This window comes from Pan paniscus, chromosome 14 (assembly GCF_029289425.2).
Source record: "Pan paniscus chromosome 14, NHGRI_mPanPan1-v2.0_pri, whole genome shotgun sequence".
Taxonomy (NCBI): Eukaryota; Metazoa; Chordata; class Mammalia; order Primates; family Hominidae; genus Pan; species Pan paniscus.
This window is the reverse complement of record NC_073263.2, coordinates 35,942,395-36,014,483: the sequence shown is the minus strand read 5'-3', so window position 1 is coordinate 36,014,483 and position 72,089 is coordinate 35,942,395. Positions and strand designations below refer to the sequence as shown.

Sequence of the window (72,089 nt, the reverse complement as noted above, 5' to 3'; positions counted from 1 at the left end):
AAATATACTGTTACTCACATAACAGTAAAGCACATATATATGTGTGTATATATATATATATGTAGGGGGAGATAGACTTCAATACAATCATAGCTGGAGACTTTCATACACTACTCACAGCATTGGACAGGTCATCTAGACAGAAAATCAAAAAAGAAGCACTCGATTTAGACTGCACTATAGACCAAATGGACCTAACAGACATTTATAGAACATGCCATCCAACACCTGCAGAATACACATTCTTCTCATCAGCACATGGAACATTCTCTAGAATACACCATATGTTAGGCCAAAAAACCAAGTTTCAACAAATTTTTAAAAACTGAAATCATATCAAGTCTCTTTTCTGACCACAATGAAATAAAACTAGAAATCAATAACAAGAGAAACTTTAGAAATTGTACAAATACCTGGAAATTAAACAACATGGTCCTGAATGACCATGAGTCAATGAAGAAATTAAGAGGGAAACTAAAACATTTCTTGAACCAAATAAATAAAAATGCAACATACCAAAACCTATCAGACACAGCAAAAACAATACTGGAAGGGAAATTTATAGAAAAAAAAAAACACCTTCATCAAAAAATAGAAAGATTTCCAAAAACAACCTAATAATGCTCCTCAAAAAACTAAAAAAAGCAAGAACAAACCAAACCCAAAATTAGTAGAAGGAAAGAAATAGAATATATCAGAGCAGAAATAAACAAAATAGAGGCTAAAAAATCAATACAAGAGATTAACCAAATGAAAAGTTGTTTTCTTAAAAGTTAAACAAAAATGAACAAAACTTTAGCTAGACTATCCAAGAAAAAATGAGAAAAGATCCAAATTAATAAAATCAGAAAAAAGAATATATTACAACTGATACCACAGAAAGGATCATTAGAGACTATTATGGAAAACTCCATACCAACGAATTATAAAACCTAGAGGAAATGAATAGATTGCTGACACATGCAACCCATCAAGACAGAACCAGGAAGAAATAGAAAACCTAAACAGACCAATAACAAGTAACAAGGTTGAAGCAGTAATAAAACGTCTCTCCAAAAAAGAAAAGCCAGAACCAGATGGCTTCAACGCTGTATTCTAACATTTAAAGAAGAACAAACACCAATTTTCCTAAAAATATTCCAAAAAGCTAAAGAGAGGGAATGATTTTATACTCATTCTATGAGGCTAACATTACCCTAATACCAAAACCAGACAAAGACACACCAACAAAAAGAAAAGTACAGGCCAAAATTCCTGATAAAGGTAGATGCAAAAATCCGCAAAACATATGCCAGCAAACCAAATCCAACAGCACATCAAAGTATATACCATGATCAAGAGGGATGTATCCCCCAAATGCAAGGATGATTCAAAATATGCGAGTCAATAAATGTGATCTATTTCATCAACAAAATGAAGAATAAAAACCATAGAATCATCGCAATAGATGTAGAAACAGCATTTGATAAGACTCAACATTTCTTCATGATAAAAACTCAAAACAAATTAGGCATAGAAGGAGTGTATCTCAACACAATAAAGGCCATAGATGACAGACCCACCACTGACAGCATGCTGAATGGAGAAAAGTTGGAAGCTTTTACTCTGATAATTAGAACGAGACAAATACACTCACTTTTACCACTCTTATTTAAAATAGTACTGGAAGTTCTAGCCAGAGCAATTAGACAAGAGAAAGAAATAAAGGATCTCCAAATTGGAAAAGAGAAAGTCAAATTGTTCCTGTTTTCAGATAACTTGATCTTATATACAGAAAAAAACTAAAGACTCCACCAAAAAACTCAGGACTGATAAGTGAAGTCACAGTATACAAAATCGACATACAAAAATCAGTAGCATTCCTATACATAAACAACAAACTAGCTAAAAAAGAAATGATGAGAAACATCATCAATCAAATGATGAGAAAGAAACAAGGACTACCATGTGGTACATTCATTCCACTTCTGGATATATATCCAAAAAAAGGAAATCAATATATTGAAGAGTTATAGGATCAACTTAATTGTCCATCAACGGATGAATAGATAAAGAAAATAGGATACTATTTAGCCATAAAAAGAATAAAGTCCTGTCATTTGCAGCAACATGGATGAATCTGGAATCAACATTAAGTGAAATAAGCCAAGTACAGAAATACAAATATTACATGTTCTCACTCATATGTAGCGGCTAAGAAAGTATTATCTCATGAAGATAGAAAGTAGATTGCTGGTTACCAGAGGATAGGAAAAGTAGGGAGAAAGGAGGAGTAAAGAGAGGTTGATTAATGGGTACAAATAAAAGGAAGAAGAAATAAAACCTAGTGTTCGATAAATCAGTAGAGTCACTATACTTAACAATAATCAATTGTACATTTCAAAATAGCTAGAAGAGAATAACTTGAATGTTTCTAGCATAAAGAAAATACACATATTTAATGTGATCAGTAGCTCAATTATGCTGAATTGATCTTCCCACATTATATGCATGTATTAAATTATCACAGATACCTGAAAATTGGTAGTTTTCTTTCTTTTTTTTTTTTTTTGAGACCGAATCTCACTCTGTTGCCCAGGCAGGAGTGCAGTGGCATGATCTCGGCTCACTGCAACCTCTGCTGCCCAGGTTCAAGTGAGTCTCCTGCCTCAGCCTCCCTAGTAGCTGGGACTATAGGTGCCTGCCACCACACCCAGCTAATGTTTGCATTTTTAGTTGAGATGAGGTTTCACTATGTTGGCCAGGCTAGTCTCAAACTCCTGATCTCAGGTGATCCACCCGCCTCGGCCTACCAAAGTGGGTACATTTATTATGTATCAATAAAATATATAAAACAGAAAAGAGATATGATTCTGAAAAGAGAAGAAAGTGATGGAGTCTATGGCTTCTAGCCAGACATAAGAAAAAGCACTTTATTGGAGATTATATCTTATTGAAAAGCAATTTATTTCTGGTATGGCATGCATATTAAAATTCCTTCTTGTTGGCACATTTAATCCGTTTTTAGAATCCTTTGGAATATTAAATTTCTAATGTTTGAAGCTAAACCAAAACTGAACACTTTCAGGGGACAGAGTTGAAGCAGATAGAGCACGCTGGAGGATTTTATAGTTATTCAAATGAGAGCTGGTGGTGGGAGCACAGGCTAGGGGGAGGAGCAGGCTGACTTGAAGGGCAAGCAGGAGGAGATGAGCAGAACATGCTCACTGTGCAAGAAATGCAGAGGAATTGAGGATGACTTCTAAAATTTGTTTGAGCAGCTGGATGGTGTTGGTGCTATTTAAGGAGATGAGATTTGTGGTTGGGAGAAAGGTTGGAGGAAGTGCAATTAGGAGTTGTGGCCTCTCTCTCTTTCTTTCTTTTTCCTTCCTTCCTTCCTTCCTTCCTTCCTTCCTTCCTTCCTTCCTTCCTTCCTTCCTTCCTTCCTTCCTTCTCCATTCAGCCACTCTGTGTCTTTTAATTGGAAAACTGAGTCCATTTACATTCAGCATTAACACTGATAAATAAGGGCTTACCACCCTCACTTTGTTGCCCGTTTTCTGGTTGCTTGTAACTTCCTCTATTCCTTTCTTTCTTTCTCACTGCCTTCCTTTGTGGTTAATTTATTTTCACTGGTAGTATGTTTTAATTCATTGCTTTTTATTTTTAGTGAATCTATTATAGGTTTTTGTGTTGTGGTTACCATGAAGCTTACCAAAAAAATCTTATAGATATAACAAGTTATTTTAAAGAGATGACAACGTATCTTAGATCACAAAGAACAGAAGCCAACAAAGAGAAAACTAAAAAACCTCTACACTTTAAATTCATCCTACCCACACTTTGACTTTTTGTCATCTCAGTTTACATATTTTTATATTGTCTGTGTCTTACAAGATTGCATAGCTATCATTAGATTTGATAGATTTGTTTTTTAGACTTCATACTAAAGTTATGAGTGGATTGCAGTCACAATTACAGTATTAGGGAAATCTGGGTTTGTCCATGTATTTACTTTTACCAGTAGGTTTTATACCTTCACATGTTTTCTTTTTGCACATTAGTGTTGTTTTTTTCAGACTGAAGAACTTCCTTTAGCATTTCTTATAAGAAAGGTCTGGTAGTAGCGGTGATTAAATTATCTCAGCTTTTGTTTGGGGAAACACCTTATCTCTCCTTCACATTTGAAGAATAGTTTTGCTGGATACAGTATTCTTAAATAGCAGGGTTTTTTCTTTTTCAACACTTGCAAAATGGCATCTTATTCCCCCTGACTAATATGGTTTCCTTTGTAAAGCCTGTTGCCAGAAGAATTGGAGCCCCTTTATATGTTATTTGCTTCTTTTCCGTTGCTTTTTTAGGATACTGTCTTTGTCTTTGATTTTTGAAAGCTTGATTATTATATGCCTTGGTTGTCCTATTTGGGTTGGATCTGTTTGGAGTTCTCTGACCTTCCTATATGGATATTTACATCTTCCTCAAGTTTTCAAAAGTTTTCTGTTATTATTTCTTTGAATAAGATTTCTACTCCTTGCTCTTGCTCAACTCCTTATTAAACACTAATAATCCTGAAATTTGACCTTTTGAAGTAATTTTCTATATTGTGTAGGCAATTGTCATTCCTTCTCATTCTTTTTTCTTTTTTCTTCTCTATGTATTTTCAAATAGCTTGTCTTAGATCTCACTTACTCTTTTCTCTGCTTGATCTGTTCTGCTGTTGAGAGCCTCAATTAAATTTTTCAGTTTGGCAAATGTATTTCTCAGATCCATGATTTCTATTGATTTGTTTTTATTACTTCAATCTCTTTGTTAAATTTATAATGCTAATATGTAATAAATTTATGAATTGCCTTTTCATGTTATCTTGATCACTGAGTTTCCTTTAAAATTGTTATTATGAATTCTTGGTCAGAGAACTCATGTAGCATCATCTTGTCACAGTCAATCACTGGTTTCTTGTTTTGTGAGGTCATGATTTTGTTTGCTTATGTTTCTTGCGTACATACTTTTATATTTTCGCATTGAAGTTTTAGTTATTTATTCCAGTTTTCTCTGTCTTGCTTGCTTTCATTTTCATTGGGTCTGTTTGCTCAGAGATTCTTTATAATTTACCTGTTAAATATTTTCCCCCACTAAGTGAGGAAAAATGCTGCTGCTGCTGCAGTCTTTGCTAAAAAGGAGACAGCAACTTAGTGATTTGACTCAGTTCTAGTAAATGATTGGAGCACTGCCCACCTCACATGGGGGATAGCTTAAACGGATATTCCAGTAGTGTGGGATGGCTAGTTAAGGGTTTGTGTCCAGAGGAACTGTGGAACATACCTTTTACAGCATGGCTACTGAACAGCCACTCTGATTTGGTGTCTCTTTTGGTTGAGTTACAGAGGAGAATTTCCAGGGCTGGGGATGGGAGTCTTGCCTCCTCCTTTTGACTCTGCCTGTCTTCAGGAATACTTCTCCTTTTAGGCACTCATAATATTTCCTATGGATTGAAGCAGAGACAGCTTTCCTGCCAGGGAACCCAAGATGGTGGGGAAGCTGATCGTCCACCTCGCTTTCACTTTTCAAAGTGTCAAAATCTTGAGTCGGCGAAATTTTCCACATACTTGATGCTGGGCAGATTGGGGATGGGGGAGTGGTGTCACAGATATGGGAAGTCCAATTCTCTTACTGTCGAATTAAAGTTTTTTAACTTCATTGTGGACCCAGGAGCTATCTCATCTTTATACTTGAGTTCTGGGATATTGCTAGTGATGATCTCAATACTGGGTATATATATATATATTCATTTTCTGTGGGGGAAGTGAAGCCAGCTTGCTTCTAAGCCACAATTTTTAAACCAGAATGATTTGAAGAGTATATTTCTTCCTATTTAAATAGTTCTACACAGAATAAGAAACTAAAAGTAATGGAGCAAAGCAATAATACACTTCTCAAAATGCAACTGAAAACAACCTGTTTCTTGAGAAAGATTAAGTGTGTGTGTGTGCATATGTATGTGTACATATATCAGCTTTAAGAAGCATGTATTAAATATTGCAGAATGCAACATTTGCTTATGTTTAGACCTTCTGTTAAAGTTTATTTCACTAGTTTCTTATTTATTTAATTAGAGTCGTACAACTGCATGAAAGAAAAGAAGAATCATTTGTACAAATAACAGAAAACCTATCAATTTCTTATACTTCCTCAATTCAAGCTCCTTTTATCTTAAAGGGGTGGTTTGGCAGTGAGTGTTCCTATTTGGAATGGAATGAATGGTCACCTTTGGTGGACAGAACATGCACGTCTAATTTCCTTTTACACTATAAGCACCCTATTTTTAGCAAAACTACAGAATGGCTTCTTCTGCCTTTGAATAGTGTTACAATGTTTGCACTGTTAGTTTTATCATAAGACAACCCTTCCCAGATGGTATTTATATCTGGCAGTATGATGATTAGAATTAGCATTTAATTAATTATGCATATTGAACAACTGCAATCCCACATAGATTCTATTACCTGGAATGCTACTGGATTGCTTACTATTTCAGATTCTTAGAACAAAAGGTATGTGCAGATGTCCCCTTTTATTGTATCATTTTCAACGATGATGTTTTAAGTTCTTTTAAAATTTACCAGAAGTGCAGTTTGTGAAATTAGATCAATTTTACTCTGATGCTGCCTGTGGTGAAAAAAGAAAAGAAAACAAGAATTTGAAGCTCCTGGAATACAAGCTAGACTCTGCGTATCACCTGGACGTAATGCCTTATCACACATATGTCTTGCTTTTCCTTTACCTCAAGCTCTAAAAAGTTATTCCAGAGAATGATAGAACCTTCCTGAGAGGGCATTTTAATTTTATCAAAATACCAACTGTCCTGTGGCCATGACAACGGCTTTCTTACCTCATGCAATTTCTCTGTACAGCCACATAAGCCTTAACCAAAGCTTTCAGTAGATTTTAAATTGAATCACTATAATTCTCTGGTGTTTTTTCTCCACAATTCTTGGTACTGAATTATACAATTGTTACGTGTGTTAGAAAGTGGCTTCCTTTCAAGCTCCAGGGTAGGATAATGAGCAGACAGAAATTTGAGCAGCCATTTACTTTATATCCAGGTAGAATATTTTTAAACCTTCCTGTGGACATTGAGAATCAGAATCCCATGCTCATAAGAATAAATTTCATAATCTTGGGTCAAGATTACAGACAATAGTCACTGACAGAGGAGACCAAACTTCACATATTTTTCATTTTTCTCCTTTCTCATTTTGTGTATGAAAATGCTACAGTAAGTAACGTCAGCTTTAATCCCAGACCACCCAATCCATTCTGTAGCCTGGATGAAGTTTCTAGACAAATGCAATCATGTCAATATCCAGTTTAAAATTATGCACAGTCCTCAAGATAAAGTCCAAATTCTTTAACATAAATTCAAAATATTTTTCCATTTGGCATCTGCCTAGATCAGTGGCCTTAATTCTTGCCTCTCTTCTCCAGCCAAACAGAACAACTTTAAGGTTCTTAAACTTAGCCAAGTAGGCTTGGCATCCAAATTATTTATGCCACCCAGGTATGCTTCCTCTAATCCCACATTCCTGGCCTGGATAACCCCTATTCATCCTTCAAATCTCAACTAAGATGTGGTTTCTGATTGACGCAGAGCAAGATGGCCAAATAGAAAAGCTATTAATCATCCCCCCACAGGAACACCAAATTGAACAATTATCTATGCAAGAAAATGCCTTCATAAGAATAACAACAGGCCAGGCATGGTGGCTCATGCCTGTAATCCTAGCACTTTGGAAGGCCAAGGCGGGTAGATCACCTGAGGTCAGCAGTTGGAGGCCAGCCTGGCCAACATGGAGAAACCCCATCTCTACTAAAAATACAAAAATTAACCAGGCGGGGTGGTGGGTGCCTGTAATCCCAGCTACTCAAGAGGCTGAGGCAGGAGAATCGCTTGAACCTTGGGGGTGGAGGTTGCAGTGAGCCGAGACCCTGCCATTTCACTCCAGCCTGGGCGAAAGAGCAAGACTCTGTCTCAAAAAATAAAAATAAATAAATAATAATAAAAAAAGAACAACAGATGAGCAATCACAATACCTACTTTTAGCATAACAACAAGGAAAGACACATTGAAAAGGGTAGAAAAGATAGTCTTGCTTTACCTGTACTACCCATCCCCCAACTCCATACAGGGCAGCCAAGAGACAGAATCTGTGTGCTTTGTGGGAGGGAGAGCAAAGTGAGAGTGGACTTTGCATTAGAGCTTAGTGCTGCCCTGTCACAGTGGAGCACAACATTGGCACCATTCTATGGGTACCCACAAGGGGAATATTTAGAGCAGCCCTGGGCCAGAAGGGAATTCCCCATCAGGAAGAGTCTGAATTCCAACCCGCTTCACCACTGGCTGATTAAAGTGGCCTAGGGCCCCAAATAAATTTGAGTGTCAGCCAGGCCATAGTGACTGCAATTTTTGAGTGAGCCCTGGTGCTGTGCTGGTCTCAGGAGCTGTGGTCTCAGTGTGCCACTCAGTTATAGTTTTTGACTTGTGGTCTATTTCACCTACTATAAGTATTGTCTCTTTTTATGTCTTTTGATATTGTTTATCTCTTCTTGTATTTATTATTTTTGATATAGTTATCTTTTAGTGTTTAAGGTATGAATGGATGTTCGTGATGCTTGTGGACATTCATTAATGTCTGGGTATTGGAAAGTTAGATAAGTATTCTAGTCTTCAGAGTCTGGCCTTGTTTGTACCCATTCTTCTTGAGAGGGCTTTTTAAAAATTCAAAGGGTATTGAGTGTTATCTAAACCTGTGGCTACTGCAGCACTTTGAGCACTAGGGGTTGCCCTAAGCCCAGGTATGCTGCAAATCTTGCAGACTACTGGATACAGAGCCCCTGCTGGACCTGGGGAAGATAAGGGATAATTTCCTGGGTTCCTAGGCAAAGTCACTTGCTCTCTTCCCTCTCTTTTTTGGTTTTTTTTTTTTTATAAAGGAGATAAAGAAGGTCACTATATAATGATAAAGGGGCTAATTCTTCAACAGTTTATAACAATTGTAAATATATATGCACCCAGCACCACAGCACCCAGATACATAAAGCAAGTATTATTAGAGCTAAAGAGACAAAGTGAACCCCAATACAGAAATAGGTGGACTTCAGCACACCACTTTCAGCATTACACAGATTATCTAGACAGAAATCAGCAAGGAAACATTGGACTTAATATGCACTGTAGACCAAATGTATTTAATAGACTAATAGACACTTACAGAACATTACATTCAACAGGTTCAGAATACACGTTCTTCTCATCAGCACATGTAGCATTCTCCAAGATAAACCACATCTTAGGCCATACAACTAATAAAAACAAATTGAAAAAAAAGTAGAAATCGCATCAAGTGTCTTTTCTGACAACGATGGAATAAAACTAGAAATAAATAACAAGAGGAACATTGGAAACTATATATGTATAGCTGGAAATTAAACATCATGCTCCTTAACAACCAATCAGTCAGGAAAAAATTAAGAAGAACATTAAAAAATTTCTTGAAGCAAATAAAGATGGAAATGTAACATCAAAAAACCTATGGAATACAGCAAAAGTATTACTAAGAGGGAAGTTTATAGCAATAGATACATCGAAAAAGTGAAAAGACTTCAAATAAATACTTACTGATGCACCTCAAGGAACTAGACAAGCAAGAAAAAGCCAAACCCAAACTTAAGAGAAGAAAAGAAATAATAAAGACCAGAGCAAAACTAAATAAAATTGAGACTGAAAAAATACAAAAGAGCAACAAAACAAAAAAATTTTTTTAATATAAACAGACAAAACTTTAGCTAGACTAACAAGAAAGAGGGAAGACTCAAATAAATAAGATCAGAGATGAAGAAGGGGACATTAAATTGAGTTACCACAGTCATTCAGAAGAGCACTAGAGGCTATTATGAGCAACTATATGCCAATAAATTAGAAAATGTAGAAAAAAGTAGATAAATTTCTAGACACGTAAACAATGTACCAAAATTAAACCATAAAGAAACAGAAGGGGGTGGTTCCAAGATGGCCAAATAGGAACAGCTCCAGTCTACACTTCCCAGCGTGAGCGACGCAGAAGATGGGTGATTTCTGCATTTCCAACTGAGGTACCAGGTGCATCTCACTGGGGCTCGTCAGACAGTGGGGGCAGGATAGTGGGTGCTGTCCATTGAGTGTGAGTCAAAGCAGGGTGAGGCATCACCTCACCTGGGAAGCACAAGGGGTCAGGGAATTCCCTTTCCTAGCCAAACAAAGCTGTGACAGATGGCACCTGGAAAATCAGGACACTCCCACCCTAATACTGCGCTTTTCCAAAGGTCTTAGCAAATGGCACACCAGGAGATTATATCCCATGCCTGGCTTGGAGGGTCCCACACCCACGGAGCCTCACTCATTGCTAGCACAGCAGTCTGAGATTGAACTGCAAGGCAGCAGCGAGGCTGGGGGAGGGGTGCCCACCATTGCTGAGGCTTGAGTAAGTAAACAAAGCAGCCGGGAAGCTCAAACTGGGTGGAACCCACTGCAGCTAAAGGAGGCCTGCCTGCCTCTGTAGACTCCACCTGTAGGGGCAGGGCATAGCCAAACAAAAGCCAGCAGAAACCTCTGCAGACTTAAATGTCCCTGTCTGACATGTTTGAAGAGAGTAGTGGTTCTCCCAGCACGGAGTTTGAGATCTGAGAACAGACAGACTGCCTCCTCAAGTGGGTCTCTGAACCCCGAGTAGCCTAACTGGGAGGCACCCCCAGTAGGGGCAGACTGACACCTCACACGGCCGGGTGCCCCTCTGAGATGAAGCTTCCAGAGGAATGATCAGGCAGCAACATTTGCTGTTCAGCAATATTCACTGTTCTGCAGCCTCTGCTGCTGATACCCAGGCAAACAGGGTCTAGAGTGGACGTCCAGCAAACTCCAAAAGATCTGCAGCTGAGGGTCCTAACTGTTAGAAGGAAAACTAACAAACAGAAAGGACATCCACACCAAAACCCCATCTGTATGTCACCATCATCAAAGACTAAAGGTAGATACAACTACAAAGATGGGGAAAAAACAGAGCAGAAAAGCTGAAAATTCTAAAAATCAGAGCACCTCTCCCCTCCAAAGGAACGCAGCTCCTTGCCAGCAATGGAACAAAGCTGGATGGAGAATGACTTTGATAAGTTGAGAGAAGAAGGCTTCAGATGATCAAACTTCTACCAGCTAAAGGAGGAAGTTCGAACCCATCACAAAGAAGCTAAAAACCTTGAAAAAAGATTAGATGAATGGCTAACTGAATACGTACAGAAGTCTTTAAATGACCTGATGGAGCTGAAAACCATGTCACAAGAACTACCTGACGAATGCACAAACTTCAGTAGCCAATTCAATCAACTGGAAGAAAGGGTACCAGTGATTGAAGATCAAATGAATGAAATGAAGTGAGAAGGGAAGTTTAGAGAAAAAAGAGTAAAAAGAGATGAACAAAGCCTCCAAGAAATATGGGACTATGTGAAAAGACAAAATCTACGTCTGATTGGTGTACCTGAAAGTGACGGGGAGAATGGAACCAAGTTGGAAAACACTCTGCAGGATATTATCCAGGAGAAATTCCCCAACCTAGCAAGGCAGGCCAACATTCAAATTCAGGAAATACAGAGAATGCCAAAAAGATAGTCCTAGAGAAGAGCAACTCCAAGACACATAATTGTCAGATTCACCAAAGTTGAAATGAAGGAAAAAATGTTAAGGGCAGCCAGAGAGAAAGGTCAGGTTACCCACAAAGGGAAGCCCATCAGACTAACAGCTGGTATCTCGGCAGAAAGTCTACAAGCCAGAAGAGAGTGGGGGCCAATATTCAACATTCTTAAAGGAAAGAATTTTCAACCCAGAATTTCATATCCAGCCAAACTAAGCTTCATAAGTGAAGGAGAAATAAAATACTTTACAGACAAGCAAATGCTGAGAGATTTTGTCACCAGCAGCCTGCCCTAAAAGAGCTCCTGAAGGAAGCACTGAACATGGAAAGGAACAACCGGTACCAGCTACTGCAAAAACATGCCAAATTGTAAAGACCATCAATGCTAGGAATAAACTGCATCAACTAACAAGCAAAATAACCAGCTAACATTATGACAGGATCAAATTCACACATAACAATATTAACCTTAAATGTAAATGGGCTAAAATCCCCAATTAAAAGACACAGACTGGAAAATTGGATAAAGAGTCAAGACCCATCAATGTGCTGCATTCAGGAGACCCATCTCACGTGCAGAGTCACACATAGGCTCAAAATAAAGGGATGGAGGAAGATCTACCAAGCAAATGGAAAACAACAAAAGGGAGGGGTTGCAATCCTAGTCTCTGATAAAACAGACTTTAAACCAACAAAGATCAAAAGAGACAAAGAAAGCCATTAAATAATGGTGAAGGGATCAATTCAACAAGAAGAACTAACTGTCTTAAATATATATGCACCCAATACAGGAGCACCCAGATTCATAAAGCAAGTCCTTAGAGATCTACAAAGAGACTTAGACTCCCACACAATAATAATGGGAGATTTTAACACCCCACTGTCAACATTAGACAGATCAACGAGACAGAAAGTTAACAAGGATATACAGGAATTGAACTCAGCTCTGAACCAAGCAGACCTAATAGACATCTACAGAACTCTCCACCCCAAATCAACAGAATATACATTTTTCTCAGCACCACATCGCACTTAGTCCAAAATTGACCACATAGTTGGAAGTAAAGCACTCCTCAGCAAATGTAAAAGAACAGAAATTATAACAAACTGTCTCTCAGACCACAGTGCAATCAAACTAGAACTCAGGATTAAGAAACTCAAAATCTCTCAACTACATGGAAACTGAACAACCTGCTCCTGAATGACTACTGGGTACATAACAAAATGAAGGCAGAAATAAAAATGTTCTTTGAAACCAATGAGAACAAAGACACAACATACTAGAATCTCTGGGACACATTCAACGCAGTGTGTAGAGGGAAATTTATAGCACTAAATGCCCACAAGAGAAAGCAGGAAAGATCTAAAACTGACACCCTAACATTACAATTAAAACAACTAGAGAAGCAAGAGCACATTCAAAAGCTAGCAGAAGGCAAGAAATAACTAAGATCAGAGAAGAACTGAAAGAGATAGAGACACAAAAACCCCTTCAAAAAATCAATGAATACAGGAGCTGGTTTTTTGAAAAGATCAACAAAATTGATAGACCGCTAGCAAGACTAATAAAGAAGAAAAGAGAGAAGAATCAAAAGATGCAATAAAAAATAATAAAGGGGATATCACCACCGATCCCACAGAAATACAAACTACTGTCAGAGAATACTATAAACACCTCTATGCAAATGAACTAGAAAATCTAGAAGAAATGGATAAATTCCTGGACGCATACACTCTCCCAAGACTAAACCAGGAAGAAGTTGAATTCCTGAATAGACCAATAACAGGCTCTGAAATTGAGGTAATAATTAATAGCCTACCAACCAAAAAAAGTCCAGGACCAGATGGATTCATAGCTGAATTCTACCAGAGGTACAAGGAGGAGCTGGTACCATTCCTTCTGAAACCATTCCAATCTAGAGAAAAAGAGGGAATCCTCCCTAACTCATTTTATGAGGCCAGCATCATCCTGATACCAAAGCCTGGCAGAGACACAACAAAAAAAGAGAATTTCAGACCAATATCCCTGATGAACATCGATGCAAAAATCCTCAGTAAAATACTGGCAAACTGAATCCAGCAGCACATCAAAAAGCTTATCCACCATGATCAAGTGGGCTTCATCCCTGGGATGCAAGGCTGGTTCAAAATATGCAAATCAATAAACATAATCCAGCATATAAACAGAACCAAAGACAAAAACCACATGATTATCTCAATAGATACAGAAAAGGCCTTTGACGAAATTCAACAGGACTTCATGCTAAAAACTCTCAAAAAATTAGGTATTGATGGGACGTATCTCAAAATAATAAGAGCTATTTATTACAAACCCACAGCCAATATCATACTGAATGGGCAAAAACTGGAAGCATTCCCTTTGAAAACGGGCACAAGACAGGGATGCCCTCTCTCACCACTCCTATTCAACATAGTGTTGGAAGTTCTGGCCAGGACAATCAGGCAGGAGAAGGAAATAAAGTTTATTCGATTGGGAAAAGAGGAAGTCAAATTGTCCCTGTTTGCAGATGACATGATTGTATATTTAGGAAACCCCATTGTCTCAGCCCAAAATCTCCTGAAGCTGATAAGCAACTTCAGCAAAGTCTCAGGATACAAAATCAATGTGCAAAAATCACAAGCATTCTTATATACCAATAACAGACAAACAGAGAGCCAAATCATGAGTGAACTCCATTCACAATTGCTTCAAAGATAATAAAATACCTAGGAATCCAACTTACAAGGGACGTGAAGGACCTCTTCAAGGAGAACTACAAACCAATGCTCAACGAAAGAAAAGAGGATATGAACAAATGGAAGAACATTCCATGCTCATGGATAGGAAAAACCAATATCGTGAAAATGGCCATACTGCCCAAGATAATTTATAGATTCAATGCCATCCCCATCAAGCTACCAATGACTTTCTTCACAGAATTGGAAAAAACTACTTTAAAGCTCACATGGAACCAAAAAAGAGCCCACATTGCCAAGTCAATCCTAAGCCAAAGGAGCAAAGCTGGAGGCATCATGCTATCTGACTTCAAACTATACTACAAGGCTACAGTAAACAAAACAGCATGATATTGGTACCAAAACAGAGATATAGACAAATGGAACAGAACAGAGCCCTCAGAAATAATACTACACATCTACAACCATCTGATCTTTGACAAACCTGACAAAAACAAGAAATGGGGAAACGATTCCCTATTTAATAAATGGTGCTGGGAAAACTGACTAGCCATATGTAGAAAGCTGAAACTGGATCCCTTCCTTACACCTTATACAAAAATTAATTCAAGATGGATTAAAGACTTAAATGTTAGACCTAAAACCATAAAAACCGTAGAAGAAAACCTAGGCAATACCATTCAGGACATAGGCATGGGCAAGGACTTCATGTCTAAAACACCAAAAGTGATGGCAACAGAAGCCAAAATTGATAAATGAGATCTAATTAAACTAAAGAGCTTCTGCACAGCAAAAGAAACTACCATCAGAGTGAACAGGCAACCTACAGAATGGGAGAAAATTTTTGCAATCTACTCATCTGACAAAGGGCTAATATCCAGAATCTACAATGAACTCAAACAAATTTACAAGAAAAAAACAAACAACCCCATCAACAAGTGGGCAAAGGATATGAACAGACACTTCTCAAAAGAAGACATTTATGCAGCCAACAGACACATGAAAAAATGCTCATCATCACTGGCCATCAGAGAAATGCAAATCAAAACCACAATGAGATACCATCTCACACCAGTTAGAATGGCAATCATTAAAAAGTCAGGAAACAACAGGTGCTGGAGCAGATGTGGAGAAATAGGAACACTTTTACACTGTTGGTGTAAACTAGTTCAACCATTGTGGAAGTCAGTGTGGCGATTCCTCAAGGATCTAGAACTAGAAATACCATTTGACCCAGCCATCCCACTACTGGGTATATACCCAAAGGATTATAAATCATGCTGCTATAAAGGCACATGCACACATAGTTTATTGCAGCACTATTCACAATAGCAAAGACTTGGAACCAACCCAAATGTCCATCAATGATAGACTGGATTAAGAAAATGCAGCACATATACACCATGGAATACTATGCAGCCATAAAAAATGATGAGTTCATGTCTTTTGTAGGGACATGGATGAAGCTGGAAACCATCATTCTCAGCAAACTATCACAAGAACAAAAAACCAAACACCGCATGTTCTCACTCATAGGTGGGAATCGAACAATGAGAACACTTGGACACAGGAAGGGGAACATCACACACCAGGGCCTGTTGTGGGGTGCGGGGAGGGGGGAAGGACAGCATTAGGAGATATACCTAATGTAGATGACAAGTTGGTGGGTGCAGTACACCAACATGGCACATGTATACATGTGTGACAAACCTGCACATTGTGCACACGTACACTAGGACTTAAAGTATAATTTTAAAAAATTTTGTTAAAGAAAAAATAAAGAAATAGAAAACCAGAACATACTCATAATAAGTAATGAGATAGTAATAAAAACTCTCCCATCAAAGAAAAGCCCAGGCCTAACGGAACTAAAGTCTGCTAAATAAAAGGTTTTAAAAAAAGGCCAGGACATACTTTCTTCATTGCTGAATTCTACCAAACATTTAAAGAACTGATACCAATTCTACTGAAACTCTTCAAAAAGTTAAAGAAGAGGGAATACTTCCAAACTTATTCTATGAGGCCAGCATTACCTTCTATCAAAACCAGACAAAGACATAACTAAAAAGAAACAAAGAATACTACAGGACAAAAGCACTGAGGAACATAGATAAAAAATTCTCAACAAAACACTAGCAAACTGAATTAAACAACACATTTAAAAATCACTCATTATGATCAAGTAGGATTCATCCCAGGGATGCAAGGATGGTTCAAAACATGCAAATAAATAAATGTTATATATCACATCAATAAAACCAAGGGCAAAAACTGTATGATCATTTCAATAGATGCTGAAAAAGCATTCCATAAAATTCAACATCCCTTCATGATAAAAACCATCAAGAAACTGGTTATAAAAAGAACTTATCTCAATACAATGAAGGCAATATATGGCAAGCCCACACCTAGCATCATACTGCATGGGGGAAAATGAAAACTCTCTTTTCTAAAATCTGGAACAAGACAAGGATGTCTGCTTTCACTATTTTTACTTAACATAGTACTGTAAATCCTAGCTAGACCAATTAGACACGAGAAAGAAATAAAAGGCATCCAAGTTGGAAAGAAGTCAAATGTTCCTTGTTTGCAGACAATATAATCTTATATTTAGAAAAACTTAAAGACTCTACTGAAAAAAAAAAACTGTTAAAACTGTTTAATAAATTCAGTAAAGTTACAGGATACAAAATCAACATACAAAAAGCTATAGCATCTCTACATGACAACAAAAAAAATCTGAAAAAAAGAAAGTTATTTCATTTACAATAGCTACAAAAAATACTTAGGAATAAAACTAACCAAACAAGTGAAAGATCTCTACAATGTCAAATATAATACATTGATGAAACAAATTGAAGAGGACACAAAAAATTGGAAGAGTATTCTATGTTTGTGGACTAGAAAAGTCAACATTGGCAAAGTGTTCGTGCTACCCAAAGCAACCTATAGTCTCAGTGCAATCTCTATCAAAATACAAATGACATTCTTCACACTCACACACAAAAAATTCTAAAATTTGGAAATATGGAACCACAAAAGACTCAGGACAGGCAAAGCCTTCTTGAGGAAAAGCTCCGAGCTGAAGACATCACATTACATGACTTCAAATTATACTACAAAGCTGTAGTAGCCAAAACAGCATGGTACTGGCATAAAAACAGACATACAGACAAATGGAACGGAATAGAGATGCTTATATAAATCCACACATTTATAGCCAACTCATTTGGGACAAAGGAGTCCAGAACCTACAATGGGGAAAAGACAGTTTCTTCAATAAATGGTGCTGGGAATATTGGATATCCATAGGCAGAAGAATGAAACTATACCCCTATCTCTAACCGTATACAAAAATCAAATCAAAATGGATTAACAACTTAAATCTAAGACCAGAAACTCTAAAACTACTAGGATAAATCATTGGGAAACACCTCAGGACAATGGCTGGGGCAAAGATTTCTGGAGTAATACCTGTAAAGCACAAGCAACCAAAGCAAAAATGAACAAATGGGATTACATCAAGTTAATAAGCTTCTGAACAGTCAAGGAAACAACAAAGTGAAGAGACAGCTTACAGAATGGAAGAACATATTTGCAAGCTATTTAGCTGGTGAGGGATTAATAACCAGAATACATAAGGCACTCAAACAATTCAATAGCAAAAATAATAATTTTATTTTTAAATGGGCAAAGATCTGAATAGACATTTCTCAAAAGAAGACATATAAATGGACAATAGGTATATGAAAAAATGTTCAATATTGCTATTCATCAGGGAGATGCAAATCAAAACTACAGTGAGATATTATCTCACTCCAGTTAAAATGGCTATTATCAAAAAGACAGAAAATAACAAATGCTATGAGAATGCAGAGCAAGGGAACCACTTCTATTCTGTGGTGAGAATGTAAAGTAGTACAACCACTACAGAAAACTGTATGGAGGTTCCTTCCAAAACTAAAAATAGAACTACCATATGATCCAGTAATTCCACTGCTGGGTATATATCCCAGAGGAAGAAAATCAGTATATTGAAGAAATATCTGCACTTTCATGTTTATTACAGCACCATTCACAACAGCCAAGATACAGAATCAACTTATGTGTCCATCAGTGGGTGAATGCACAAAGGAAAAGTGGTATTTATACACAATTGAATATTATTCTGCCATAAAAAGAATAAAATCCTTTCATCTGCAACCATATGGATGGATCTGGGGGTCCTCGTGTCAAGTGAAATAAGCTGAGCACAGAATGACAAATATTGCATGTTGTCACATGTGGGAGCTAAAAAAAAGTACATCTCATGAAGATAGAGAGTAGACTGGTGGTTACTAGAGGACAGGAAGTGTAGGGGAGGTGGATGGGGGTGAAGAGAGGTTGATTAAGGGTTACAAATATACAGTCAGATAGAATAAATAAGGCCTAGTGTTCGATAGATCAGTAAGGTGACTATAGTTTACAACAACCTGTTGTACATTTCAAACAGAAGAATAATTCAAATTCTAGTGTAAAGAAAAGACAAAAATTTAAGAGCAACTAGTCTAACTTGATCTTTACACATTATATGAATGTATTAAATTATCACATGTACCCCAAAAATGTGTACATATATTATGTATCAATGTTCCAAAAGAGCGAATTTTGTCAGAAAGAACATTTCTACCACAAAACATTTACCCGTAAAGGATTCTTTTGCAATGAAGAGCACTTATCTTTTCTATATAGTGAAGGTAAGTAGTGTTTAACTATCCCAGCTGCTGATGCTTCCTTGTGATTATTGTATTTGTTTTGAGATTTATAGCAGTAAAGAAGACATTAAGAAATGAGGTCCTGGAACCCTGCTGCAGTCCCAAGATATCAGTATTAAGTTTATGAATAATAATATTCACACACCAACAGATTAAGATAATAAACACCACCATCACTTTATAGTTAGGTTATCTTGGGATCTAAAATTACTTGCACTACATTGAGTAGTTAAGATTCACAACCCTCATCTTCCCATACTGAAGAGCTCGCCTTCTCTGGATATATAAGCCCTTTTGTGGGAAAGACAAGTAGATTGCTGTCACGCTCTGTGATTACCCCATAGAGCTTGATGGCAATGACAACTCTATCCTCCCATTGATAGGAATTTGTTCAGAAATCCTTGGTTAGTATTATGATTGCTATATTATAATGAAAACATCTGTTCTGAAAATAATTTTGGCAATTATCTATAGCACTTACAATCTTTTACTTCTTTGATAATTTCTCTGCAATATTTAAATACCTCAAAACCTGGGATGTTGGTCTTGCCTAAAATGGAGAACAAAGTGTAACTTAATCGCTCCCTCCTTCCATATCCTACTTCCCAATCAATCGTGTAAAAATGAGAACAGCAGCAAGTTGTCCAACATTGCAGCACTGCACAACTCCAGTGTCACCATTTACCTTGTATCTCTGGTGTACAGCATAGGATACTATACAATGTGAATTGCACCCCTCAAGTTGGGCAACGTGGCAGAGGTAGACGTCTCTTTTCTTCAGGGATGTGAGCTTCAAGCTACTTACCTGGGATTTAAAACCAGATTCTGAAAATGTATGCAGGATAAAGAGTCTGGATTTTCACTTTTTTCAGGTTAACAATTGCATTTTTTCATGTATTATGATTAGGTTTGCCAGACTTACTGCAACAGTAACGGATACTAGGAAGAAATATAGAGCTGTCCTAGAAAATTGATTAGTACTGGTCAGCGCAGTGATATTAATATACTGGCAATGACAAGTGGGACTGATGGATGCAATGTAAGTTTGTGCTTGCTTAAGAAGGCAAAGAAACCAGCACTTACCAAACACTGACTATGTGCCAGACAGCTTAATGTATATTATCTCATTAAGTGCTCAGAACAACACTGTAAGGAAAGCACAATTATTTCTATTTTAAAGTTGAAGAAACTGAGACTCAAAAAGCTTAAGGAATTGGCACAAGTTCTCAGAGCTCTTTGCACAACTTCATATTGTCACTCAAGTTAAGTTTAAGATGAGTTTCTCCTACACAACAAAAAAAAATAAAGTTAAGTCGTTACCAGCTTAGAATAGACTGTTGACATTTTATGTAAACCTCATGGTAACCACAAAGCAAAAGTCCCATGCTAGATAAAAACCAGATAAAAAGTAAGAAACCAAAGCATACCACTAAAGAAAATTATTAATTACATAGGAAAATAGCAAGACAGGAGGAAAGGAATATAAGATCTACTAAAGGATCTACTAAACAGCAAAAAAAAAAAAAAAAAAAGTAATGGCAGTAGCAAGTTCTTACCTGTCAATGATTACCCTGAGTGTAAATTGATTAAATTCTCCAATCAAAAGACATAGAGTGGTTAAATGAGTTTTAAACCCAATACAACTATGCTGCCCACAAGAGACCCATGTCTCTTTTAAGGACACATGTAGACTGAAAGCAAAGGGATAAGAGAAGATATTCTGTGCAAATGGAAACCAAAAGAGAGCAGAAGTAGCTATATTTATATCAGATAAAATAAACCTTAAGTCAAAAATGCTAAGATGAGACAAAGAAGGTCAATATGTAATGATAAAGGAGTACATTTTTCTAGAGCATATAACAATCGCAGATATATATGCACTGAACATCAAAGTTCATAAATATATAAAGCAAATATTAATAGATCTGAAGGGAGAGATAGACTGTAATACAATAATAGTAAGGACATCGATACACCACTTTTAGCAGTGTACAGATCATCCAGATAGAAAATAAAGAAGGAAACATTGGACATAAACCACTCTTTAGACCAAATGGACTTAACAAACATACAGAACATTTTATCCAACAGCAACAGGATACACACGTGGAACAGTCTCCAGAATAGATCATATGTTAGGAAACAAAACAAGTCTCAATAAATTTCAGATTAAAATCAGATCAAGTATTTCTTACAACCACAATGGTATGAAGCTAGAAATCAAGTAACAGGGGGAATTTTGGGAAATTTACATGTACATGGAAATAAACAACCTTCTTCTGAACAAACAATGGGTCAAAGAATACATTAAAAGTTAAATTTTAAAATATCTTGAGACAAACGAAAATGGACAGATAACATACCAAAACTTATGAGATGCAGCAAAAGCAATTCTAATAGGAAAATTTATAGCAATAAATGCCTATGTCAAAAAAAGAAGAAAGATCTCCAATAGACAACCTAACATTACACCTCAAGAAGCTAGAAAAAGAACAACAAACTAAGCCCAAAGTTAGTAGAGAAAGGGAATAATAAAGATCAGAGCAGAAATACATGAAATAGATAGTAGAAAAACAAAGAAAAGATGAATAGAAGGTGTTTTGAAAAGATAAACAAAATTGACAAACCTTTAATTAGACCAAAAAAGAGAGAAGACTCAAATAAATAAAATCAGAAATGAAAGCAGAGCGATTACAACTGATACCACAGAGATAAAAAAAATCATAAGTGACTATTATCTACAACCATATGCCAACAAATTGGAAACCTTGAAGAAATGGGTACATTCCTAGACACCTGAAATCTAACAAGACTCAATCATGTAGAAATAGAAAATCTGAAGAGATCAATAATGAAAAAGGAGAGACCGGGCGTGGTGGCTCACGTCTGTAATCCCAGCACTTTGGGAGGCTAAGGCGGGTGGATCACCTGAGGTCAGGAGTTCAAGACCAGCCTGGCCAACATGGTGAAACCCCTTCTCTACTAAAAATACAAAAATCAGCCAGGAGTGGTGGCATGCGCCTGTAGTCCCAGCTACTTGGGAGGCTGGGGCATGAGAATTGCTTGAACCCGGGAGGCAGAGGCTGCAGTGAGCTGAGATTGTGCCACTGTACTCCAGCCTGGGAGACAGAGGGAGACTCTGTCTCAAAGAAAAATTCAAAAATAAAAAAAAAATAATGAGGAAGGAGATTCAGTAATAAAGTCTCCCATCAAAGAAAAGCCGAAAACTGAATGGCTTCACTCCTTAATTGTACTAAACATTTCAAGAATTAATACCAATCTGTCACAAACTCTTCTCAAAAATTGAAGAAGAAGGAATACTTCCATACCAACTTTATGCGACCAGCATTACCCCGATACCAAAGCCAGTCAAGGACTTTGAAAAGAAAAGAAAATTACAAGAAAAGAAATTTACAAGAAAAGGAAAATTACAGGCCAATATCACTAATGAACATAGGTGCAAAAATCCTCAACAAAATACTACCAAACCAAATTCAACTGCACATTTAAAAGATGGTTCACTATGATCAAGTGGAATTTTTCCCAAAGATGCAAGGATGGTACAATATATGCAAATCCACAAATGTGATTCACCACATTAACAGAATGAAGAACAAAAAAAGAAACTGTAACATCATCTCAGTAGATGTAGAAAAATCATTTGCCAAAATTCAGCCTACTTTCATGATTTTAAAAGAAAGAAAAACCCTCTCAACAATTAGGTATAGAAGGAATGTATCTCAACACAATAAAGGCTATACATGACAACTCCATAGATAACATCATACTAAATGGTGAAAGTTAAAATGTTTCTTATCTCACACGATATACTTAAATCAACTCAAAATTGATTAAAGACTTAAACATAAGACCTTAGTCTAAAAAACTGCTAGAGGAAAACATAGTTGAAAAGCTCTGTGATATTATTCTGGACAATTATTTTTTGGATATAACTTCAAAAACACAGGCAACAAAAATGAATATAGACAAGTGATACTACATCAAGCTAGAAAGTTTTTGCACAGCAAAGGAAATAATCCATGGAGTGAAGAGACAACATATGAAATAGAAGAAAATATTTACAAACCACACATTTTATAAGGGATTAATGTCCAAAGTATATAAGGAACTCAACTCAATAGCAAGAAAACAATTACAATTTTAAAATGGGCAAAGTACCTGAACAGACATTTCTCAAAAGAAGATATACAAGTTGCTAACATGTATATGATAAAATGCTCAATGTTACTAATCATCAAAGAAATGCAAATTAAAACCACAATGAGCTGTTACCTCACACCTGTTAGAATGGCTATCATCAAAAAGACAGAAGATAAGTTTTGGTAGAGATGTGGAGAAGAGGGAACCCTTGTACACGGTTGGTAAGATTGTAAATTAGTTCAGTCATTATGAATGATAGTATGGAGATTCTTCAAAAAATTAAAAATAGAACTACCATATGACCCAGCAATCCCACTGCTGGATATATATTCTAAGGAAATGAAATCAGTGTGTGGAAGAGATATTTGCATTCCCACGTTCCTTGCAGCATTATTCACAATAGCCAAGATATGGAGTCAACCTAAGTGTCTGTCAGCTTATGGATGAATAGATTTCAAAAGTGTTGTATATGCAATCATGCATCACTTAACAGTAAGGATGTGTGCTAAGAAATGCATCATCAGGTGATTTCTTTTTCTTTTGGAGACTTAGTCTTGCTCTGTCGCCCAGGCTGGAGTGCAATGGTGCAATCTCGGCTCACTGCAACCTCCGCCTCCTGGGCTCAAGCCATTCTTGTGCGTCGGCCTCCCAGGTAGCTGGGACTACTTGCATGCATCACCATGCCCGGCTAATTTTTGTATTTTTAGTAGAGATGGAGTTTCACCATGCTGGCCAGGCTGGTCTCGAACACCTGACCTCAAGTGATCCACCCGCTTCGGCCTCCCAAAGTGCTAGAATTAGAGATGTGAGACACCATGCCCGGCCTAATTTTTGTGTGTGTGTGTGTGAGACGGAGTCTCTCTCTGTTGCCCAGGCTGGAGTGCGGTGTCGTGATCTCTGCTCACTGCAAGCTCTGCCTCTCGGGTTTACGCCATTCTCCTGCCTCAGCCTCCCAAGTAGCTGGGACTACAGGCGCCCGCCACCACGCCTGGCTAATTTTTTTTGTATTTTTAGTAGAGACGGGGTTTCCCCATGTTGGCCAGGTTGGTCTCGATCTCCTGACCTCAGGTGATCCACCCGCCTTAGCCTCCCAAAGTGCTGGGATTACAGATGTGAGCCACCGCGCCCGGCCCCAGCCTCATTTTTTGAACATTCTGTTCAACATGTTACTATACTGAATACTGTTAGCAACTTGCAACACAATTTTATTGCACCTATTTGTGTATATAAACAAAAGGTACAGTGAAAAGAAGTATTAAAAGTTGAGTTAACGGTATTGGCAACTGCTTGGAATAAAGACAAGGAAAGAGTCCAAGATCCCGGGGTGTCTAGTATAGTACTGGTGTCATTAACAAGAGCAAACAAACAAAACAAAACAAAACAAAACAAAAACAGAGGAAAAGGAGGTTTGGGAGGAAAGATGATGGCCCAGTTTGGGATATATTGAATTTAGTTGATAATCTGTTAGTGGGTACATAAATAAGTAAATAATAAAATAGAGGTACTTATCTCCTCAAGTACGCACAACCTAGTGTTTAGGGAGGTTGGAACTCTACTGTTTACATGTGTGAGTGGACAAGCAGCCTCACATCTCTGTTTCTCAATATCCTTAAATGTAAAATGATGATGATAGAAAGTTACTCTTGGGGATGAATCACAATCAAATGAGCTGGTATAAGTAAAAGATTAAAACAGTACCTGGCCCAGAGTAAACACTCCAGAAATGCTAGATATCGCCACTGTTATTTGTTCCTGTGGCAATAAAGGTCTCCTACTCATCCCACTTTTGTGTGGAAGACAGAGATAGCAAAAGCTTCTGAGATGACTTAGGGCCTAAGATCTCTGGAACTCTTTGTGGGTAGTTCCAGAGGGCAATTCTATGTCTGTGGATGAAGAGTTAGTGTTGCTGTGGGAATCTCAGAGTCAAGTGCTGCAATATGCTCTAGAAAAGTGCAAAGTTTTGTGATTTGGTGGAGACAACCTGTACTAACTCTCAGGAGTCAATTGTTAAACGTCTGAGAATTTTGCCAGCCAGTTGTTGAACACAGCCATTATTAAAAATAAAATTGTAGGCCGGGTGCATTGGCTCACGCCTGTAATCCCAGCACTTTGAGAGGCCAAGGTGGGTGGATCACCTGAGGTCAGGAGTTCGAGACCAACCTGGCCAATATGGTGAAACGCCGTCTCTACTAAAAATACAAAATTAGCCGGGCGTGGTGGTGCGCTCCTGTAATCCCAGCTACTCTGGCGGCTAAGGCAGGAGAATCGCTTAGAACCTGGGAGATGGAGGTTGCAATGAGCCGAGATCTCGCCACTGCACTCCAGCCTGGGTGACAGAGGGAGACTCTGTCTCAAAAATAAATAAAAAATAGAAATAACAAATAAAATTGTATAAGCTTACAAATAATTAAGTTATACTAGAAATAAGGTAATAAATGCTCAACACTCATAATTTTAATTAATTTTACTACATTTTAATATTATCTATGTTCTTGAGGTTATTCTTATCTATTATATCCATAGGGTGGAAATACTGTATAATGACGTGCTACTCCACATCTCTCCACAGCATTCAATGATGTCACATTGAGAGCTTGAAATCAGCCATGGTGAGAATATTTATATCACAGAAGTTGATAACTGCTATGAATTTATTTATTGTTTTGTTGATTGATTAGAAGAGAAAATGGCAAACTGTAACACATAAAACAAATCTAGCCCATTGCCCATTTTTGTATGGCTTATGAGCTAAAGTGTCTTTTATATTTTTTAATTGTTGAAAAAAATTCAAAGAAGAATAATATTTTATGAAAACTATATGAAATTCAAATTTCAGTGTTCATAAATAAAGTTTTGTTGGAATACAGTCACGCTCATTGGTTTACATACTGTCTGTGGGTTGCTTGTGTGCTACAGAGGCAGAATTGTATAGACAGAGATAGTTGAGATAGAGACCATATGGCCTGTAGAGCCTAAAATATTTACTATCTGGCCCTTTACAGGAAAAGTTTTCCAGTTCCTTGTTTAAACTTAAGAAAGTGATGGATAAAATGTAAATAATGCAGATTAAACTTCTTAAATATGTTATGTCTCTGGCCATTGCATTGTGAATAGTGTTAAAAAATTGAGGAAATATTCTTCCAGCATTCCAGTCAATGACCAAAAAGTGATTTCCCACATACATCTTTGATATTTTACTTAGTCTCATTCATTGCCTTAAATCAAAATATCCACTAACATTCATGTGAGAACTACATTTGTTTCTCAATGGCAACTGTAGATTGGCTATAGATTTTAAAATTTCAGCAAAAATTAGCAGAAGTGTTCTGTAAGAATCAATTAGCTATATGAATATTATATTTTTACTATTTATAAGTTGTATGCTACATATTCTTTACATTAGTACAATTCATAAGCATATGTACATGTACATAGGCATACTTTTTTTCCCCCAGAGAGCCAGTTGTCCATTTTTGTTTGTTTTTTGTTTTTGATACGGAGTCTCACTCTGTCACCCAGGCTGGAGTGCAGTGGCGTGATCTCGGCTCACTGCAACCTCCGCCTCCCAGGTTCAAGTGATTCTCATGCCTCGGCACGCTAGTACCTGGGATTACTCGAGCCTGCCACCATGCCCAGCTAATTTTTGTATTTTTTAGTAGAGATGGGGTTTTGCCATGTTGGCCAGGCTGGTCTCGAACTCCTGACCTCAGGTGATCTGCCTGCCTCAGCCTCCCAAAGTGCTGGGATTACAGGCATGAGCCACCACGCCCGGCCCAGTTGTTAAATATTTAGTAACATATTGCTGGCTCAGATCCTTTCCTCACCTTTTTGCATTCTTACCTCCCCTGGGAAATGGAAAAATCCCAGTTGATTCAGGGAGTTGGTGACCATTTCCTCTACAGCAGTATCATTCTGGTATTCTACAATGACAACAATTCAGGGACTGGATGACAACAAGTCTAGGGACTGAATGAGTTGAAAATGAAGATTAGACCAGGATCCCTGTGCGAGTCTTTTTCTTAAGATTAGGCTTAATAACAACCTATTATTCAATCTTAACAGAATTCCTGAACTGTGCCCGTGACTTCTCATGAGTTTTGGCTTGAATTATTTTCATCTGGGATTTCTTTTTTTCTTTTCTTATTCTCATTTCTCCAAATTGGCCTGGAATCTTGCCTGCTGGCACCTCTGAATCATAAAAATCTTTTGATAGTCCCCCAGGTGACTTACAAGCTTGGACATCACAGGTGACTTACAAGCTTGGACATCGTCTAAACCTGCCTAGTAGAATGCTTCTTCCTTGCTGCCCTTGCCTCAAAAAAGTTACACAAACTGAGACCCCAGGAGCCCTCGCCCAAATTAAACCCAGCCACTGGGCAAACATTAAGTAAGAGACAACTGAAAGGATTACAAGCACTCCTTGTTCTCACTGAAAGTCTCTAACAACACAGACAGAAGGGCATGCTGGAGGCCTCGTTGCAGAACTTGGATGTTAATGCCTTAGTCATTCCTTCCTCCCTAAATTTGTTAAGGCTAAGATTATTGGGGTCACTCACAGAAAATGAACTAGCACAGCTAATTCAGCATTAATAATTAGGTGATGATATATTTATGTAAATACAAATGCATAAAAGCTTTGAATTGGTAGCATCGTAAGAGAAGAATATATTAACTGATTATTTTCTAAAGTGAAGGAAATGTATGCTGCTCATTTAGAAACTGTTCATTTCACCCAAATGTGCTTCCTGAGCAAAAATGTGTTTTAGGCACCAAATCAATGCTTTTATGTAATCATTTTAAAACTGGAGAGCCAGTTTACATTACAACCATAATCAAAATTCATAGCGTGACTTTTTTGAAACATTAGGTGTCTGAGAAAATTATCACACGACTTCACCATGGGACTGTGTTGCCAATTGATTTTAAAACTACACTGATGATCTCACAGTTAGCTTTGGGCCCATCATTGACTAACATGTCACATCCCACCTTCCATCAGCTAACTATGTTCTTGTCGAAAAAATGTGAAGTCAAGTCTGCTTATGTTTTCTCAAACCAAGGAAAAACAGGGGGTGTAATGTTTTAAATTAAGCAAGGTTGTTATTCTTGTAGGTATAGAAGGACTTAAAAATAGTTTGTACCAACCCAGAGATCCCTTATTCATATTTCATGTATTAAGGTAGCTCTAACTATTATATTTCATCCTTTTGAAAGTTTCAGATTAAGCAATCTGTCTTTTCCTCCTCATGGATGACTTGCAAAAATAGTAAAACTTGTTTTTCCAACAGGTTGCCTAAAGTGACAAGATTCCTATTATGTAAGAAAAAAATTGATTGCTTATATTTAGTAAATTAATTGTTGCCCCAAAACACTCCCCTAAGGTTATAAAAGTCCTCCTTAAAGCTGCTTATTAGAATGGAGATCCATTTTAGTAAAGTTACAAATTGTTCATGGCCAACAGTCACATCATTCAATGTGTTGTATAAATAGCAGTAGCTAATGTTTGGGAATAGAATATGATTATGACTTTTATTATATTTTCACACAAATTTTGAATGGTTTATTTATATTAATAACACTGATTATTAAGTGAGAAGATGGGCTTGTATACTGAGGCTTGACTACATGGGATAAACATTTCTAATTCCAGGAATAAAACGAAGACATATGTACATGTCTATCCATATATGTATCTATATCTTTCTATGCTTACACATATGCATTCATATCTATATAATCTGCAATGAGTTTGTTTTCCTCAAGCATAATTCAGTTTTACTGAATTAGACAAAACCCCCCGAAAAAGGTATTGTATCATCATCCAACTAATTAGAGTCTGAGTTTTACACTTTCCTTCAAGCACCTGACATTTTCTTCTTGTTCTGGCAGCCCCATTTTTAGTTCCTCCCTCCTGTATGGCCAGAAATGAAACCTTGACAACATGCCACATTCCCCTGCAATCTGATTATAAATCACATCTGTGTGTCTTCTCAGCAGCAAGCAGGAGCTTCATGTGGGGCTGTTGAAAGCTACACAGCTGGAGCTAAACTGTGATTTTATTCAGACTCTGCAAGAGAATTGGACAATTATAGGCATAGATAATAAATACACCTCCAGGAGAAAGGATAAAAGACAAAAGGGGGTCAAACAAAATAAAGAAGCACAGGTAGAGGGATACAATGTGGTCTCAGCTGCAAAGACTGAACAGGAGGTTGCTTCCTGTCAAAATTCACATCAGCACTTGGCCAGGAACAGGGTGAGACCAGAAAATGCTTCCTGAAGGAGACGATGCCTGAGGTGTGTCCAGAATCACTCACACTGATGCATAATGAAAAGATCATTGGACTTAGAACCAGAGATCCTGGTTCAAGTCCTGGGTCTACTACTCATTAGCTTTGTGATCTCCAGCAGTAACCATTGAAGCTAACAGTTATCACCTCCTACTGTGTATAGGCAAGCACTATGCTAAAATCTTGGTGTGTATTAACTACCATATGAATAAAGCCCAATTATTTTCATCTCCATTTACTGCTACAGAAACTGCATTACAGAGACGTTAAGTTACTTGAGTCAAGGAATGAGTAAAATAAGTGGATTTGAGCCACTGCCATGAACCACCACTGCAAACTCTAAACTTGCCAAGAATTTGGTTAGTTTTCTTAGATATAAAAGGAGACTAACAATGTCTGTCCTAGTCTCACATAATCTTGTAAGGATCAAATGTAATAATGTAGTTGAAAGTGCACTGAAAAATGTATATCGCAGAAAAATACAAGACCTTAATTCTTTTTCTAGCCACTGTAGCATTGAATGACTTTGCACTGTTGCTTCATCAACAGGTGCCATAACTATACTCCCCAGCCCAGAGCTACAAAAGTTCTTTGTGGTCATGTCGTGTGCTTAATGCCCAGAGGATATACTAATTGTTGGCTTCACCACCCATAGGACACACACCCCTGGATGAAAACCATTCTTGCCTAGATGCTCCCACTCCCAACACTGCAAATGTGATATCTGAAGCTCATGTTAGTCACAGGAAACACTACGTCATTAGGGTAGTGCTTAAGGATTCCATCTGGAGGATTCCATCTGAGGCCTGTTCATGCACCAACTCCCTCCAACCTAAGCCCAGGTGTTGAGGAGTTATGATCTTGAACTTGGTTTTTCCATGGTTTCTGGAGTTCCTTTCTAGTTAAGCTTCCTAAGTTAAGGGAGAGGGGACAGTTGAGTTTACAGTACTGTGATATGGCCAGATCTGAGATGTTTGGCCTCTTGAGTTTAATGAAATAGAGAAAGAAGGAGAGAAAACCTCTGAGGGCCTCCCAACTGCAAGCAAGGCCTAACTCATGGACTCTCTTATCCGTCTGTCGTTGTGGGACAGACAGCTCTGAGCAGAGAAATGGTAACTAAAGACTAAATGCTGACTTTCTGCACATTTCTCAGAGTTATACTGCCACATAGAGGACACTGTGTGGTTAAAAGGAAGCAGGAGAGTGACAGATGGCTCTTTCTCTCCAAATTCAGTTTGTTTGAGTGCAGGATAGATAATCAAATAGAATGGGACTTTAAAAAAAATCCCATTATTTAAATTTTGCCTTGCTGTTTATTTCTAGCAGATGTGTAACAGTGAAGTCTAGAGTCCAAAGCAACCCTTGGAACAAAGAAGTTGAAACTGATGATCAATTCTTGAAGGTTCTAGTCTGAAACACCAGCCAAACTTTATTAAGCTCTTACATTTCCAGCACTGAGTTGGGTGCTATAGGCCAGTGCTTCTCAAACTTGAGTGTGCACACAAATCTTCTATCTTATTGAAGCACAGGTTTCAAATTCAGTAAATCTAGGTTGGGGCCAAGGTTGTACATTTCTAAAAGACTTCCAGACAATGCTGATGTTGCTGATCCATGGACCACACTTTGAGCAGCAAGACTGTAGAGGAAATAAAGAAAAGAGTAGTTCTGCTTTTAAGGAGCTTGTATTTTGCCACAAGATTGACTACTAATATTTGCTTGAAAGTATCAGTCTGAAGCTTTCCAGATAATTTTAAGGATCTTTGAATAACTCTCAATATATAGAGCCAAAATAATTCTCCTACAAGGAGTATTTGTATGTGTCTTGTGGAATCAATTTTTTTAAGCTGATGTTATGGAGTTACAAGTTTCAGAATTCTAGCCTGTCGGATGTTAGTAACCCAAACTTTAGTTTTTCCTGAAAGTGAAAATATAATAAAATCACTAAGTGCTTAATAATACGAGACATTTAAAAGTATTCCAGTAATTTATCTTGTGTCAATATTTAATACAGAGCCCATCACTAACCTGGTGATTTGTATCAGCAGCATTCAACAATTTAACCCCAGGGGATTTGAGGAAGAAGGCTGCAGCTTTCCTGATGCCTCATATGGACACAAGGGCAATGACTATAATGCCAACAGCTCTAAGAAGCTAGGAATCTTCCTTAACAGCAGCTGAAGAATTCTATTTTTTTTTTTTTTTGAGACAGGGTCTCACTCTGTTGCCCAGGCTGGAGTGCAGCGGTGGAATCATGGCTCGCTACAGCCTCGACCTCCTGGGCTAAAGCAGTCTGCCTGCCTCACCCTACCAAGTAGCTGGGACTGCAGGCATGTGCCACCATGTCCAGCTAATTTGTGTATTGTTGTAGAGATGGCGGTCTCACTATGTTGCCCAGGCTGGTCTCTAACTCCTGGGCTCAAGCAATCCTCCCACCTCAGCCTCCCAAACTGCCAGGATTACAGATATGAGCCACCATGCCTGGCCAAGAATTATTTTAAATTCTTCTATTTAAAATAAAGAGCTGGATAAAACTTTGAAAGGATTATAGAAAATTTACTAACAGGTAATTTAAACATACCCGTAAAAATCAAATTATAAATAATATAGAGGGCCAGGCTCGGTGGATAATACCTGTAATCCTAGCACTTTGGGAGGCTGAGGTGGGAGGATTGCTTGAGCCCAGGAGTTTGAGATCAGCCTGTTTGAGGCCCTGTCGTTACGAATGAATGGAAGGAAGGAAGGGACGGAGGGAGGGAGGAAGGAAGGAAAGAAGGATGGAAGGAAGGAAGGAAGGAAAGAAAGAAACAAAGAAAGAAACAAAGAAAGAAACAAAGAAGGAAAGAAAAAGAAAGAAAAAGCAAGCAAGCAAGCAAGCAAAAGAGCACACATGCATGGTGTTGCATGCTTGTAATCTCAACTACTTGGGAGGCTGAGGTGGGAGGATTACTTAAGCCTAGGATTTCGAGGTGGCTTTTGTGGCTTAACTGCTCTATAACCACAAATTTCCTTGCATTAGTTATTCTATTTCTGGGGGCTTTGATGAAGCTGTGTCTCCCTACCATTCTGCCACAAAGCCAAAGCTTTGGGCCTTTATGTCACCATGAAGCGGGTTTTGTTTTTCAGGAATTGAAGAATAAATCATTTTATTAAAAGGGCTTCTGAATTAGCCGGGCATGGTGGCGCACACCTGTAGTTCTAGCCACTCCAGAGGCTGAGGTGGGAGGATCACTTGAGCCCGGCAGGCAGAGGTTGCAGTGAGCCAAGATCGTGCTGCTGCACTGCAGCCTGGGCAACAAAGGGAAACCTCATCTCAAAAAAAAGTGAGGGGGCCTTTGTTTATGGACTTCAAAAGCAAGTGTGATTTATGATACATCAGATTACATGCAAAATGAAGTTGTTGCTTATTAAATGGCAGCTCAGAAAGAGTTCTCTTTTGAAGGCAAAAATTTTCTCTCTAAAGCAGATAAACACATAAAGGCAAAAAAAGACAGTAAAACCCTGGACTTGTCCTCAAAAAGCCATTGGACTCCCAGTCTTCATCTAAGAATCTCCTTTTGTGTCAAGGCTCTAACCAAAGTTTTGCTTTATCTGCCAACTTCTTATACAACAATAAATGTGCTAAGTATGAAGAGAATGAACTTTTTAATGGTACATTGATATCATATACTCTTAACCTTCAATTGCGATTTTTTTCTTTTAACTTCATTTTATTGAAATGTATTTTGAAAAGCTTTATACTTCCCAGATATAGTACTTTATAATTGATTGGATCAAGAGCTAGTGATTGTCTAGAAAAAGCATAATCCTTCCATTCATTCAACCAAATGTGATTGACTCTCTAACTTAAAGCCAGATGCTGGGAGTCCAGGGGTGAAATGCATCTCCCTGTGCTCTAGGAGGGGAGGCAGGCAAGTGGCAGCCAGCCATACTGAGGGACGCTTTCCTGAAGCTGCCAGGGGAGCCGAAGCCAAAGATTAGCTCTGAAGAATCACCGCAGAGGTAGCCAAGTGGTAAAGGGAAGTGGCAACCATTTTTCAAAAAGAGAGAAGTGTGTGGGAGAGACCCAGGGGATGAAGAGTGTGGCCCACCCAGGGAACCACAGGTTAACTAAAGTGGGTGCTACTTGGGTGGGGAGGGTCTGGTGTGGGAAGGGCCTGTGCACCCCATATTTTATCCCAATGATGATAAGACATTGAGGAATTTGATGCAGGAAAAAGATATCATCAATTTCATTTCAGAAACACTGGAAACAGTGAAGAGAAAACCGAAGGGTGGTGAGATGGCTGCTACAGGGATTGATACAGATGATAAATGACGGGCAGGGACAGCAGGAGGTGCAGAAAGAGATGGATTCAGGCCCCGGGGACATAACTCCTGTTACACTTTGTTTCAAGGAGAAATTCTAATTTGACGTTTCGTCTCACCTTTAAGCACCTTCTCCAGCCCAGCTCTTGCCCTAAATGTCAGAACTGTCATACCAAATTGTCCATCCCCAAAACACAGTATGTCAATCTTCCCGCTTCCCCAGCTCTTGCTTTTAGTGCTTGAGGGGGAAGGAGAGGGAGGAGAAATAAGGCAGAAATGAGATGCTGTGCTATTATTTAAAGGCCTAAATCCCTATGACCCCTTTCAGTTGTCCTTAATCATTCTAAAATAGTGCTATTCTCAAGAGAGTATGCAGTTTGTGACCAGCAGTCAAACTTCTTGCCCAAGTACTGTCAGGTTTAAGACATATAACAAAGTGAATTCTTGCTGACGTTTTCTTTCTTAAGCATTAAAGATTTTCCAGCCAGTTACTGTGGCTCACTGTGTAATCCTAGCACTTTGGGAGGCTGAGGCTGAAGATCGCTTGAGCTGAGGAGTTCAAGACCAGCCTGGACCACATGGTGAGATCCCGTCTCAACAAAATATCAAAAAAATTAACCAGGCATGGTGGCACATATCTGTAGTCCTAGTTCTAGGGAGACTGATATGGGAAGATCGCTTGAGCCTGAGAGGTTGAGTTTGCAGTGAGCCTTGATCATGCCACTATACTCCAGCCTGGGTGACAAAGCAAGACCTTGTCTCAAAAGAAAAAAATTTTCCAAACAATCGAACAGAATCTCAGATCACTGAATTCCCATGGGCTGATATATGTATCTGAAAGAGCATACATTCAATTGACACACATTCACTGGTTGTATATTCTAATATGTGTTAGAAAACATGTAACTAGCATATCACATCCATTATTTCAGGAATATTACTGCTAAGAAGATGTTAAGTTAAAGTAAGTCTTTTTTGGGTTTTTTGTTTTTTTTTTTTTGAGATGGAGTCTCGCTCTGTCGCCCAGGCTGGAGTGCGGTGGCGTGATCTCTGCTCACTGCAAGCTCCGCCTCCCAGGTTCACGCCATTTGCCTGCCTCAGCCTCCTGAGTAGCTGGGACTACAGGCGCCCGCCACCATGCCGAGCTAATTTTTTGTATTTTTAGTAGAGACAGGGTTTCACCGTGTTAGCCAGGATGGTCTCGATCTCCTGACCTCTTGATCCGCCTGCCTCTGCCTCCCAAAGTGCTGGGATTACAGGCTTGAGCCACTGCGCCCGGCCCAAGTTAAAGTAAGTCATTTTAAAGGTGACATCTAGATATGGAAGAAATAGTAAAAATGGATCAGTAGCTCAAAACTGAAAAATACTGACCCAATCAAATTTATCATTCACGAAGAGACAGAAGTTTGGGACACTAAGTGAGATGCCCACTGTGGCGAACACAGGCTGTTTATCAACACTAAATTCCCCTTTTGTACTGGTCCATTTTTTTTTACCTGAGACTGGGTAATTTATAAAGAAAGGAGGTTTAATTGACTCACAGTTCCACATGGCTGGGGAGGCCTCAGGAAACTTACAATCATGGTGGAAGGCAAAGGGGAAGCAAGCACCTTCACAAGACAGCAGAAGAGAGAGAAAGAGCATGTGAAGGGGCTTATAAAACCATCAGGTCTCACGAGAACTCACCCACTATCAGGAGAAGAGGATGGGGGAAACTGCCCATAACCCAATCACCTACCACAAGGTCCCTCCCTTGACATATGGGGATTATGGGGCTTATAATTTGAGATTATATTTTGCAGACACAGAGCCAAACCATATCACCTTTCCTCCCAAGCCTGCAGCTAAATCATGTCTCCCAGCCCCCTGCAGTCAGAATGTGTCTGTCCCCCAACCCCCCAGCCCCGTCATGTTCTTTCTCTTTCCTCACCTGCCAAATACAACAATACCAGCAGGGACTCCTAGGGAAGGATGGCCATGTGGAGGCAAAAGCTCTCTTTCCCCAACACACACTGGAGAGTGACATGAGATAAGTCTTTAAGGTGGTGGACCACAGAGATTTGGGGATGGCTAAAGTGATTAGCTTACCTAAATGCAACCAGCATCACACAAGTAACAGCCAAGCTGGAATTAGGACCAGGTGTCCTGCCTAAGGGTCTTTGTTAAGGATAAATTCCTGGGTGAAAGGAGAAAGCCAATACTTTCCTTTCATTCTCAGTTTCAATTCTCTTAAAAGAATGAGATGCTGAGAAGCACCCAAATTGCAGAAAGAACGTTTTAGATGACACAAGTTTAAAGTCAGTACTGTGACAATGAGATACTCATCTCCACGAGCTGATAACTGGATGTTATTATTTCCATTGCAGACTGAAGCAAGGAGAGAAAAACCTTTCCAGTAGGGTTGAGTTTAATCAGATGAACCCAAGTTGACCCCGTTCTCTCCCCTCAGCACCTGACCCAGACATCTATCCAATGTCAGTTTGAGGCTAGGGCAGTGGAGCACAGAAAGCATCCTGGTAGTACTTTCCTGTCATGCTTGGGTCTAACTCCATCCCGAGCTGCTCGCAGAAGCAAGGCGACACATAGGCACAGCCCAGCAGCTTGTAGGTGCAGAGCCCAAGCTTCCACTCTGAGCTTCAATGTAAGTAAGTGTCCTGATGCCCCGTCTCCATTAGCTGAGTCTGCGCTTGATAAAGGGCCAGGATTGGCTGCTCTCCCAGCCTTGGGTACTGTGCAACTTTGCAACAGTCTATGTAATTAAAAGGAATTCCATTTGTTCTGTGGCAGCCCAATAGCAGATTTCCTGCTGGGATTGTAGCTTTTGGTATTCTCTTTCTCCCTTTGCTTACAAACCAGAGGGAGAAAAAGTGGTTTTGTTTTTGAATGTGATAGCCGATACCCTGATCATAAAGATGGGATGTCTGCAATGGATGTAAGTCCCTGTCCTACAGGTAACACTTGATATTGCAGGGAAAGAGCAATCAATGTCAAGGGTTAAACCCGGGGAAAGGGGGAAGGATATTTAGGATAAAAAGTTAATATAACTATAAATCAGTTGAGAACATTTATGCACTTGCCGTGAGTGGGCTGAAACTGCATAACTATCCACCATTCCCTCGTGTGTTTGTTGGAAAGTGGGAATAGCTCTCCCTTTTACCAGTTAGCTAGTCAAATTTCACAGGTAACAACAAGTTGATGCAAATAGTTGTGTCTTGATTGATGTGAGCAAACACACGGAGATGCTCAGCAGGATATCCAGCCAGAGTGAAAGGGAGGAGATAACTAAGGAGAAGCGAGTACCCATCGGCCTGGGCAAACACCTACTCCGGTCAAGTGAATGGGCCCATCAGCTCAGTCAGTCAAATTACTTGCCTCAGAAAACTTCATCTTCTTCAAGAACATTCCATCCACAGACCCTGCTTTGACTCAGTTACCCATGGCCTCCTTCCCAGGTCCTTTGTCCTCATGCTTCTCCCCTCAGGCCTTCTCCCTCATTACTCTGGCTCACTGAGCACTGACCATTTAGTTTTTCAAAACTCACGATCAAGTCCAGGAATCACTGATGAAAGACATATTAAACAATTTGCTGCCTAAAGTCAGTTTCTATTCATCCTGTGATAAACGGGACATCCTCCCTGGGGTAACAAAAACCATCCTAGGAGACCTGGGTCTTGCACATGGGCCTTGCCCTGGAGCCAGGATGCCAGTGGGGCCAAAGGCATGAGCTCTGAGGAGCACCTCCCCCGCCTCAGGCCCCATCCCCACAGTCCAGACACACGGAACATAAAGCCTGGCTGTGGCACCGGCAAGGGCACTCTCAGCAAAGAGTATACACGTCCGTTTCCAAGTTTTAGTGGTAAAATGTCTAGATATTTTAACTCTGGTGGCAAACACATACTGGGAAAACAGAAACTGAACAGTTTGAATATATCCATATAATTTCTAGGGCTTTTGCTCCTGATAAAAGGTTGCCAAATGCTTTTCCTATAGTTCTCTCTCATGGCTCACTTCAACAAGAGCCCCTACGTTCATGATCATGCATGAGTTCCTCAGAAAGGCCTGGATCTGTCTGAAGTCGCAGGTTAAAAAGCCTGCAGAGGCAGACAGGTATGGCACTCCCACACCCACAGCCCTGTCTGAACCAATTTCCATTGCTGGCTGACAAGGAGTGGGGTAGGAAGATGTGGGAAAATCAACAGAACAGATAATCATGGTGTAGTCATATAAGACAATACAATAGTATAAATAACTAGGATTCTACTTATTCATATAATCTCAAAAAACAATGCCACCTAAGATCCCTATCACTGAAGGATGTGAGAAAGAGTCAATAACCATTACATTTTAAAAACAAACATTATTGTTTATGGACACATTCTTAAGATGTATAGTCATGCATCGTTTCACAATGGGGATATGTTCTGAGAAATGCATTGTTAGGCAATTTCATCACTGTGTGAACATCATAGAGTGTATTCACACAAACCTCAGTGGGATAGCCTGCTCCACACCTAGGCTGTGTGGTATGGCCTCTTGCTCCTAGGCTACACACCTCTACAGCATGTTAGTGTACTGAATACAGTAGGCAGCTCTAACACAATGGCAAGTATTTATGTATCTAAACATATCTAAATATAGGTAAGGTACAGTGAAAATACACAGTGTTATAATCTTATGGGACCACATCATATACACAAATCATTGTTGACCAAAACATCATTATATGGCACAAGATTGTATAAAAATGATGCACAGATTTGATCAACACCAAATTCAGGGAAGAAAAACAATGAAAAGAAGGCACACGCAGGCTGCTATTCCCTCTCTGGGTGGGAGATACACAGGTGATGGTTATATTTCTATTTTTAGATAAAGTATTTCAGAGACATAAAAAAGCACTAAGAAAGGGAAGTCTAAGATAAGGGTCAGGCCTTCGCAATCAGTGGGTGTGTGTGTTGTGGGGTGGAACGGGGTTTGGGCAAACCACTATCAGCAAAGAACATAAAAGTTACGTGTTCAGTCCTATAATATGTTTTTGTAATTGAGTCTAAATTTTGCATTTGGTTTTAGAAACAAAAGCTCCTTTGTAAAATAATTCACAGTGGAGAACCTATTTCTACAAGGTCCCCTCTAGCTGACACAAAACATTGTAAAGTAAGAATATTACTAGTGAAAGAAAATGTTATTGTGTCTGGGTCCACTTCAAAACAAACACACATATCACAGGAAAGTAATCAGCCAATACAAGTGTGTAAAGGATGAGAGGAAGCTTCCCTAGCCAAGTCCAAAGCCTTAAGGCTTGAAAGGGACAAACACAGTACTTCTACCACTAAAACCTTACCCAGAATTGCCCTCAAGCTGGACACAGGTGGCACACACCTTAGTCCCAGCTACTTGGGAGGCTGATGTGGGAGAATCACTTGAGCCTGGGTGGTCGAGACTGTAGTGAGCCACGATTGTCCCACTGCACTCCAGCCTGAGCAACAGAGGGAGACTCTGCCTCAGAAACAAAACAATAAACAAACAACAAAAAAAACAGAACTGCCCTCTCCCACTCCCCACTTGGGAGGAAGCAATTTGTCTGTCATCCTTTTGAAGTACAAAAGGATAGTTGGAAAGTTCAGCTTGTTCATGCAGTGAACGGAAACATACATAGTCATATATTAGAATACGAAATAATGAGTTATTAATCATATAACATAAAAACAGAATTCAGTATTAATACAGGTCCTGTATCCCCTTTGTGAACTGTGTGCAATAAATGTCAAAACGTTTAGGGAAATAATTTCTTCACTGGACCCAGAAATGAAGACACCTTGAGAATGTTTATCTGCTGGGAAAAAAAAGCGGGGTGGAGGGAATGCTAAAATCTTTTAAGAACTTGTGGGTACTTAAAAATTTTTTAAAGACTTCATAAAATGTGGCTGTATTTTTATGTTTATAATTTCATTAGAGCTTGAAAGAAACAAAATCTGCAGTGAATTTCATCTATACCCATTTCACCAAAACGTGCCTGAGTGTAATCTCTTCTATGTAAAGGAATCTAGAAGACATGGATTTCTTATCTCCTTGAGAGGTTTTGGAGGTAGAAAAAGCAAATCATGTCTTCGGGACCACCCCATGAAGTCCCCTCTCCAGAGGCCCCTCTGCAGAGGCACACATAGCCCAGAGAGCTCAAGAACTACTGGTCCAGGGCAACTAATTTTGGTGATAACAAGAGCACAGGGCAAATTCACATTTAATCCCCAAAAAGCACCACCCACGCTCAAGGCCAAATCTACTTTTTTCCTTCCAATCTTTAGAAGAAATTCTAAACAATTGTTTTGTTTTCCATTTTACCCATCTTGTAGCCTACATAAGTGCTGGGCGGACACATTGGCTGACGCCTGTAATTCCAGCACTTTGAGAGGTCAAGGTGGGTGGGTGGATCACTTGAGCCCAAGGGTTCGAGCCTAGGAGTTCAAGACCTGCCTGGACAATATGGCAAAAAAACCCACCTCTACAAAAAAAAAAAAAATACAAAAAATTAGCCAGGTGTGCCAGGCGTGGTAGCTCACACCTGTAATCCCAGCACTTTGGGAGGCTGAGGCAGGTGGAACAGTTGAGGTCAGGAGTTCAAGACCAGCCTGAACAACATGGCGAAACTGTCTCTACTAAAAACACAAAAAAATAGCTGAGTGTGGTGGTGGACACCTGTAATCTCAGCTACTCGGGAAGCTGAGGCAGGAGAATCGCTTGAACCCGGGGGGCGGAGGTTGCAGGGAGCCAAGATCGTGCCACTGCACTCCAGCCATGGTGACAAGACTGAAACTTCATCAGAAAAGAGGAGAGGAGAGGAGAGTAGAGGAGAGGAGAGGAGAGGAGAGGAGAGAAGAGAAGAGAAAACATATATAGATTAGTGAAGTAAACTGTAGATCATGAAAGATCATGAATAATTCAAGCCATACCAAAGCTTAGGGTAGAGGTCTCCCAAGAGACACAGTTGGTGGGTTGGGTTCATTATTCTGATGTTCCTTCCGAAGGTGAAATTTGCTTTTTCTACCTCCGAAAGCATCTTCTAAGACAGAAATATATGCTTAATGGGTGCCTAAATCAAACCTGATCATAGACATAATAGCAGCCCTGTACAAATGAGCATGCTATCCTTGGATTAGAATTAAATGTCAGTGACCTCTAAGAGCTATGTGACTACATTTGGGCCTCAACCCCTGTCTTACTGACTAGGATGGTAGAGTGAAGCTAGAGCAGGCAGCGCTTATTCAAATCCCTTCACCCATCTGTCTACGCTGTCCCTTTCTTCCTTTACTAATCTATGGCGAGCTACCTGGGGAATAATGAGACAGGAAGGAAAAAAGCCTCAAAGCAGCCATTTACCAAACATGAATATCCCTGGATGCCTTGGAATACTTAATCCTAATAGCATGCCACGTTTACAAAACCAGTTTTGAAGAATATTTGAAATAGACATAACACTTTTAATACTCTCAACAAACATTCCAGACGAATATGTCAGCCATGATAATTAGTAAATAAGTCTAACACATGGTCATAAGACAAGCAGTTTATTGTTTAAAAAATGTTGGACTATATTACAAACTACTAAAGTCTAAGGGAACCTAAATTCATTTACATTTTTAAAATGTCATCTATATTGTAAACAACATTAGTTGATCCAACGTGCAGAAGCCTATGACGATTAATGGCACTTCTGATATGGAGGTGAAGTTCTGGAAGTGCTTCCATTCAGAAACTTATTGTAGAAGAAGAACTGCAGGTGGCTCCATGAGGGACACACACAGGTACCTGAAACAAGACCCAAAGCAAGGTCAGCACAAGCCAAGGACTTTGGTTTGATAAAATCTCAGGTCACAGAAAACTTTCCAGTAGTTTTAACAGAATGGAAGGAAGCTGGCTGACTACAAGTATTAAAAGCTGAAAAATTATAAATCTAGGTCTTTTCAAATTTATTTGTAAATTTGTACACGTAACCTTACTTTTCCAACCTGGCACCAGATATACAATTTAATCTATTTTTAATCTAGTAACCATTACTATAACCCATTAAGCTTTAAATAGAGAGCTAAGATATGAAAATGTCAGTGACTTACTTTGAAGCCTTGTACTTCTCCCTAATTGCTTGCTGAGGTCGATGGGGTATATCAAGGTACGCTTTATGAAGCTCACTCAGGCAAGGCACAATTTCACTTAATGAATACCCTGTAAATGCAGCAAGGGTTTCTGGCTAATCAAGACAAAAGAAAAAAATTGTTTCACATAACTTTATATTAGATATCCGAAGATAACCAATTTGAAATAAAGGGAATTAGTCCCTTAGTAAATATTCACATTCATCTCGAAAGAGACCAGAACCCCCTTCAGAGATTTTAGATGTAAAATATCAGAAAGAACAGCCAGGGCTCTAAATTTTCTCATATTATAAATTTATAATGCTCAATTTGGGGCTGGATCACTTTTTCCTTGTTCCCTCATGAGTGAAATTTTTACTGGTCCTTATAGAGCCCTGCTTGCCTGACCATTCTATTTGTACACAACATGAAAAATTTTTAGTCAAAACACTGCAGTGCTGGAATAAGAATTGCTTTAAAAAAAGTAAAAGAAAATTTTTAAAAAAAGAAAATGCAGCAGAAAAAAACATAAGCATTCATGAAAATGAGGGTAGACACCCCACTTCTTTTAGTACAACAGGGAGCCTTCAGAACCAAACCTAGGGGTCCATTTCTGATGTTGCCACCTTCTTGGGCAAGAGGCAACACTTTACTGCCCTGTTGTCTTGAAAGCCTGAGGTGCAATCTTCTGGCCATCCTAATTGGACCTAGGTTTTTGTTTTTAATATAGAAGGTAAAAGTCAACAACTTTTGCTTGAAGCAGTCAATGATTGTACCTCAAGGGCCCTCCCTGAATAACAGTGGGCACTGAGGTTTCCAGGCCTGCTTCTGTTGAAGGAGCATGTGATGCTGTCTCCTTGACTTCCTGCAATCTCAGTCCTCATAGAGTGAAGCCATTGAGTCAAAGCCATGATGACTGACCTGGAAGACTCAGTGGCATGTTGTGGTCTGCTGTCAAGTTGACCAGATCCTTATTAAACTAACTTGCCCTCATAAGAGGCAAGCCCATTCTAGATAGACCTTGAATTTCATCTAGAAAGAAGTTAGAATCTTACCCAAAAGTGCTTGTTCACAGTATAGTTTGCCAGGCAAAAAGCTGCTGCAGCTATCAGTGAAGGAAGATATTTCAAGAATGGATCTGCTTCAAGTAGACTCAGCTCTGCTACGTACTAAGCACAAGAGAAGAAAACACATTGGAATTAGAAATGTGACTAAGGTCACAAGTAAGCCTGGAAATGGCAAGGAAATAAATGGTATCTTATCTTTGTTCAGTCGGCATCTACAAAAATAGATGCTCAAAATTACTTACTGGGTTAGTAATTGGTATGCCTGTCTATAACAACAGTAACATTTATGTTTTGGTAAAATGTCAATACAAAAGTATTTGGCCTACTCAAAGTATAGGTGATAGGTTACTTTTCTTATGCTAATAGTTTAGGTTTATGCTGAGATAAAGTGGTACTGCTCTGGCAGCTGGAATTGGAACAGAGATTTTAGCCAAAAGACAAAAATATTAAAGCTATTAATCTATCAGGCAGTTCAGAGACTAGGACAGCACCAGTGGGAATATCTCATATTAGAAGAAACATAGTAAAACATGTGGACATCCTTATTACTCTTTGCACAGCACATAAATACCAGATATCCTAGATTATGGTCACTGGAAACCCAGTTGACCAAACCAATACTTCAATGCCTTCAACTAAAGTTCTGTAACTCCAAACAACCAAATAATGCTCATTACTTAATATATTAGGATGAGACTAAAACCTTATTAAACTAGATTTACTTTGTTCCCACTCTATAAACCTAGGAGGTTTTGCTTGTATGTGGTCTGTATCCAATAAGAGAACAGTTTCCAAGCTTAAATTTTTAAATAGTTGGGTGATTAGACAACCCGTGCCTGCCAAACATAGTCAATAGTAATGCCTTATAACCAAAAGCTGGGTTCTTAAAATTAGCTCTTTTTCAGCACTGGAACAGTTTTTCTGGGCCTGTGGGAAGAAAACTGAAAAGGAAAAAAGAACTGAAGGATGATTGGGAAAGGTTGATTTTTACGCTCCTTGGCACTGGAAGTTCCTAGAAATCACGCGGCATACACACCTTAGCCAGGTTCTCAGTCCTGACGCACACTCCTTGTCGCCTCAAGTACTGAAGGAGAAACTGGTTGGTGGTTGGTACTGTCAGATCAAAAGCTAGAACTTTCAGAAGCAAGTGTTCCATTTTTAACAGTTGTCGTTTTGTGTACGTATCATCGGTGATATAGACAAACTCGTCTACTTCAGGAGGATATATCTCTTCATATTTCCTGGGAAAGGAAGAGTTTTCAGAAGTAAAACTTAGAACCTTTGGCTCTACTCCTGTGCTACCATAAGCCACGCCTCTCTGCATGGCCTTTGCAGACTTACTTTGCAGCCACATATCCACTTAAATACCACTAAATGACTCAGGGCTATGAAAGTACTAGGAGCTTGTTTCTGGACCAAGAACATGATTATCACAAGGATAGGTTATATTTACTGCTAGGAGTAGTAACAGAAACAATTTCCAACCAAGAATTTTAGGTTTGGGCCTGTGATACACTGAAAGATTCTGAATGACAGACACTACAGGTAAATTCCTACACATTCTACAGACCTCAAATCACTTCATAGAAAAAAGTGTTAAGATCAACACAGTGATAGAAACAAACTCCACAGGCCTCTAGTTTTTAAAAAGATGCTGTTGAACTTTGTCCACTGAATTAGCAAATGATGCTTATAGCCAAGAGACATAATGATATAATTTCACTATGATCAATTCTTTCCTTCTGCCTTTGTTTCTACTTTCTTTAGGGGAATTTTGGCAAGTTTTTCTGCATTAACAATAGAATGTTTGAGACCAGAAGAACAGAAAAGAAACTACCACTCAGCAACAGGTCACTTAAAGGTAGCTCAGCCACAACCCAGCTCTCTTTTCCCACACAATTAGGTACTGTCATGAATGAATGATAGTAACAGGAACCAGTTGAAGTAGTTTATTCACTGTAACCAAATAAACCTGTTATTATGGGTCATTTGCTAGATCATGAAGATAGCTTTTTGTAACCACACTGTCTTTAAATAGGACTTAATAGATAGGAAATAGCAAAAAGACTACACTGCAAAATAGTTAAATTAGATCCTGAATTTGAGATGATGGCTGCCTTAGTCATGACACTGAACTTGTTGCTATAAATCATAACCAGGTGATTGAAGAGTAAACATGTGGTAAGTTTCAGTTTCTCAGTCAATCCTGTGAAGAGGATGATCTTTTATCAAAGGACACATGACTAGTTTTAATTATCAAGCATTGCATTTCTTCAATAAGAAATAGAGGACAAAAATTCCATGTTTTGACAAGTGATAGTTTCATATTATGCAAGCTGAAAGAACACTTACGAAGCCAAAAGCATAGCTGCTGTTCCTACGAGCTGCAGTTTCCCTCTCAGAACAGACATACATGAAAGGAACCTGTCCAGGAAGTTGACAGCCAGATACAGGGTCTCTGCTCGAAGTTTATATTCTTCCCCAACCTCCACCAGCCAGTCCACCAGAATCGTGCGCATGCCTTCCGTGATGTCTGGCTGCTTTTTCATGTAGTGTGCTTTGGGTCTGTGCCTTATCTGATTGGGAAAAGGTTTTGATATTTAGTAGTTGCAATTTCAGAAAGATCATTCCACAGTATAGTTGCTATTTAAAAATCTCACAAGCAAAGGTTGGAAAGATTCTAATCAGAGCCAAATAAATCCTTATCATAACAAGGAAGAAAGTGTAAATTTCTGGTTCTGTAAAGTAATTGGTTAGCAAATTAACCTGGGGTTGGGGGGGCAGGGGAGAATGGCAATACGAATTATTCCTAAGAGTGAAATATTTAACACATAAACCCTTTGAATCACGTAGAAATAGTCCAAGCAATTGCGACTTGCCATCACAACTATTATTTTTCATAGATATTCTTATGTTTAGCTGGCATAAGAGTGCCATTCACTAGTGGTTATGGACCAAGAGTTTATAATTTATCTTAGTAATAAGAGCTCGGGTCCTGAAGATTGAAGTAGAAGGTGGGAAAACTTACTTCAGCTTCCCTAAGGTACTGATAAATTTCTTCAGCATATTCAGTCACATTTATCACATCTGTGCCAAGACTGGATATATCTTCAGACTGGGAGAGGAGAGATGAATCTACCAGCATAGGGGAAACTGCAAGAGTTCAACATTGTCAGATAACTCATTTAATTTAAACATTTGTTCAATCCACTAACCCTCCACGGGCAGTTGTGAATACAGTTATTACTTGCTGTTTTTCTCTTGCTAGTTACTAGCTATTGAATGCTGCAGGCAGTTATAAATACAGGGTACCATCAGCCATCAACCATAGGCAAGTCAGTTACCTGTGTTGAAATCCAGCAGGAAGTGCAGGTCTGACTTGAGTGTGCCGGTGTCTACTTCATACACATCCTCAAACGCCATCCCCTCTCTGACCGAGCAGCTGTCTCTGTCCCCCTGCTCTAGTTCATCCATGTAGATGTCAAACCCTTGCTTAGGGGGCTCTTGGACCCCACAGTCAGGGAGTGCTTTCTTTCCAGCTGGAGGGAAGGCATTTTCTGATCCAGAATAACACCTGATTCTTGTGATCCCCTAAAAAACGTTTAAATCTTTTGTTAGAGGCCACGTCAAAGACCACAGAGGCAATGTGAACCTGCATGACTCAAACCAACAGCCTGGGAAGGTAAGATAAATTCTAAACTGAAAAATCTATGTCGGCAATTTAATTCCAAAAAAAAAGGTCTTCAAAAGTGTAATTTTTCCCCCCTTATCTTTGTCTACATTTGATATTTGGAGAAAGAGCTACCTAAAATTTTAATCTACCTCACATATGTATCAAAGGAAACTCAAGATTGTAGAAAAAAGAAAACCTATAGCTCTCTTCCAAAATGAAATGGGTACCACATATAAAGGGAAAACTGTAAATTGGCTTTTATATTTATAGCATCATGAGATTTTATAAGTAGTCAGCATAACTCTTGATGCAGTGACTGAGTTCCTACAATTCCCCTCCTTATATAAATAACTTTTTAGCCAGAAGGCCCCTATAATGTTTCCATTTTATATCCACTTATTAAGAAACACGATTTTGGAAACTGATGCTGCTAAATTCTCTTACAAGCCACAGAACCTTTACGTATGACATAATGCATTTACTCTTGGGGAAATTTCTTAATCACTTCTCCTTTTTCTCTATTCTTATAACATGAACAATGGGAACAACTGTGGTGCCGCCACAGTGAACAAGCATAATGCATCAAACACTGTTGCATATTAAGGTGAGCCATGCCAGATGGCATGAATGTCAGCTGAATCAGGGCAGGTGGGCAGCTCTATGAACCTGAGCTATATTTATGCAAATGCCAGCTCTGTCTACCACATTAACATTTTGTTTATAATGTATCTTGGTGTGTACTGTTGAAGGCTACTTCTAAGTTAGTAGGTGGTTCCATAACTTTCCCTTTTATTTATCAAGTTAAATAGGTGACTTATGTCCGTAAGAAAATGAACACTTATGGTAGTAATTGGGGGGAAATCACAAAGACAACAAAGAGTCACAATCATAAGTTACTGTAACCAGATAACCAAGTTACTGCGAAGTTTGACTCTTGCTACAACCACAGCTCCAAGTTACTGCCAGGTTTGACTCTTGCTACATAGATACTGTGTCCATAGGCTGGGACATATATTTAATAAACAAATATTTACTGAGTATCTACTATGTGCTAGAAGCTTTTCTCGTGCCCAGAATTTAGCAGTGAACAAAATGTTTAAAAAGAACTACCTTGATGGAGTTTATATTCTAGTCTGTGGGAGAAGAATGAAACAAACTAGAAAAGACACAGTAGGAGCAAACAGAGCAGAGTGAGACAGTCATATAGGCCATGAGGACAGAAAGAAAAAAGAGGCCAATCATGAAGGACTTACCATAGGCCAATTAAGGATTAGTTTTCATTACTATTATTTTGTTTTTGTTCACTTGCCAAGGCTGATCTAAGAATTGGCTTTTATTCAGAGACAGGAGCCACTGGAATTTTGGGCAAAGGAGTGGCATAATCTTTTTATTTCTTAAAAGGATGATTCTGGCTGTGCATAGGTGGAGAGTAAGTAAGCCAATCAATTACAAAACTTGAAAATTCCAAGTGAGACACAATAGGGATTTGAACCAGGGAAGTAATTGTAAACCATGAAGAGCAAAATAGTTCTAGACATTTAAAAAGTAGAGTTAATAATATTTTCTCATAAGATTAGATGTGGGGTGAGAGAAAAATAAGAATCGAGGAAGACAAAGGTTTGGAGGCTAAATAACAGAAAGGATGGCTACTCCATTTACTGAGATAAGGAAGACTTGGGAAGAGCAGTCTGTGAGTAGGGAAAAGCATGGGTGTTTCGTTTTATACGTTGCTTATTATATGACCTAAGTGGAGATGCCAAGTAGGCTCCTGAATATGTGAGCCTGCAATAAAGCTCAGAGGCCCAGGCCAGAGATAGAAATATCAGTCATCACCAAATAGAGAGTGTTTAATGCTAGGAGACTAAGAGGCTACTAAGGGAGTGAGTGCAAGATTTAGATCAAAGACTAGGTCCTAGGGCACTCTAACTTGTAGAGACTATATATATAAGTAACAATTAGAATATCAAACGGTGGCCAATGAGCTAGGTAGAAAACTTGGAGAGAGTGGTGTTCTACAAGCTGAATGAGAAGAAATTATTTCAAGGAAAAAATAATGATCAACCACGTCAAATAATGCTGATCAGTCGAGGAAGGAAAAGACTATGAATTGAGTCCAAATAGAGCAGGAAAAGAACTAGAGACAGAGAACATTCATCCAACAAACAATGTGTGCCATCCTGGCCAGGCCCAGGTCTGTTCAAAGTAATGGACACACAACAGTGAACATGACAACCTAAATCAACACCTGGATGGAGCTTACATGTTAGTGGGAAAGGCAACATTATATATGTCAAAATACGACAAACTTTCAATATATGTGGCTTTAAATGGGATAGCTTCTGTCCCATTACTTAAATTTCTTTAAGCACTTAAATTACTTTAATCGACATAATGCAAACAGTTCCTAGACCTATTTCCTTGATACTGGAAAACTAACAAAGAAAATTCGTCGCCATTTCTAGCTGAAAAAGGGACAGGTCAAGGTGATTTTACAAAATCAACTTCTTCCCTGTGGTCCAGATTCCAGGGTTGTAATACTCAGAGGGAGCGTTTAGTTGAAAGGTTTTTAAGATGGGAAAATGGCAATATATTTGTATGCTTACAGATTTGGCCCAGTAGAAAAGAAAAAACTAATGAGAGAAAGAAAAGTGGCTGCAGTAACATCCTTGAAGAAGCAAGAAGACACAAGTATATTGTACGCATGGCGGGGGGCGGGGGGGCACCTCGCATGAGAGCAGGGACATAGCAGTCACATAACAGGATGTAGATGGCAGATTATATGGCACACAGGGACATGTGGAGATTCTCTTCTGCTTGCTTCTATATTTTTAGGAAAATAAGATACAAAGCGATCAGCTGAGACTGGGCATGAAGGAGGAGGTTACTGAGGATTAAACAGAGAAGGGAAGGTACAAAATAGATTTCTAAGCAGGTTGTAGAGGATAGGTACAGGGAAATGCAGAAGTGGCACCAGGTAACATAAGAGGTTAGCAACTGGGAATTTAAAATGCGACCATTCAACACAGGCACAACTGACAATTCATAAGAACCAAGTCTCAGGCTTTAAGTTTTAAAAAGCAAACATTGCTAAGCAAATTAAAATTTGTTAAAACCACTTCCACTCAATTTTCTCCAAAGCTTTGAACAGAGCATGTGAAGAGTCAGTAGATGAGGGGCTTCTAATCTAGTTTCTACCATAGCTTTCTTTTGGCAGAGGCTTAAACCTTTCAGATTTTCTCACTTATGAAATAGGAAAGGTATAGTTTTCAGTCTGGTTAAGGTATGTATGATCAGTTAAGTTCACACAATTAATATCTGAGGGACCATTACCTGTTAGCATAGCTGCTTAGTCAGTACTGGGAAGATGTCTGCCTTCAAAGCACCCATTTTGGAGTAATCTAATCTAGCCTGATCTAATCCTGATTTTAACACTATCCGCAATGAACACAGCCAAGATTATCCAGGTTTGCTTTAGGCACAGCCTGCATCAATGTGAACACTGCTCTAACCTGGAGGAAACCCAGTTCTACAGTTTATTTGGAAGCATTCACATTTCCTTTTAGCCCAGCCCTTAAATTACTTTAATATACATAACCCAAAGAGTTCCTAGACCTATTTCCTTGATAGTGGAAAAAATAACAAATAAAACTAATCACTATTTCTAGCTGAAAACCGAACCCCTCAAGGTGATCTTAAGAAATCAACTGGCCTGCCACCTTGGCTGACGCCTGTAATCCCAACACTTTGGGAGGCCGAGGTGGGCGGGTCACCTGAGGTCAGGAGTTGGTGACCAGCCTGGCCAACATGGTGAAATCCCATCTCTACTAAAAATACAAAAATTAGCCGGGCGTGGTGGTGGGTGCCTGAAATCCCAGCTACTCGGGAGGCTGAGGCAGGAGAATCGCTTGAATCCGGGAGGTGGAGGTTGCAGTGAGCCGAGATCGCGTCACTGCACTCCAGCCTGGCGACAAGAGCGAAACTCCGTCTCAAAAAAAAAAAAAGAAGGAAAGGAAAGAAAAGAAAAGGAAAGGAGGAAGGAAGAGAAACAAAGAAAAAGAAAGAAGTAAAGAAAGAAAGCAAGAAAGAAAGAAGAAAAGAAATAAATCAACTTCCCTGTAGTCCAGATTCCAGGGTTGTAATACTCAGGGGGAGTTGTAGGTACAAGGGCAAGAGAAAAGCACCTGGCACCAAAGCAGGAGAGCCGTTCTCCACAAGCATCATTCTCAATGCGTCGGAGTCATTACCTGGCCACAGGTCCTCCTGTACTGCCCATTTGCAGTTAGCAGCCCTAGCACTGTCCTCTGCGGGGGATCCTGGCCCAGCGGGGCTCTGGTGAGTATCTGACAAGCATCGGGACCTCGGGCCACTGTAGCCAGCACAACTCCACTCTTGGGGTTGCTGCAGTGCATTGCTTCAGACTCCACGGGCTGCTGCTACCAGGGAAAGAGAAACAGACAAGCTGGTTAGTCGATCCCGTCCACCCCGGGCTCCAAGGACACAGCGAACCTCTAGGAGGGAGAGCACCAAGCAATGGGACTAACACCAATTACTGATCTTCCCAGCAATTATTGGGGCTGAAAGGGCAGGTGCGACCGCACAGGCGATCAAAGTTGCTCTGAATCAAAACAGTTATTTGAATCCCTGAGGGAGGCTTTTTATCCCAAGACTTCTTGTTGGGCTGGAAGGACAGAAACATTCTGACAAGCCTCCAAGTCGGGATACTAAACCCACGTTACCTGGAAGTTGAAATTTGGGAGCCCCGGTCTTTCCCAGCTGAGATACTCTTCTCCCCAGCCCCCAATAAAAGATCCAGGGTACATGATTGCGGGAAAGCCTGTCTCCATCCCAAGTGACGAGCACGGTGCTGCGCTGCGGCCTCCTCCCACCAGACAGGAGGCCCCAAAACCTGCCTGGACCCCAAAGCGGGCCCCGCTCTTCCCGTCGTTATCTTTCTATGTGTCCGGAACAACTGGCAAGTGCACTGGAGGATCGCGGTTAAAAGGTGGCCGGCTGGGCGGGGCAGGGCGGGGCAGGGTTGGGCAGGGCCGGGCCGGGCCGGGCGGGGCAGGGCGGGGAAGGGCAGGGAAGGGCAGGGCACGGAAGGGCGGGGCGGGAAGGACCAAGTGTCGAGGGATTCCAGCCTGGGAGGCGGCCGGGCTTAGCGATGCGGCTGAGCTGCCCACCCGCGTCTGTTGAATCGGCCAATCAGCGGCGCCCCCGGACCTAGCGGGAGCGTTTCCATGCCGACCGCGGCAGGCGTGCGCTCTCCGGGGCCGCATCGCCATGGCGACCTGCTCACCTGACTCGCTCCGGGTGGGCTCGCCGCGACCCCTGGGCGTTCAGGCCCCTGAGGGCCCAACGGGCGACGGCCCTCCAGCTCCAGCTGTGCGTCTCCGCCCGGGCGAGGTGGGGCTGGCCGCGGCCGTCTGCACACGTCCCCTCTGGTCCGCGCCCCCGGCCTGGGAGGGCGGACTCGCCCACCCCACGATGGCCCCGACTTTGGAAGGGACTGTTTCCGTGACCCGTTCTCCCAACAGCCGCTAACAACCCCCTCTAACGTCTCCTGCGCGGCCCGCTCCTGAGAACCCTGGCTCGGGAGAGCGACGCGGGGTCCTCGGGGCTGCGCAGGCTGCGGCGCCCTGCCCACGCTGGCCCGAGGGCGCGGCTCGCTCCGGGTCGGCTCACACACCTACGCTTCCTGCCGGGAGGCGGCTGGGACGCGGCGGGGCTGCCCCTAGTGCAGTCGCGGCAGTGTTGCCTCTCCATCGCGGGGGTCCTTGCGGGCCGCGCCTGCCCCGCCCGGCTCCCGGTGCATGTGGCCTGCGAGGCGGCAGAGGAGATGTGGGGATTTAGGGTCGCACGTGGTGCTCGAGGTCCCCACGAGAGGTCTTCCCCCGCGAGCTCCTGCGCAACTGCGTGAGGCCAGCCCGGGAAAGCCAAGATTGTGGCCCAGGAAGAGGAAGGAACGCGGGCGACAGAGCTGGGGCTTGGGACGTTGAGGGGGTCGGTGGCAGCTCTCCGGGCTGGGGGCCGGGCGGGCGGCCCGGCCGCGTGGGGAGAGGAGTCCCTGGGGTCCTTATACGGGGGGGCTCCTGGAAACCCGGGGGCTCAGACGCCTGCATAGGTGACTGACAAGCCAGGTGAAATAATCGAACTTTATTTTTAAAAAAATAATATGTATATATGCACACACACATTACCAATGCTATAGTCTGTTACTACTTTTGCTTTGTTTTAAACATCCATCCCTAAATCTCTAAATCAGACCCAAAGTCTATTCAAATGGCCACTTTATGCAAGCAACGGTTATCACCGTTTTCTAAGTGTGCGTTATTAACATTTTCACCAAGCAAACTGAGTGTGGGCATTGCTTTAATGGGAAGATAGTAGTATTCTAACAAAAGCGCGGGTTGAAAGCCTTGCAGATGAGGCAAATATTAAGAAGTTGGTAAGCATCCGGAGAATCAAGGCTGGTTGAGGGAGGAACGCAGAAACGGATCTTGTTCAACATGAAACTCATTTCTATACGTTTGTCACAGACTTCTATTCCTTGAGAGACAGCAGTCCGCTTGCACCCCAGATTTCCTGTGCCTTTGAATATGAAGGAAACACGGGAATTCTGGTAACATCTAGATTGCCGCAACAGAGAGTCAGAGGCCAACGGGGACCAAATGCTCTGCTTCGCAAGGTGAATGAAAGGAGCATTTCTGTCCTCTTGCCTGACGCCACTATTGGATATCTTCCCGGGAGCCCTCCCCCACCTGCCAACAGTGTTGTTATTTCCTGGGTCGCTGAAGGACTCAGTGGCTAACTCCGTCTGGGACTCTACAGCAAGTCCTGCCAAGAGCCTGAGTCGCTTGGGAGCGGACAAGATTGGCTGCGCTCACGAGACCTGGTCCTTTGTACACCCCTTTTCATCTGATTTCCTTTGACAAAAATGACCGAAACCTCACGCCTTTTTCCTTTTCTCCAAAGTAGAGGCGCCGGCGCAGTGTTTGTTCGTGGAACCTGTCGTTTTGATCCTCTTTTCTGGGATTGAAGCTGAAGCCAGTGTTGGAGTCGGGGCGTGCAGGGAGTGGGGAGCGTCCAACTCCTGCAGAGGCGGATCTGAGGCTGGTTTTTCTCAACTCAGATCTGGCCAGGACCAGATGACAAGGCTACAAAGGTGTCCAGTGACTTTCAGCCGTCTTTAGCCTTAAAAAAGCCTTAAGAAATAATAGTAACCAAATGAGACCTTCGGATAATTTAATACCCCTCCCCTTATATGAATGGCTGCACCTTAATCCAGCCTTAATCTATATGAAATAGGATTATCATGAACATCTTTTTTCCTGTTCCATCCACTTTGCTAAACTTGGCAAAGGGAAGTGGTTAGTTTATGATTGTTTTATTGTGCTGTCTTAGAATTCTACATTGTCGTTACAAGCCTCTGGTCATATCTTAAACAGGAGAGTGAGTCCCATGAACTGATATCTATGTGTGCATGTAAATTCAGGTACGTGTATAACTTGTGCAATACTTATGGCTTTCTTGGCTTTAAAAAATATCTACACTGAGGCCGGGCACGGTGGCGTACGCCTGTAGTCCCAGCACTTTGGGAATCCGAGGCAGGCGAATCACGAGATCAAGAGATCGAGACCATTCTGGCCAACATGGTGAAACCCTGTCTCTGCTAAAAATACAAAAAGTAGCTGGGCGTGGTGGCGCGCGCCTGTAGTTCCAGCTACTCAGGAGGCTGAGGCAGGGGAGTAGCTTGAACCCGGGAGGCAGAGGTTGCAGTGAGCCCAGATCATGCCACTGCACTCCAGCCTGGTGACAGAGCAAGACTCCATATAAAAAAAAAAAAAGTCTTCACTGAATATTGTGTTCCAACGAGTAATGATTTATGACATAAAAACAAATTTAACTGAATAAGTGTTCCATTTTTACTTTAAAATTCTAAACTAAAAACTTGGCCTTAGAATTAAGAACAAAAGGAGCAGAGAGAGTAGAAAGGACTTTCTCACAAATTGCACAGTTTTAGTGGAATGCATAATTATAATGTTGCATTTAGCAACATTATAATCTAATCTTAATTTTGCTATGCAAATCAGGATTAGATTTGCACAGCAAAATAGGATTAGAACTCAAACATAAGTAGATTTTAATTTTTCCCATCTTTAAATAAACTATATATTTGGTAATATATTGAGAATTAAACAATATAATTGTAAATACAACTTTCTTTAATATCTAAAATATTTGGCATAACTTAAATACTAATATAACCCCCTTTTTTTTTTAACTTAAAAAGTTCATTGGTCGGCACTTCCAACCTGGCAGTGAATGCTCAACTAGCTTTAACTCTAGGATTAATTTTCAAAATAAGGATGACAGCTGAATTCTTTACTAGGAATTTTGTTGTTGTTGTTGTTGAGACGGAGTCTCGCTCTCACCCAGGCTGGAGTGCAGTGGTGTGATCTCGGCTCACTGCAAGCTCCGCCTTCCGGGTTCACGCCGTTCTCCTGCCTCAGCCTCCCAAGTAGCTGGGACTACAGGCGTCCGCCACCAGGCCCGACTAATTTTTTTTTTTTGTATTTTTAGTAGAAACGGGGTTTCACCATGTTACACAGGATGGTCTCGATCTCCTGACCTCGTGATCTGCCTGCCTCGGCCTCTCAAAGTGCTGGGATTACAGGCGTGAGCCACCGTGCCCGGCCCTTTACTAGGAATTTTTAAAACCCAAAAGTCCTATTAAAATCAATTCCCTTCTCCAAATTACAATTCAGACAGTCCTTTCAGTTTGTCAGCAATTACCCGGTATTTCAGAGGCAGTTATTCTATTGCATTTGTTCATCCTAGCTAGTAATTAACCTCCTGTTGAAACATTTCGGTTTTTATTAATTAGTATGAAATCAGGTTGTTTTTCAGGATGAGGCTGAAAGAAAGATTTAAAAAAAAACCCGCCAAGTTTATTTAGGGACAGAGGTCCATTTAGGGACATATGTTGCCTTTTCATAACATGCCTCTGTCATTCTCAGGTATACATTTAACTAAGAACATAGTTTGAACAGTAAAATGAGAGATATATGTTGGAAAGAAACAAGGAACCAGCTGCAATTTGTGACATTTTAGCACTTAGCTCCAGGGAAGATGACTAAAGGATTGAGCAAGTCCAGCTTGAAAAGCAGCCAAAACTGTACACACCTTAAGAAGCATATTTCATCAGGTAGTGAAACGTGGATCCCTTAGTACATAATGGGTGAAGTAAGTTTTCATTAAGACTTGTAAGAAGTCACCTTCTCCAAGTGAAAATGGTATGAATACATACATGAGATTAGACAAAGTCTACTGCTCATTCATTCATTTCGCAAAGTTTTTTGAGCATCCATTGTATGCCAGGCAGTAGCTGGGTATGAGTACGATAATAAAAAATGATCCCTGCCCTCAAGGAGCTGTTCTTCCAGGCAAGGAAAAATAACAGATAGTCATGGTGCAGCATAATTAGTGTTTATTTTACCATAAGGAATACAGATGTATAAAGGGGGAGCAGTTGGAGCTTAAGAGAAAAGGAACAAGGTATGTTGCTGGGAAGACTTGGAGGCAGTATCCAGATGATTAAGGTCTTAAAGACAGAGTGAGGGCCTGGCACGGTGGCTCACGCCTGTAATCCCAACACTTTGGGAAGCTGAGGCAGGCAGATCAATTGAGGTCAGGAGTTCGAGACCAGCCTGGCCAACATGGTGAAACCCCGTCCCTACTAAAAATACAAAAATTAGCCATGTGTGGTGGTGAGCACCTGTAATCCCAGCTACATGGGATCCTGAGACAGGAGAATTGCTTGGACCCAGGAGGCGGCGGTTGCAGTGAGCCGAGATCGTGCCACTGCACGCCAGCCTGGGTGACAGAGCAAGATTCCGTCTCAAAAAAAAAAAAAAAAAAGACAGGGCAGGAAGTATAGTCTACATATATCCTAGAAACGGGGCACCCAAAGAACAGCAATTTTCAGCGATGCTTACCCAGCACCTTCCAAGGGAAAGCTCTAAATTGTGATGTCCAAAAATACCCCTCATGACTGTCTCTACTGGCTCAGGTACAGACTCCATGAGCAATTAACTCATCAAGAAGCCAACCTCCCAGGAACCTGGTGAGAGGAAGAAGTTTCTGCTGACTTTACTTACCATGAGTTAGTCCCTAATCATGTGCACAACTAGAGAGGTATTATTAAAAATCAATTTCCCATGATGCACAGTTGAGGCCTTTCCCAGATTCTGCACCAAGGAAAAAATAATTTCAGTGGGACAATACAGCCATTTTCCATTACAAATAATTGGGAAAGTTATTTTTAATTTCTGTGGATACATAATAGGTGTATATATTTATGGAGTACATGAGATGTCTTGATACAGGCATGCAATGCCTACTAATCACATCATGGGAAATGGGGCATCCTTCCCTCAATCATTTATTCTTTGTGTTACAAACAATCCAATTGTACTGTTTTTGTGATTTTGAAATGTACAATGAAATTATTGACTACAGTGTCCATGTTGTGCTATCAAACGGTGGGTATTATTCATCTTTTCTATTTTTTTGTACCCATGGCCACTTCCCCAAGCCCCCAATTATCTTTCTCAGCCTCTGGTAACTATCCTTCTACTCTGTATGTCAATGAGTTCAATTGTTTTGATTATTAGATCCCAGAAATAAGTGAGAACATGACACGTTTGTTTTTCTTTGCCTGGTTTATTTCACTCACCATAATGATCTCCAGTTCCATCCATCCTGTTGCAAATGACAGGATCTCATTCTTTTTTATAGCTGAATAGTATTCCATTGTGTATATGTACCACATTTTCTTTACCCATTCACCTGTTCATAGACACTTAGGTTGCTTCCAAATCTTGACTATCCTGAACAGTGCTGCAACAAACATGGGAATGCAGATAGCTCTTCAATGTATTGATTTCCTTTCTTTTGGGTATATACCCAGCAGTGGGATTGCTGCATCCTGTGGTAGCTCAATTTTTAGTTTTTTGAGGAACCTCCAAACTGTTCTTCAGAGTATTTGTACTAATTTACATTCCCACCAACAGTGTACAAGGGTTCCCTTTTCTCCACATCCTCTCAACATTTATTATTGCCTGTCTTTTGGATATAAGCCATTTTAACTGGGGTGAGATGGTATTTCATTGTAGTTTTGATTTGCATTTCTCTGATGATCAATGAGGTTGAGCACCTTTTCATATGCCTGTTTGCCATTTGTATATCTTCATTTGAGAAATGTCTAAGCAGATCTATTGCCCATTTTTTGATCCGATTATCCAATTTTTTCCCTTGGAGTTGTTTGAGCTCCTTATATATTCTGGTTAGTAATCTGTTGTCAGATGAGTAGTTTGCAAATATTTTCTCCCATTCTGTGAGTTGTCTCTTCACTTTGTTGATTGTATCCTTTGCTGTGCAGGTGCTTTTTTACACTTGATCTTAGCCAAAAGCCCAAGAAGCAGTGTGCAGGAGCTTTTTAAACTTGATGTGATGCAATTTGTCCATGTTTACTTTGGTTGTCTGTTCCTGTGGGGTATTTATTGCTCAAGAAATATTTGCCCCAACCTATGTCCTGGAGATTTTCCCTAATGTTTTCTTGCAGTAGTTTCATAGTTTGAGAGGTCTTATATTTAAGTCTTTAATTCATTTTTATTTGATTTTTGTATCTGGCCAGGGACAGGGGTCTAGTTTCATTCTTCTGCATGGGGATATCCAGTTTTCCCAGTACCAGTTATTGAAGAGACTGTTTTTTCCCTAGTATATGTTCTTGGCATCCTTGTCGAAAATGAGTTCACTGTAGGTGTATGGATCTGTTTCCAGGTTCTCTATTCTGTTACATTGGTCTATGTGTCTGTGTTTATGCCAATACCATGCTGTTTTGGTTACTGTAGCTCTGTAGTATAATTTGAAATCAGGTAATGTGATTCCTCTAGTTTTATTCTTTTTGCTGAGGAAAACTTTGGCTATTGTGGGTCTTTGGGGGTTCCATATACATTTGGGGATTGTTTTTTCTGTTTATGTGAAGAATGTCATTAGTATTTTGATAGGGATTGCACTGAATCTGTAGATTGCTTTGGGTAGTATGGACAGTTGAACAATACTGATTCTTCCAATCCAACAACAAAGAATATTTTCCCATTTCTTCCATAAGTGTTTTCTAATTTTCATTATAGATATCTCTCACATCTTTGGTTAATTCCTAGGTATTTAATTTTATGTGTGGTTCTTGTAAATGAGATTATGTTTTTATTACTTTTTCAGATTGTTCACTGTTGTCATATAGAAATGCTATTGATTTTTATATGTTGATTTTGTATCCTGCAACTTTACTGAATTTATCAGTTCTAATAGTTTTTTGGTGCAATCTTTGTTTTTTTCAAATATAAGATCATATCATCTGCAAACAAGAATAATTTGACTTCTTCCATTCCAATCTGGATGCCCTTTATTTATTTTTCTTGTCTGATTGCTCTAACCATACTTCCCACACTATGTGGAATAACAGTGGTGAAATTGGGCATCCTTGTTGTGTTCCAGATCTTAGAGGAAAGGCTTTCAGCGTTTCCCCCATTCAGTATGATACTAGCTGTGGGTCTGTCATATATGGCTTTTATTATGTTGTGGTATATTCCTTGTATCCCCAGTTTTTTTAGGGTTTTTAATCATGAAGGGATGTTGAATTTTATCAAATGCTTTTTCAACATCAATAAAAAACCATATGAAATGATCATATGGTTTTTATCCTTTATTCTGTTGATATGATGTATTATAATGATTGACTTGTGTATGTTGAACCATCCCCGCATGCCAGAGACAAATCCCACTTGGTCATGATGAATGATCTTTCTAATATATTGTTGAATTAGGTTTGCTAGTATTTTGCTGAGGATAAAATTTTGCATCAATATTCATCAGAGATATTGGCCTATGGTTTCCTCTTTTTTTTTTTTTTTTTTTTTTTTTGAGATGGGGTTTCACTCTTGTTGCCCAGGCTGGAGTGCAATGGCACAGTCTCAGCTCACTGCAGCCTCCACCTCCCAGGTACAAGTGATTCTCCTGCCTCAGCCTCCTGAGTAGCTGGGATTGTAGGTGCCTGCCACCATGCCTGGCTAATTTTTGTATTTTTAGTAGAGATGGGATTTCCCCATATTGGCCAGGCTGGTCTCGAACTCCTGACTTCAGGTGATCCACCCGCCTCGGTCTTCAAAAGTGTGGGATTACAGGTGTGAGCCACCACGCCCGGTCTGGCTTGTAGTTTTCTTTTTTTGATGTGTCTTTGTCTGGTTTGGGTATCAGGGTAAGACCGGCCTCATAGAAGGAGTTTGGCAGTATTCCTTCCTCTATTTTTCAGAATAGTTTGAGTAGGGTTGGTATTAGTTCTTTAAATGTTTGGTAGAATTTGGCATTGAAGCCATCGGGTACCAGGCTTCTTTTTACTAGGAGACTTTTTATTACGGCTTTGATCCCGTTACTTGTTATTGGTCTGTTCAGGTTTTGTGTTGTTTTTTTTTTTCTGGTCCAATCTTGGTAGTTTGTGTATGTCTAGTTGTTTGTCCATTTCTTCTAGATTTTCCAATTTATTGGCATATGGTTGCTCAAAGTAGCCACTAATGAGCCTTTGAATTTCTGCACTATCAGTTGTAATGCCTCCTTTTTTCATCTCTGATTTTATTTATTTGGACCTTTTCTCTTTTTTTCTTAGTTACTCTGGCTAAAGGTTTGTTTAGTTTAACTTTTCAAAAAACCGTTTGTTTCATTGATCTTTTGCATTTTCTTCATTTCAGTCCCATTTATTTCTGCTCTGATCTTTATTATTTCTTTTCTTGTACTAATTTAGGGTTTGGTTTGGTCTCGCTTTTCTAATTCCTTAAGATGCATCATTAGATTGTTTATTTGAATTTTTTCTTCTTTTTTGATATAGGCATTTAGAGCTATCAGCTTCTCTGAGTACTGCTTTTGCTGTTTAGTATGTTGTTTTGACATTATCATGTTTTCAAGAAATTTTTCAATTTCCTTCTTAATTTCTTCATTGACCCATTTGTCATTCAGGAGCATATTGTTTAATTTCCATGTATTGATTTCTAGTTTTATTCCATTGTGGTCAGAGAAGATGCTTGATATTATTTCAATTTTTTTAATCTTTAGGAGTTGTTCTGTGGCCTAACATATGGTTTATCCTTGAGAATCATCCATGTGCTGAAGAAAAGAATGTGTATTCTGCAGCCATTGGATTAAATGTTCTGTAAATATCTATTAAATCCATTTGGTCTGTAGTGCAGATTAAATCTAGTGTTTCTTTGTTGATCGTCTGTATGGGAGATCTGTCCAATACTGAAAGTGGACTATTGAAGTCTCCAGATATTACTGTACTGGGGACTATCTCTCTCTTTAGCTCTAATAATATTTGTTTTATATATCTGGGTTCTCCAGTGTTGGATGCATATACATTTAAAATTATTATGTCCTCTGGCCAGGCGCAGTGGCTCACACCTGTAATCCCAGCACTTTGGGAGGCTGAGGCAGGCAGGTCACCTGAGGTCAGAAGTTCAAGAACAGCCTGGCCAACATGGCGAAACCCTGTCTCTACTAAAAATAAAAAAAATCAGCCAGGAGTGGTGGCATGCCTATAGTCCTAGCTACTCAGAAGGCTGAGGCAGGAGAATTGCTTGAACCCGGCAGGCGAAGGTTGCAATGAGCTGAGATCGCACCATTGCACTCTAGGCTAGGTGACAGAGCAAGACTCCATCTCAAAAAAAAAAAAAAAAAAAAAAAGCCTAAAGAATCTGTATAGTTTTCAGTTGTGAAAATTCTGTTTGGAAAGAAGAAATCACAAACACATGTAACTTTTTAATAATAATGATAAGTCATAAAATTGTGTGCATGAATATGTGTTCTTTTTTGGCAATTAATGTTTTTTCTGACTGAATGAGGCAGCTTGGTGGCTCTATCCATATCAGAATTATTTATTATTGTTTTTGATTTTTATTGACAAAGAATATCTTTTTTCATCCTTCAGTTTCCATTACTGAACACGTTGCCTGATCAACAGTGAAAAAAGTCCACCTGAAGTACAGTGTTCTCTGTGTACATGAAAAGCACAACACATTTTAATTTATTCTAATAATAGACACAGAAGTTGCATAAATGAGTAACAAAGAGTCTTATGCAAAGTTTAGTCTTTTAGGAGACTTTAGTCTTACTTAGTCAAATACACAATTAGCCACAAGGTAATTAGAGTGAAGTAAAAATTTTCTAAGAAGTCCAGAGAAAGTTCTGGTTAAAAGCCACATATGTTTTCAGTTAATTACAGAAATGAGGAACGGTTTCTTGAAAATGGTGATTTTGTGTGCAGCCTTGAAATCTGGATCTGGTTTTGATCTGCAGGGTTTGGGGAGCCTATTTTAGGAAAAGAGTTCTGCATAAGTAAAGGCTCTGAGAAGATGATTATAAAACATGTTTTGGATTATGCTGATGTCCTATAACACCTGAGATTATAGTAAAGGATACACTTTATATAATCAGGAACATTGGGATAATGTCCTGTAGTATTTTTGAATGCTAGAATAAGGAGTTTGCTGTGGCACTTTTGAACAGAGGAATGATGAAGTTAGAACTATGTTTATAGAAGAACCATCTGAGAGCAATGAGTAGCCCGGGATTTGGGAGTAGGAGATGCTTCAGGAAACACTTGCTAGAGGAAATGACGACCTGAACAGGATCATGCCCTGAACACAGAAAGAACAGGAGGTTCAGTGAAGTCACTCTGACCACAGAATCTAGATGACTTAGCAACTGACTGTATGCTGGCTTTGAAGGAGAAGATGGAGACAAACATATTTTGCAATTTCTAGGTCAGGTTGATGACAGGATAGTGGAGCCAGAAGATTAGCTAAATTCTGAGGAAAAAGAAAGTGAAGAGCAAGTTTGATTTCAGACATCTTAATCATAAAGTCTTTTCTAATAATTGCCCAGAACTGCCACATTTCCCTCCACCTCCATCCCTATGTATGTATGAGTTTTGATAATAATGAATTCTCCTTATAAACAGAGATTGATTATGGAGTTGGAGATAAAAATAGATTGATTGTAATACATTTGATACAATGTACCCCCACTGTAAAATAATTATTAGTAGTTAGACAGCTATTCTAGGAAAACCCATGAAGAGGGAAAGAGCAACAGCTTCCTGTCTACCATTTCAGGGTCCCACTCTCCCATTCAAAAGGCCCTCTTCCAAAATCGTGAGTCCCCTAGCGTCATGGATGACATCTTCCTCAACTTTGCAAGCTCTTTTCCTGGCATAGTGCTCAGAACATAGTAGGCACTTCATAAATGTTTGTTGATTAAGTGATTGAACAATAAGATGCAAGTTACGCTTGTTCCAAAAATGAGAAAAAGATGGCCTCTCTATATTGGTTTTATGTGGCTTACTTCTTCATTACTGACCAAGACCATTGGCTCAAAAGCCTGCCGGCAGCAAACTCAAATTCTTGTACAGCCAATTGTTTTAAATATGGCCCAAGAAAGCATATTTTTCAGTCATTCAGAGCCTGCCTGCTTTGCTTACCCCAGAAACTCCACCGACATCTGTTAGCCTTAGACATGCCAGACCCTGAGGCTATAGAAGACCCAAGTCCGTGCTGTTCTTCCTAACTCTCTGACCCAGAGCCTCCCACATCGTGAGGCTGAGGGACATCACCTAGCCAGGTAACCTCCTTTCTCTGATTTTCCACTCCCCAGGGAGTTCCCTTGCTCTCTTCCCCTTTGGGTGGTGGCCCCACGCCATTGTCTCTGGAAGGTCTCCAAGAGCCCTGGGCTTCACCCCCACCTACACTCCTACATGCCAGCCTGTCCAAGCACCACACAAAGCACTTTGTGTACTGCTGCCACCTGGTGGTCATATCTTTCCCCTACCAGCCCCGAAATTCCTGCTTTCATGACATTGTACGTGTATGAGGGAGGAAATGTGATGTATTAAATTGCTTTTTCAAACCTATGTGTTTTTTTCTTTCTTCCTTCTTAGGAATTTCATATTTTGTCACTCACTGAAAAAATTCTTACATCTGAAAAGCTAGGAGGGTACTTGGAGATCATTTCATTAATCCCTGTCTTATGTAGGTGAGAAAACCTTGGTTCAGACCTATCTCCATCAAATTAAATTTCTAAAAGTGACGTTTCAGAAGTAAATTAACATCAGTGAATTCTAATTCTAGGATTTATACTAAGAAACTAATCATAAATAGGTTCACCTATAGAGCTTTTTATAATAGAGAAATTAAAAATCATCTGTATGTTTCAGATGAAGGGATTTGTTAAATGAAGTATAGGGCAGTAGTAGTCTACAGTGACAACTATGCAGCAGTATTCTGAAAAACTATTATAGAGTCATGTGAAATTATGTAGAGAAAAAGTGACATACAGAAATGTTCATAACGTATTTTATGAGATAAAGTATAAAAACAGTAAGTTTAGTATGTTGGATTTTCACTTAAAATTTTTATATGCTTGGAAGAAGCACCAAAAATAAATATGAAATATTAAGTAGTTATCTGTTTGCATCACAGGATTAGCTGATCCTAATTGAATTCATTTGGTTTATCTGTAGTTTCTAAATTTCCTATAATAAAAATATTAATTGCTGAATAATTAGAAAATTATTAAAGAAGTCAATTATCATGGCAAGCTGCAAGTTCAAGCTAAATGTGTTATCCAATAGAACTTTCTGGCTGGGCACAGTGGCCCATGCCTGTAATCCCAGCACTGTGGGAGGCCGAGGCAGCTGGATCACTTGAGGTCAGGAGTTTGAGACCAGCCTGGCCAACATGGTGAAACCCCGTCTCTAGTAAAAATACAAAAATGCGCCAGGCATGGTGGTGCACATCTGTAATTCCAGCTACTCGGGAGGCTGAAGCACGAGAATCACTTGAACCCAGCAGGTGGAGGCTGCAGTGAGCAGAGATTGCCCCCACTGCACTCCAGCCTGGGTGACAAAGTGAGACTCTGTCTCAAAAACAAAAACAAAAACAATAACAATAAAAAACTTTCTGCAATGATGAAAATGTTCTGTATACCTACATTTCCTATGCCATGTGGCTACTGAGCATTGGAAATGAAGCCATTGCAACTGAATAACTGAATCTTTAATTTATGTAATCACAGGCAGCTAGTGGCTACCATACTGGTTAATGCAGGATATACTAGGTGGTAGTTGAGAACAGTCATAGCACATTAAGAGTGATCATAATTAGTCTAGATCTGCTACTGTGTATGCAAATGTGTATGTTTTTCTTGACTAGCTTCCCCCTAAGTTATTATACCATAATTTAGCATAAAGTGTACCAATAAATGATGACATGAAACCATCTATGTAGAGGTTTTTTTGAGAAACAACTACTTCATCATGTGATTTATAAGGAAGATCCATTTATAAATGAACAAAGAGAGTTCGTCCAGAAAGTACATCTTCCTTGTTAAAAAACTGTTCATTCTTTTCCAAGATCATGCAATAGTCCAGAGGTAGAACAAGAACAGCTAAAAGATCAATCTGGATTCTGCTAACCTGGCAAATTAACCCAACTTTTATCATTTAACTTTATAGATATACTACCTACTTAAATATGCTGAATGCTAGACTTACTTGTATAATAGTAGTGTAAATTGTCGCTTAAGCTTCATTTTTGTTACTAAAGTTGTTATGTTAAATTTTGTGACCAAATTCATACCCTCCTTCCCTAATTTAAGAATTTGCCTCTCAGATTGACATTCAGACTTGTGATATCCTCATTCCTCAGACAATGCTTCATCAGCAGCCAAGATAAATCCTTATCTGAGATATATTGCTTCGTTTCTTGCTTCGTGACTTAACAGACCCATTATTTGTGTAAATGAGCCTTATTGGAATACAATGAGCTGCCTATCTGCTTTCTGGAAAATATGAAATAGATCATTTACGCAGCAGTGTGCTCACAGTTCTGCGTTTTGATACTATTGTTATTAGACTAACAGGTTCATGTGCCTGCTCTCAGACCAATACACTGAGACAGCAGAGAAAGTTTAATGATTACGAGGCAGACGAGTGGTAAGATGGGAGGAGACTCTTAACTCCATCTCCCTGAGGTGTTCTGGGCTGAAGTTTTTAAGGGGATTATGGAGAGTAAGGGGCTGGAAAATTGGAGTCATTGATTGGTTAGGGTAAGGGGCATGAAATCATCAGGATGTGGAAACTGCATTCTTTGGTGAGTCAGCTCTTTGTGGTATCCTTCAGAGCAGCTGGTGTTAGTTGTTTTACTGGTACAGGGGAACTGAAATCATATCTCAAATTGAAAACTCAATATTTCACAATGCTTCTGTTATCTATAGAGCAGTTAAGAAAAACGATAGTCTTATGACAAGGTCTAGTGATTCTGGAACGTTAAGCAGCAAACAATTATAAGGAAGCTGGTCAAAGAGCAAGCTGACCTAATGATTAATATGACTATGCCGAAAGATTGGTTTATTTTTGTTTTGTTTCTCCACCTCCCTTCTTTCCTGAGTAATTTTATAAAATTTATAGGGACAGTTTCACTTTTAGAACCAAAATTTTCTATTACTAGTTTACTTAATTGTGTAGACTTACTTTTCAATAGATAGATTCCAGAGTGCTTTCCTTTATATACTTATTTACCTAATAAAGCAAGCATACTGTATTGTGATGAAAAATTCTGGAGTTGTGATGAGAATAACATTAAGTATTAAGATGGTAAGTTTTTCAAGCAGAAATTTTCTGGGAGAAATCCTCACAATTACAATGAATATGGAAGATATACAGCTAGAACTATGACTTTTTTGGCTTTCAAGTCCAAGATTATTTATAACAAATTAGAATTTTTTTCTGAAGCTAGCAGGCACAGTTACTAAAAGAGGAAGAGAAATAGAGTTTGCAATTCAGGCTGGAGGGAACCAAAGGAAGCCAGTGAAATAGAGAGGTCAGTTTAACAGCTTGTTGCTATACCAATCCTTTAGGAGAATAATCTGAAAGATTATTTACCCAGTCAGTGAAAATAAATTCAACTAAATAATGATAAAATATTGTGTACTTTATAAGTGGGATTTGGAAATAATGGCATACTCTAAGCAATATTCGAGATGATCAATATAACAAATATTTTCTTTGTTTCTATTTACTTGCTTTGAATCCACAATCAACATTTTACCCCACCAGAAGCAGATATTGAATCATGTTTAAGCTGTCTTTGTGTTATAGGAAGCTGGCCTTTGATCCTTTTCCTGAAGAAGTACATAAAAACAAGATAGAAATTTGCTTTTTTGATAAGTCAAGAGGTATAACCAACATAGAAACTTCTGAAATTCTGATTAACTATTGATTACAAGCTAAGACCACAACAATAGTGAGGGGGAAACACTCCAGAATAATTGAAGGCCACCAAAAGAAACAAAAGGGAACACTTTCTTAGACTGGGATAGACAGGGCTGGGCATGTCCTCTCACATGTGTTGAGGTGCAGTGCTCTGTCCTCCCTCTAATATTAATAAACTGGAATTTGTTGGGGGTTAATCATCTGTCGGTTCAACAACAGCAATGGTTTCTGTGTGATAAGTAAAATGCAATTTCTAACTCATATGAGTGATTTAATAATCTGTAGCAATGTATTTCAAGGGCAGTTCAGGGTGGAACTGATTTTAAACATATCCATTTAAATTTTGTCTTAGATCATTAATCAGAAAGACTTTATTAATCTTTTTTCCTACAAGCCATATCTCATCCCTCTCTTCATTTTCCACTTCAAAACTGCACTTTTGAGAAAAGATGGGGATCTGAATTGTATAAAAACAAAGTTGTACAGCATTTTTTTAAACTTCCAACTTTTATTTTAAGTTCAGGGGTACATGTGCAGGATGTGTAGGTTTGTTACATAGATAAACATGTGCCATGGTGGTTTGCTGCACAGATCATCCCACTAACCAAGTATTGAGCCCAGCATCCACTAGCTATTCTTCCTGATCCTCTCCCTCCTCCCACCCCACGCTCTCTGATAGGCCCCAATGCATGTTATTCCCCTCCATGTCCACATGCTTTCATCCTTCAGCTCCCACTTATATGTGAGAATGTGCAGTATTTGGTTTTCTGTTCTTGCATTAGTTTGCTAAGGATAATGGCCTCCAGCTCCATCCATGTCCTTGCAAGGGACATGATCTTCTTCCTTTTTATGACTGCATAGTATTCCATGGTATATGTGTACCACATTTTCTTTATCCAGTCTATCATTGAAGGGCATTTAGGTTAATTCCATGTCTTTGCTATTGTGATTAGTGCTGCAATGAACATACATGTGCATGTATTTTTATAACAGAATGATTTATATTTTGGGGGTATATACTCAGTAATGGGATTGCTGCGTCAAATGGTATTTCTGCCTCTAGGTCTTTGAGGAATTGCCACAGTCTTCCACAGTGGTTGAACTATTTACACTCCCACCAACAGCATAAAAGCATTCCTTTTCCTCCACAACCTCATCAGTATCTCTTGTTTTTTTGACTTTTTAATAATAGGCATTTTGACAGGTGTGAGATGATATCTTACTGTGGCTTTGATTTGCATTTCTCTAATGATCAGTGATGTTAAGCTTTCTTTTATATGTTTGTTGGTTGAATGTATGTCTTCTTTTGAAAAGTGTCTGTTCATGTTCTTTGCCCAGATTTCAATGGGGTTATTTTTCTTCTGTGAATTTGTTTAAATTCCTTATAGATGGTGGATATTAGATCTTTGTCAGATGGATAGACTGCAAAAATTTTCTCCCACTCTGTAGGTTGTCTGTTTACTCTGTTGATAGTTTCTTTTGCTGTGCAGAAGCTTTTTAGTTTAATTAGATCCCATTTGTCAATTTTTGCTTTTGTTGCAATTGCTTTTGGTGTCTTCATCATGAAATCTTTGCCTGTGCCTATGTCCTGAATGGTATTGCCTAGATTTTCTTCTAGGGTTTTTATAGTTTTAGATTTTACATTTAAGTGTTTAATCCATCTTGAGTTTATTTTTGTATATGAAGTAAGGAAGGGATCCAGTTTCAATTTTCTGCATATGGCTAGCCAGTTCTCCCAGCACCATTTGTTAAATAGGGTATCCTTTCCCCTTTGCTTGTTTTCACCAGGTTTGTTGAAGATCAGATGGTTGTAGGTTGCAGTCTTATTTCTGAGTTCTTTATTCTGTTCCATTGGTCTCTCTATCTGTTCTTGTACCAGTACCATGCTGTTTTGGTTACTGTAGCCTTGTAGTATAGTTTGAAGTCAGGTAACATGATGTCTCCAGCTTTGTTCTTTTTGCTTAGGATTGCCTTGGCTATTTGGACTCTTTTTTGGTTCCATATGAATTTTAAAACAGTTTTTTCTAATTCTGTGAAGAACGTTAATGGTAGATTAATGGGAATAGCATTGAATCTATCAACTGCTTTGGGCGATATGGCCATTTTCATCTTATTGATTCTTCCTAGCCATTAGCATGGAATGTTTTCTATTTGTTTGTGTCATCTCTGATTTCTTAGAGCAGTGGTTTGTAGTTCTCCCTGAAGAGCTCCTTCACTTCCCTTGTTAGCTATATTCCTAAGTATTTTATTATTTTTGTCGAAATTGTGAATGGGAGTTCATTCGTAATTTGGCTCTCAGCTTGCCTGTTATTGGTGTATAAGAATGCTAGTGATGTTTTCACATTGATTTCATATCCTGAGACTTTGCTGAAGTTGCTTATCAGATTAAGAAGCTTTTGGGTTGAGACAATGGGGTTTTCTAAAAATAGAATCCTGTTATCTGCAAACAAAGATAGTTTCACTTCCTCTCTTCCTATTTGAATACACTTTATATCTTTATCTTGCCTAATTGTCCTGGCCAGACCTTCCAATACTATGTTGAATAGGAGTGGTGAGAGAGGGCATGCTTGTCTGTCTTGTGCTGGTTTTCAAGGGGAATGCTTCCAGCTTTTGTCCATTCAGTATGATATTGGCTACAGGTTTGTCATATATGGCTGTTATTATTTTGAGGTATGTTCCTTCAATACCTAGTTTATTGAGAGTTAATATAAAGGGATGGTGAATTTTATTGAAGGATTTTTCTGCATCTAGTGAGAAAATCATGTAGTTTTTGTCTTTAGTTTTGTTTATGTGATGAATCACATTTATTGATTTGTGTATATTGAATCAACCTTGCATCCTGGGGATGAAGTCTACTTGATTGTGGTGGATAAGCTTTTTGATGTGCTGCTGGATTCAATGGTTTGCCAGCATTTTGTGGAAAATTTTTGCATTGATGATCATCAAGGATATTGTCCTGAAGTTTTCTTTTTTTGTTGTATCTCTGCCAGGTTTTGGTATCAGGATGATGCTGGCCTCCTAGAATGAGTTAGGGAGGGGTCCCTCCTTTTCAGTTGTTTGGAATAGTTTCAGTAGGACTGCTACCAGCTCTTCTTTGTACCTCTAGTGGAATTCAGCTGTAAGTCCTGGGTTGTTGTTTTTTTTTGGGGGGGTTCGTGGGCTATTTATTACTGCCTCAATTTCAGAACTTGTTATTGGTGTATTCAGGGATTCAACTTCTTCCTGGTTTAGTCTTCAGAGTGTGTATATGTGCAGGAATTTATCAATTTCTTCTAGATTTTCTAGTTTATGTGCACAGAAGTATTTATAATGTCTCTGAGGGTTGTTTATATTTCTGTGGAGTCAGTGGTAATATCATTTTTATCATTTTGATTGTGCTTATTTGAATCTTCTCTCTTTTCTTCTTTATTAGTCTAGCTAGAGGTCTATCTATTTTATTAATTTTTTCAAAGAACCAGCTTCTGGATTCATTGATCTTTGAGGGTTTTTTCATGTCTCTATCTCCTTCAGTTCAGCTCTGATCTCAGGTATTTCTTGCCTTCTGCTACCTTTGGAGTTTGTTTGCTCTTGGTTCTCTAGTTCTTCTAATTGTGATGTTAGGTTGTTAACCTGAGCTCTTTCTAGCTTTTTGATGTGGGCATGTAGTGCTATAAATTTCTCTCTTAGCACTGCTTTAGTTGCATCCCAGATATTCTGGTATATTGTATCTTTGTTCTCATTAGTTTCAAATAACTTTTTGATTTCTACCTTAATTTCGTAATTTGGCCAAAAGTCATTCAGGAGCAGGTTGTTCAATTTCCGTGTAATTTTATGGTTTTGAGTGAATTTCTTAATCTTGAGTTCTAATGTGATTGTGCTGTTGTCCAAGAGACTGTTTGTCATGATTTGTTTCTTTTGCATTTGCTGAAGAGTGTTTTACTTCTGATTATGTGATCAATTTTAGAGTATCATGTGGCAATGAGAAGAATATATATTCTGTTGTTTTTGGGTGAAGAGTTCTGTAGATATCTATGAAGTCCACTTGATCCAGAGCTGAGTTCAGGTCCTGAATATCTTTCTTAATTTTCTGTCTCAATGATCTGTCTAATATCGTCAGTGGGGTGTTAAAGTCTCCCACTATTATTGTGTGGGAGTCTAAGTCTCTTTGCAGGTCTCTAAGAACTTGCTTTATGAATCTGGCTCCCATATTGGGTGTATATATATTTAGGATAGTTAGTTCTTCTTGTTGAATTGAATTCTTTACTATTACGTAATGCCCTTCTTTGTCTTTTGATCTTTGTTGGTGTAAAGTCTGTTTTGTCAAAAACTAGGATTCTAACTTCTTCTTTTTCTGTTTTCCATTTGCTTGGCAAATTTTCCTCCATCCCTTAATTTTGAGCCTATATGTGTCTTTGTACATGAGATGGGTCTCTTGAATGTAGCACACTGATAGGTCTTGACTCTTTATCCAGCTTGCCATTCTGTGTCTTTTAATTGGAGCATTTACCCCATTTACATTTGAGGTTAATATTGCTATATGTGAATTTGATCCTGTCATCATGATGCTACCTGGTTATTTTGCAGACTTGTTTATGTGGCTGCTTTATAGTGTCACTGGTCTCTGTACTTTAGTGTGCTTTCGTAGTGGCTGGTAACAGTTTTTCCTTTCCATGTTTAGTACTTCCCCCAGGAGCTCTAAAGGCAGACTTGGTGGTGACGAATTCCATCAGCATTTGTTTGTCTGAAAAGGATCTTATTTATCCTTTGCTTATGAAGCTTAGTTTGGCTGAATATGAAATTCTGGGTTGGAAATTCTTTTCTTTAAGAATGTTGAATATTGGCCCCCAGTCTCTTCTGGCTTGTAGAGTTTCCACTGAGAGATCCACTGTTAGTCTGATGGGCTCCCCTTTGTTAGGTGTCCTGGCCTTTCTCTCTGGTTGCCCTTAACATTTTTTCTTTCATTG

General features: G+C 39.4%; 1 protein-coding gene across 9 annotated transcripts; it reads right to left on the bottom strand.

Annotated features, from left to right (window-relative positions):
- Positions 1-38,237: 38,237 nt before the first annotated feature.
- Positions 38,238-54,732, bottom strand: CCNA1 (cyclin A1). 9 transcript variants are annotated; one of them, XM_003826886.6, is made up of 9 exons: positions 52,456-54,732; positions 51,011-51,199; positions 46,438-46,684; positions 46,122-46,246; positions 45,446-45,669; positions 44,130-44,334; positions 43,082-43,195; positions 42,009-42,142; positions 38,238-41,703 (listed from the first exon to the last, which is right to left on the bottom strand). In XM_003826886.6, exons 2-9 carry the CDS (start codon positions 51,173-51,175, stop codon positions 41,652-41,654), a joined length of 1,266 nt encoding a protein of 421 aa, XP_003826934.1. In that variant the 5' UTR covers positions 51,176-51,199; positions 52,456-54,732; the 3' UTR covers positions 38,238-41,651. The 9 variants fall into 9 exon arrangements, with proteins under 9 accessions (XP_003826934.1, XP_008950499.1, XP_034792476.1 ...); XM_008952251.5 differs by having other exon boundaries at positions 51,011-51,196; XM_034936585.3 differs by lacking the exon at positions 52,456-54,732 and adding an exon at positions 52,066-52,442.
- Positions 54,733-72,089: the final 17,357 nt, after the last annotated feature.

Bases quoted from the DNA above. Each gene is read 5' to 3' on its own strand.
- CCNA1 (XM_003826885.5), bottom strand. From the start codon at position 51,610: ATGGAGACAGGCTTTCCCGCAATCATGTACCCTGGATCTTTTATTGGG. The intron at 45,670-46,121 runs GTAAGTTTTCCC...TTTCCCAATCAG, and splicing joins AGTACCTTAGGGAAGCTGAA to ATAAGGCACAGACCCAAAGC. The intron at 41,704-42,008 runs GTAAGTCACTGA...GTCTTGTTTCAG, and splicing joins GAGAAGTACAAGGCTTCAAA to GTACCTGTGTGTGTCCCTCA.